We start from the raw sequence: 72,089 nt of genomic DNA on the forward strand, positions 1-72,089 counted from the left end.
GAGTTCATAAAATATTTACTAAACTAAAATAAACAAGTTACACATTAAAATAACGAGGCTATTAAGAGGGAGTACCGGTACCGGCTCACTCAATGTGCGGGGGTACAGGTTAGTTGAAGAGTAATTGAGGTAATATGTATGCAGGGGTAAAGTGACTATGCATAGATAATAAACATCAAGTAGCAGTAGCGTTAAAAATAAATAAAAGTGACATCAGTAAGGGATCATAGCTTTCACCTGGATTCACCTGGTCAGTATGTCAGGGAAAGAGCAGGTGTTCTTAATCTTATGTACACTCAATAAATATAAGTGGTCATTTATACTGGTAAAGATAAATAATTGTGACCAATAGCAGGATAAATAGATACATGCTGATGGTAAATGCAATCAATAATCAATAGACAGCAGTGTAAGGGAGTAATAAATAGAATAAACGGAGTAATGATTTTAGCAGCAGCGTAAGTTGTCTGACTGGGTAGAGATCTGTGGATGGGCATAGAGTCAGTGTAGATAATATGAGGGAGAGCAGTAGTTGTTAGCCATTTAACAGTCTTATGGCCAGCGGATTGAAGCTGTTTAGTTTGTCTGAGCCTTGACGCATGGCAATAATAAAGTAGCTAAGTTGGGTCGGAGCTCTCAAGACGGCAGCCCTACAGTACAGCGCCATCTTGTATCTTGAGCGCAACGTGTCAAAGTGATCCTGACATGAACTGTCTGACTCTGCGCCAGTCATCTCATCTCATTTCCAAGTTCTATATTTTGTGAACTGGGCGGCTGCTCTCTCCTCGCCTGCAAGCTGCTTGGCAAACATAAGCGTGCAGACTGTGCTTAGTTCCAAAGTGAATAGCATATTTTTTCTCTCTTACCTCAACAAAGCTCCCTCATCCTTTCAAATCCCTCATTGAAATGTCGTGCTCTGAAATTTGGATGAGACATATTGTAATGAGGCATTTCTCATTCAACTGATTCACATGAGGATGCAAGAGGAATTATTTCACACCATAGTGTCTTTATCCTTGCATCTGTATTTCCTAGGTAATGCAATCTCCATACCTGGCCTAGAGTGTGTTCTTGCCTGGAGCTGTGAAACTGGTTATGTAACCAGCATCCTCCATACCTGTTCTACATATTGTTCTTGCCTGGAGCTGTGAAACTGGTAATGTGATCAGCAACCTCCAAACCATGTCTAGATTGTGTTATTAAATGGAGCAGGACTGGTGTCATTGTTATGTGACAAAAACATGGATACATTTTTCTGCATCATTTTTGGACAGAAAGTTTCAGATTTTTGCAATGTTGCGTAGATGGAAAAAAGCTGTCCTTGAAACAGTTTTGATATGTTTGTCGAAATAGAGATCAGGGTCCAGAGTAACGCAGAGGTCCTTAACAGTTTTATTAGAGACGACTGTACAACCATCAAGATTAATTGTCAGATTCAACAGAAGATCTCTTTGATTCTTGAGACCTAGAACAAGCATCTCTGTTTTGTCCAAGTTTAAAAGTAGAACATTTGCAGCCATCCACTTCCTTATGTCTGAAACACAGGCTTCCAGGGAGAGCAATTTTGGGGCTTCACCATGTTTCATCGAAATGTACAGCTGTGTGTCATCTGCATAGCAGTGAAAGTTAAATGTATGTTTTCGAATGACATCACCAAGAGGTAAAATATATAGTGAAAACAATAGTGGTGCTAAAACATAACCTTGAGGAACACCGAAATTTACAGTTGATTTGTCAGAGGACAAACAATCCACAGAGACAAACTGATATCTTTCCGACAGATAAGCTCTAAACCAGGCCAGAACTGGTCCGTGTAGATCAATTTGGGTTTCCAATCTCTCCAAAAGAATGTGGTGATCGATGGTATCAAAAGCCGCACTAAGGTCTAGGAGCACAAGGACATAATCTAGCCTACTATACTAGCCCACTATATCCTACTATAATAATCGAGCCTACTATACTAGCCCACTATATCCTACAAAAATAATCTAGCCTACAATACTAGACCACTATATCCTACTATAATAATCTAGCCTACTATACTAGCTCACTATATCCTACCATAATACTCTAGCCTACTATACTAGTCCACTATATCCTACTATAATAATCCAACCTACTATACTAGCTCACTATATCCTACCATAATACTCTAGCCTACTATACTAGCCCACTATATCCTACTATAATAATCTAACCTACTATACTAGCCCACTATATCCTACTATAATAGCTCCACACTTACAAACCACAAAATAACTCACTTTAACTAACCCATAGCCGTTGACATCCCAATTACTACCGTTACTACTGCTGCTATTACTACTACTACCATTACTACTGCTGTCACTACCACTACCACTACTACTACTATTTAACAACCATTCAGTAGTGGAAAAAGTACCCAATTTTCAGACTTGAGTAAAAGTAAAAGCCTTAAAAGAAAATGACTCAAGTAAAAGTTAGTCATCCAATAAAATACTACTTGAGTAAAAGTCTAAAAGTATTTGGTTTTAAATGTACTTAAGTATCAAAAGTAAAAGTATAAATATTTTATTTTAAGCAAACCAGACATCACAATGTTCTTGTTTTTTAAATTTACGGATAGCCAGGGGCACAGTTCAACACTCAGACAAAATTCACAAATGAACCATTTCTGTTTATTGAGTCTGCCAGATCAGAGGTAGTAGTGATGACCAGGGATTTTCTCTTGATAAGTGTGTGAATTAGACAATTTTCCTGTCCTGCTGTAACGGGTGTCGTGGGAAGAAGGTGAGGACCAAAGCACAGCGTGGTAAGTGTTCATCTTATTTAATGAAAACTGAACACTGAATAACGAAACAACAAAGAAACAACCGGAACAGTTCTGTCTGGTGCAGACACACAAAGACTGAAAACAACCACCCACAAAACACAATGGAAAACAGGCTACCTAAATATGGTTCTCAATCAGGGACAACGATTGACAGCTTCCTCTGATTGAGAACCACTCCAGGCCAAACACAGAAGTAGAAAATCATAGACAAACTAACATAGACAACCCACCCAACTCACGCCCTGACCATACTAAAACGAAAGACAAACAAAGGAACTAAGGTCAGAACGTGACACCTGCTAAGCATTCAAAATGTAACAAGTACTTTTGGGTGTCAGGGAAAATGTAAGGAGTAAAAAGTAAATAATTTTCTTTAGGAATGTAGTTGAGTAAAAGTAAAAGTTACTTAAGTACTTTACACCACTGCAACCATAAATACTTGCAAGCACACATATTTTCATTAGGAAATGTCTCGTTTTAGTTTTGTAAATATTCTTCTCTGAACTTAAGTGCGTATGTATTCCCCACTTTACAAAAAAAATGAAATCACCTTGGCAGAAAATGTAATATCCTTGACTGCCTGCTGGAACACCAACCACAACGGCCTACCTCACGGTGAGGCTGTGGCTATTCTGTTTATTTGAGCCTACGGATGCATTAGATGGCTGCTGTGTGATGCTTAGGCTAGAAAAATGTAATTCAACCAAGACACATTCATATCTCCATGATACCAATACATGAAGGCTTTCATTTATATCATTGTTGCACAACAAAATACCACCTCCATACCTATTTAATGATCACTGTGGAAGTGGGACTCCATATCACGCAGAGTCATCTGGAACTGTAGGCCAACATGTTATGCTCCTCAAGCTTCATTCAATATAAATGCATCCTTCTCCAACTCCTCTCATATTTATGAGACACTTTTTAAGTCTGCCAAAAACAATCACGCTACTATTGCGTCATGAGGCTTGTTCGGAAGGGGAAAGAGGATATACTGTACTAAGCATGCGATATACAGTATATCTGGACAGTCCAAACAATAATAGCGTCATGAACACACATCTCTAAAAAGGAATGCATGTTGATGTTCCCGCTGGGGCTAAACACGTAGACGCCATGTTGTTTTGACGTTATTTCTTTCATGCACACAAGCGTTGAAAAAAACGTGATGCCACTTATCTAATACAGGATATGTAATGGCCCCCGCCATTCATGCACGTGCGCACTCAGAAATGCAATCATGTGCTACCAATGAATGTTGTATCACTGTTCAACATTGAAAACATAATCTAATTAAGATACCATTCCTGTATACACTCTTTGAAAAGGACACTTTCCTTACAGAAAAAACACATGATTTCACAATAAACTTAATTTGGTCCTGTATGACTCGGTAGAGTGTTGTGGAGCGTTGGTAAAGTGGGTTTGATTCCTGGGGCCACCCATGTGTAAAATGGCATCTATTACAGTATATTATAAGAAAACGTGTTTTTGGAACACTACCCATGCGATCATGTTTTCACGTGTAGTTTTATGTTATCACGTTGCTTTACACGTTGTCACTTCAACTTCAGGTAAGATCACATGAAAAAGTGTGAACTTCATGTGGTTTTTTACATAAGGGTTATAGTAACGACTTCTTAGCGGATGAAACCAGATGTGATATTTCAGAGGAGAAGAGCAGCAGAGTGCCTAGCACCCAGCCTTGAGTGTAAGACTTTAGCTAATTACTCTACAGCAATCTCATTCAAATTCTAGGCAAGGAAATCAGCACATTAGGCCAATGGACACACACACCCACTCATTACCAAAGTTGTCGTGGAAACAACGTAGTTCTCGCTGGCACTGGGCCCGTGTGGAAGGCCCAAAAATTGCCAAAGACTCCAGTCACCCAAGTTATAGACTGTTCTCTCTGCTACCGCACAGCAAGCGGTAACGGAGCGCCAAGTCTAGGACCAAGAGGCTTCTAAACAGCTTCTACCTCCAAGCCATAAGACTGCTGAACAATTAATCAAATGGCCACCAGGACTATTTACATTGACACCCCTTTGTTTTTACACTGCTGCTACTCACTGTTTATTATCTATGCATAGTCACCTCACCACTATCTACATGTACAAATTACCTCGACTAACCTGTGCCCCGCACATTGACTCCGTACTGGTACATATGTACATGTATATAACCTCGTTATTGATATGTAATTTTATCGTGTTACTTTCTATATTATTTTTTACTTTAGTTTATTTAGTAAATATTTTCTTAACTCAAGTGACAAAATACAATTTGATTTGATTTGGCACATAGGGGTTTGAACTAAACAAACCATTGGGGTTCTGGGGACTGTACTAGCACATGAAATGTCCCCTAGCTCCCCCAAGGCAGCAACAGCTAGTTATGTCATCCCAGAACATTCTTAGGAAGTCTGGCAGATATTAGATCATATTCTTCTGAATCCAACCATACAGCATGCAGTGTGAAAAAAATGGTATATAACACCTGTTCACATGCTGATCCAGAACCATCAACCAAGGGTTGTCAGTGCTGGTATTTTGACTGACGGGGAAGAAAGCATATAACACCATCCCTATCCCGCAAAGCCTTCTCCTCGTCTCATTTTCATACAGGGCTCAGCAGCTTCTTATGAACCCATGACCCACAGGGCTGGGGAGAGAGGAAGGAATTTGAGTAAGAGACTGATTCATAGTCCACTGGTTAGAACTGGTTTTCATCTTCCTACTCCACTGCCAAGCCCTTGATAGAAGGCTGTTTTGGGAGGGTTGTAACAGCCTTTGAATTCAGTTGCGGATTATCGGCAGCAGGATGGTGTGTTTTGGCAAAGGCAACTAGAAAAATATACTGAACCAATATATAAATGCAACATGTAAAGTTTTGGTCGCATGTTTCATGAGCTGAAATAAAAGATTCCAGAAATGTTCTATATACACAAAAAGCCATTTTTGCTCAAATGTTGTTTACATCCCTGTTAGGGAGCATTTCTTCTTTGCCAAGATAATCCATCCACCTGACAGGTGTGGCATATCAAGGAGCTGATTAAACAGCATGATAATTACACAGGTGCACCTTGTGCTGGGGAAAATAAAAGGCCACTCTAAAATTAGCAGTTTTGTCACAGAACACAATGCCACAGATGTCTCAAGTTTTGAGGGAGTGTGCAAATTGCATGCTGACTGCAGCAATTTCCATCAGAGCTGTTGCCAGAGAATTGAATGTTCCTTTCTCTACCATAAGCCACCGCCAACGTCGTTTTAGAAAATTTGGCAGTCCGTCCAACCAGCATCACAACCATAGACCACATGTAACCATGCCAGCCCGGGACCTCTCATACGGCTTCTTTGCCTGCGGGATTGTCTGAGACAAGCCACCAGGACAGCTGATGAAACTGAGGAGTATTTATGTCTGTAATAAAGCATATTCTGATTGGCTGGGCCTGGCTCACCAGTGGGTGGACCTGACTCCCAAGTGGTTCGGCCTATGGCTGAGCCCCTGCCCAGTCATGTGAAATCCATAGATTAGGTCCTAATTTATTTATTTCAATTGACTAATTTCCTGATGTGAACTTTAATTCAGTAAAATCATTGAAATTGTTGCATGTTGAGCTTATATTTTTGTTCAGTATATATTTCCAAAAGAACGTGTGTGCTTGTGTAAAGGACGGCACACTGCTTGCTAAGCGAGTACCGCTTCCTCCCGTTTCGGCCCGTACCTGGCGCGAACTGGGGACCTCTGCCTTGCTAGCATACGTGACCGTTCCTCCCTCAAGCGTCTTAGCCGGTCGCAACACCTCAGAAGCTACCGTAGCTAATGAGGGCGACGCAAGCCGGACACTTAGGTCTGCGGAGTAAGTTTCACACATCCCCATGTGCTACGCTTGCTACTCTTGAATCATTTGTAAAATAGTAGTAGTAAAGTGGAGGCTGCTGAGGGGAGGACGGCTCATAATAATGTCTGGATCGGAGCGAATGGTATTGCATCAAACACATGGAAACCATAGAAACAACGTGTTTAATGTATTTGATACCATTCCACTCCAGCCGTTACCACAAGCTCGTCCTCCCCAATTAAGGTGCCGCCAACCTCCTGTGTAGTAGTAGGTAGTAGTAACGTAGTAGTAGATAGTAGTAACGACAGTAATGATAGTAAAAGGGTTGTCATAGGCTAGGCTATGGGTTAGTTTAGTGAGCTATTTTTGGGGTGGTTTGTAGGTGTGGAGTATCACAGTGGGTTAGTATAGTAGGCAGGCTAGAGTGAGTACTATAGCATCAAAAGCCACAGAATGTGTTTTAAAAATCACAAAATGTTTTAGTTTCAAGATTCTGAACGTTCTGCACCAGTGATTTCAATTTAGAATGTTTGAGTCTGCGTTACACTATTGAAATAAATGTGGGTACAGAAAGCTTCATGGTTTTAAAAGTAAAAATTGGAGCAAATTACTGTACTGAAGCAATCTAAGATGAGAAAGTCTGCACATTTCAAAGTTGGTTTGGTGTTTGTAGCTAAAATTGTAAAGTGCAGTGGCAAATGCTAAAATCTACTATAATAGCCCATGGATCTTGTATGCAAATGTGATATGCTTTTAGTTCAAAAGTATAAATATGATCAACAATCTTCTGACAAGCAAAAGTCAGCGTCCACATTTTAACATTGGTTCCATGTTTGTATTTTAAACAATTCTAGAGCAGTGGCAAATCCAGGAATGACCCATTGTAGTTTATGGAGCCTTAGTGCACATTTTAAATGGCTATAGTTAAAAATAATAAACAGTATCAAATCTCTTTTGACAAGCATTCTACTCTGAGTCAGTCTGCACGTTTTAAAGTTGGTTTGGTGTTTGTAGCTTAAACAGTCGAAGACCTGATATTTTTTTACTCAAGTTTATGGTCCTTGAAATGCATTGGGATTAATTCCAATATGATTGTAGTATGAAAAGTATAACAGTATCACCATATTTTTTCAAGCAACCAAAAGACAGTCAGCCTGCACGTTTTAAAGTTGGTCGTTTTTACGGTTGTCACTACAAGTTCCAGCATAAGGCGATTAATAAGAAGTCATTTTGTTTTAATTTTAGTAGGTTAGTTGTTCTTGATTTCAGCAAGCACCGCTAATAGAGGCAGTATAAACCCAGGGGGATTTTTTTTTTTTAGTAGCCTACATTTATGCACTGCAGCATTGTAGAAATCCTGGGTTGTTTCTTTTTAATATCTCATTTCGTGCATCTGCGCTACTTTTTGTTGCTTTTCCATAGAGCTGAGGCTGTGCAAGGCAATTGAACATGAGTAGATGAGTAGAATTGCAAAAATCACTGAAGTTGGAGACTTTTATCTCCCTCACCAACTTCAAACATCTGCTATCTGAGCAGCTAACCGATCGCTGCAGCTGCAATTGGTAAATAGACCTCATCCCCATACTGTTTTTATTTATTTATTTTTCTGCTCTTTTGCACGCCAATATCTCTACCTTTACATAACCATCTGATCATTTATCACTCCAGTGTTAATCTGCATAATTGTAATTATTTGCCTACCTTCTCATGCCTTTTGCACACAATGTATATATAGACTCCCCTTTTTTCTACTGTGTTATTGACTTGTTAATTGTTTACTCCATGTGTAACTCTGTGTTGTCTGTTCACACTGCTATGCCTTATCTTGGCCAGGTGTTGCAAAAGCTTGTTCTCAACTAGCCTACCTGGTTAAATAAAGGTGAAATAAAAAAAAATAAAAAATAAAAAAAGATCAGCTGACAGTTAGGCTGTATTGTGTAGGGCTATATTTGATGTGGAAGCTTTAGACTATTATTCTGATCTGTCTGCAAGATTAGATCGGCTAGGCATGGTGTAAATATAGTCTACACAGAAGTAAAATACCCAACTTTGTTTCAATATTTTGTTTCCTTAATGTGCAGTTCAATTCCACATCATTCACTTATGCCCCGCCCACCTTAGTCGCCCCCCCCCCCCCAAAAAAAAAGATCGAGAAAGGACGGTTCTTTTATACCTCAATTGAAAGAACCACAACACCACATTACACATCCTATAGTGTGTTGTCGAGCAGCATTGAGTAGCGTTCGATTGCAACTTACCTCTTTCTTTGAAGATGGCGCGAAAGCATGCATTCCGTTTCGACTTTGCATTTCAGATCTAAGCCTGAAGAAATGTCGATGTTCGCCGGAATGAATAGGGTTTGACTAGCTCAGGTAAGGCATTTTATCATCTTTGTATCAGACAGAGCAATCAATGATGCCATGGGTATTTCAAACAGAGGGATTTGATGAGAGGGACGCTTACATAGAGATCACAAAGGGTTTCGACCTGTGCCATGGAAAAGGGGGCATGCAGAATGTCCCTGGTTTCCATCCGAAATATAGCGTGAATTACAAAGTTGCCTACATCATAACAACATTGGCAAAACGTATGCCTATTTCATCTACCACAAAAATATGGGTTCCCATCGAACTGAAAACGCCATTGATATTATATTGTTGTCTAATTGGAATATTTATCAATATTTTCTAACAGTACACAGTCATAATTCCTGCAGTGAACTGATCTCACAGCACACCTATTGAGTGTTGAGAGGATCAACGCGATCTGCCATGTGAAGGCTTTTATTTTATTTATTTCACCTTTATTTAACCAGGTAGGCTAGTTGAGAACAAGTTATCATTTACAACTGCGACCTGGGCAAGACGTAGCAATTCGACACATACAACACAGAGTTGTTGGAATAAACAAAACATACAGTCAATAATACAGTAGAACAAAAGAAAACAAAAAATCTATATACAGTGAGTGCAAATGAGGTAAGTTAAGGAAATAAATAGGCCATGGTGGCGAAGTACTTACAATATAGCAATTAAACACTGGAATGGTAGATCGGCAGACGATGAATGTGCAGGTAAGAGATACTGGGGTGCAAAGGAGCAAAATAAATAAATACCAGTATGGGGATGAGGTAGGTCGATGGACTGTTTGCAGATAGGCTAAGTACAGGTGCAGTGATCTGTAAACTGCTCTGACAGCTGGTGCTTAAAGCTAGTGAGGGAGATGTGAGTCTCCAGCTTCAGAGATTTTTGCAATTCGTTCCAGTCATGGGCAGCAGAGAACTGGAAGGAAAGACGACCAAAGGAGGAACTGGCTTTGGGGGTGACCAGTGAGATATACCTGCTGGAGCGCGTGCTACGAGTGGGTGCTGCTATGGTGACCAGTGAGCTGAGATAAGGCGGGGCTTTACCTAGCAGAGACTTGTAGATAACCTGTAGCCAGTGGGTTTGGCGCCGAGTATGAAGCGAGGGCCAACCAACGAGAGCGTACAGGTCGCAATGGTGGGTAGTGTATGGGGCTTTGGTGACAAAACGGATAGCACTGTGATAGACTGCATCCAGTTTGTTGAGTAGAGTGTTGGAGGCTATTTTATAGATGACATCACCGAAGTTGAGGATCGGTAGGATGGTCAGTTTTACGAGGGTATGTTTGGCAGCATGAGTGAAGGATGCTTTGTTGCGTTATAGGAAGCCGATTCTAGATTTAATTTTGGATTGGAGATGCTTAATGTGAGTCTGGAAGGAGAGAATCACCAGCAGCAAGAGCAACATCATTGATGTATACAGAAAAGAGACTCGGCCCGAGAATTGAACCCTGTGGCACACCCATAGAGACTGTCAGAGGTCCAGACAACAGGCCCTCCGATTTGACACACTGAACTCTATCAGAGAAGTAGTTGGTAAACCAGGCGAGGCAATCATTTGAGAAACCAAGGCTGTCGAGTCTGCCAATAAGAATGTTGTGATTGACAGAGTCGAAAGCCTTGGCCAGGTCGATTAATACGGCTGCACAGTAATGTCTCTTATCGATGGCGGCTATGATGTCGTTTAGAACCTTGAGCGTGGCTGAGGTGCACCCATGACCAGCTCTGAAACCAGATTGAATAGCGGAGAAGGTATGGTGGGATTCGAAATGGTCAGTAATCTGTTTGTTAACTTGGCTTTCGAAGACCTTAGAAAGACAGGGTAGGATGGATATAGGTCTGTAGCAGTTTGGGTCTAGAGTGTCACTGCCTTTGAAGAGGGGGATGACCGCGGCAGCTTTCCAATCTTTGGGAATCTCAGACGATACAAAAGAGAGGTTGAACAGGCTAGTAATAGGGGTTGCAACAATTTCGGCAGATAATTTTAGAAAGAGAGGGTCCAGATTGTCTAGCCTGACTGATTTGTAGGGGTCCAGATTTTGCAGCTCTTTCAGAACATCGGCTATCTGAATTTGGGTAAAGGAGAAATGGTGGGGGCTTTGGTTGGTTGCTGTGGAGGGTGCCGGGCAGTTGACCGGGGTAGGGGTAGCCATGTGGAAAGCATGGCCCGCCGTAGAGAAATGCTTATTGAAATTCTCAATTATAGTGGATTTATCAGTGGTTACAATGTTTCCTAGCCTCAGAGCAGTGGGCAGCTGGGAGGAGATGCTCTTATTCTCCATGGACTTTACAGTGTCCCAGAACTTTTTTGAGTTAGTACTACAGGATGCAAATTTCTGTTTGAAAAAGCTTGCCTTAGCTTTTCTAACTGCCTGTGTATATTGGTTCCTAACTTCCCTGAAAAGTTGCATATCACGGGGGCTATTCGATGCTAATGCAGAACGCCACAGGATGTTTTTGTGCTGGTCAAGGGCAGTTAGGTCTGACGTGAACCAAGGACTATATCTATTCCTAGTTCTAAATTTTTTGAGAGGGGCATGCTTATTTAAGATGCTGAGGAAGGCACTTTTAAAGAATAGCCAGGCATCATCTACTGACGGGATGAGGTCAATGTCATTCCAGGATACCCCGGCCAGGTTGATTAGAAAGGTCTGCTCGCAGAAGTGTTTCAGGAAGCTTTTGACAGTGATGAGGGGTGGTCGTTTGGTCGCAGACCCATTACGGATGCAGGCAATGAGGCAGTGATCGCTGAGATCTTGATTGAAAACAGCAGAGGTTTATTTGGAGGGCGAATTAGTTAGGATGACATCTATGAGGGTGCCCGTGTTTACTGATTTGGGGTTGTACCTGGTAGGTTCATTGATAATTTGTGTGAGATTGAGGGCATCAAGCTTAGTTTGTAGGATGGCCGGGGTGTTAAGAATGTCCCAGTTTAGGTCACCTAGTAGCACAAGCTCAGAAGATAGATGGGGGGCAATCAGTTCACATATAGTATCGAGGGCACAGCTGGGGGCAGAGGGAGGTCTATAGCAAGTGGCAACAGTGAGAGACTTGTTTCTGGAAAGGTGAATTTTTAGAAGTAGAAGCTCAAATTGTTTGGGTACAGACATAGAAAGTAATACATTTTAATCAGTATTGTCTCTCAAAAGTCACAACTTGGCTACATCATACAGCACAAAGAATCATACACAAATTGGACTATTTTGACTCATCTTTTCATAATTTGACTATATTGTTTTACGTTTCAGACATTATAAACTACTTATTATTTTCCTATTGTCTCAGATCTACGCAAGTGCGTATCGCCGTAGTGGCAATTTTGAGATTTGGCGAGAACTTGACATGCAGGTAAAGAACACCTTGTCTCGCAATAAGCAATAAGGCTTGAGGAGGCGCGGTATATAACCAATGAATGACGATAAACCACGGCTAAGGGCTTGCATAAGAACAGCCAATCAGCATTCAGCCAATCAGCAGTCAGGGCTCAAACCATCCAGTTTAGATGGTTAAATAAACACCTTCACAGACATGTTGAAAGACAAACTTCCTGCGTTATGCTGAAAGATACAGCATTAATTCATTTCTGGGGCTGTTTGAAAGCTCCATGGTTTGTTCCAGACGGCATTTCCATGTAAAAAAGCCCCATGAGCACTAACATGTGAGGTTCCTAGAAGCACATCAAATGAAAGCAATGAGTCTGTATTTTGAGAAATTAAGGCATATCTACATTTTTTTTATCGCCGTCCAAAAAAATTGGAATAAGCAAAGGCTTTGATTTCTAGTCAAACAGATGGAAAAGGGGTCTTAGAAAACATCTAGCAGAAAGTATTAGAAATACATCAAAACACAATACTGTTGAAGTAAAGGCCCCTGCCAACTAATATCAACATTTATAGGAATTATTTTGGAATTATTTGCCTTCTGTAAGTTTAAGAAATATTGCCTAGTGTCTTGTCATTCTGTTACCAAAAACCCACATATCTTTAAGATATTTTACAATTTCTTTCCCTGATGAGGACAGAGGAGAATGAAAGCTCACGGAATTAACAAGTAAAGGTAGACCTACCAATATCACTGATATCAATTTGGTTTATGATTTATTAAGTGATTCAAACACATCGTTCTGTTACCAAATCAGTAACTGACAGAATTACAAAAAAAACTCTAACTTTTATTTACCTTTATTTAACTAGGCAAGTCAGTTAAGAACAAATTCTTATTTTCAATGACGGCCTAGGAACAGCGGGGGTTTGAACTTGCAACCTTTCTAACCACTAGGCTACCCTGCCGCCCCTAACAGAATGTCTTGAAACTGAATTGGCTGCAATGGGTATTTATAGTAGTCACAAACCACAGTTGGGTCACCTGCTACTGTCCTCCCTGTTACTGGCATATATTCAGCTCATAACTGTTTACGTTCTCCTTCTGTCACGTGGTGGTCAAACCAAGAGTGTGAAAACAGTCTGGCCACCCCTCCCTCTCTCTCTCCCTGTCTCTCTTCTCTCTCTCTCTCTCTCCAGTTAATGTCACCTCTCTCAGCTATTACTGGCACCTCCCTATGAGCCCCCTCTCTTTCCATTTACTGTAACCAGCCCCTTCACCCACGGAACACTGAGCGACAACGGACATCCATGGATGTTGAAAAGTAGTTGAAAATGTGGTCAGTCCAAATCTAAACCAATCAAGGACAGTACAGTAAAGGAAAGTACTGTACAGTAGCCAGGGTTGGGAAGTAACAGATTACAGATGGCTCCAGACTAACATTTTCCCCTGCTGGCACTGGTGACACTAGGATATTCAGTTGGTTGCACCAGTCCATGATTTGGTCTCACCCCAAAAACAATTGCTGTGTCACACAATAATATATATATATATATTTTTCTATCATCTTCTAAAGTAATTAATTGCTTTATTCAGTGTAAGAGAATCCTGGGATGCTATACAAGATGGTATTTCTTCATATTTTCATGTTGTGATTTGAATGTGCAACCTAATCCAGTGATTGTGATGCATTTTGGGTGAACAATTAGGCTATTGTTATTTTTGATTGTTAAAATAAGGCTCCAGATTTTTCAGATTTCGTTTTTTGTTCAATATAGATGAATTGTCCTGCATCTTTATGTGCACTAATATTGTAGGCACATTTTTTTAGGGCTAGTTTACTACCCGAATAAGAGCAAACTCCAAAAACTTTAGATCGCAATAAATATAATACTCACTGCTTTGAAAAAAAACTTTATTTAACTAGACAAGTCAGTTAAGAACAAATTCTTATTTACAATGACGGCTTACCCCGGCCAATGCTGGGCCAATTGTGTGCTGCCTTATGGGACTTCCAATCACGTTCGGATGTGACAGCCTGGATTCGAACCAGGGACTGCAGTGACAGGTAGTGCATTGAGTTGTATGTTTTTTTGTATAACTTGGCAATCAATGTTTTTTGTTTGTCGTACTTTTAAAGTGAAAAATCAGAGTCTTAGCGTCATTCTGTTACCGAGGAATTGCCCCTATATCTGATTTACTATTTAAAAAATAGCTTGAACCCCCTGGCCCCTGCTGTGTGAGTCACTTCTGGTGCCAGCTTGCAGGCCCGCTACAGTAGTTGTTATGAGATATATTTTCATTCAGTCACACAGACTCAGTCACGAGGCTTAGGCTACACTTAACAGGGTTACTCTCCCTAAAGCCACTAGAGTAGAGAGAGCTGATGTCTTGCTGCTCTCTTTTAATGCAAAACTGGAAACAAAACTGCTTGGTGAGTTTGTAGGCTAGATTAAACTGGTCCACACAAGAAGAGCCATAATGCCTCTGTCACAATTTTGCTTTTGGGATAGGATAACTGACTCGCCTCAAAAAAAGACTAGATGGAAGAGTAATAAGGCATTTTCCTTCATTCACTCCTGGATCATTTCTTACCACAGTCGACCCCAGACTTTTATTTTGAATCCGTAGGGAGATGTATGAGGCCCTCAGGATGTTTGTGAATTTTAATACGTTGCCATACAATTACAATTATTATCATGATGCAGTGAAGAACATGCGTTTGCTGTCTCCACTGTCGTAGTATTATCGAGGGAGAAACACGGACCGATAAGTGAATTGCAAGCCAACACAAAACACCTCTCCATTTTCCCATTTGCTTGAAAAGAACCGCTTGACGTTTTTCTACTCCAGTCATGTGGGCGTTGAGTCTCTATCTTCTACATGTGACGTGAGATGAGAGGTAGTCGAGTAGATTAGCCTGGTGACATAACGTCACGTTATGTGTACTGTAAATTCCCCTCCTGCCATGGTTATTAGTTTGGTATGTTGTATACCATTAGTATGGTATGTTTTGTTCATTCCATGTGTAACTCTGTGTTGCTGTATGTGTCGAACTGCTATGCTTTATCTTGGCCAGGTCGCAGTTGCAAATGAGAAATTGTTCTCAACTAGCTTAAATAAAATTTTAAAAAATGAGAGAGCCTCCCTCAATGGTGGTTTAACAAGGAGCCAAAGCTACATTTACCTTCCTCCCACATTAATAGCTTTTGTCATGCACCACATCAATAGGTAGATAATAACAATAAGGCCTGAGGGGGTTCGGCATATGGCCAATATACCACAGCTAAAGGCTGTTCTTAAGCACGACGCAACGCGGAGTGCCTGGATACAGCTCTTAGCCATGGTATATTGCCCATATATCACAAACCCCCAAGGTGCCTTATTGTTATTATAAAATGGTTACCAATAAAATTAGAGCAGTAGAAAGAAATGTTTTGTCATACCCGTGTGAATACGGTCTGATATACCATGTCTGTCAGCTAATCAGCACTCAGGGCTCAAAGCAACCAGTTTATAATTCTGCATATACAGAATGCATTATGTGCCATGACAATGGCAATGCAGGAGTGCTTTCTAAACAGGCCATCACCACATGAGAGAAGAGGATAACAGAATAGATGGAGCTTAGCGAGGCGTGTCATTGAAGATGGAGGAAGGCATTTTGTCAGCAGAAACAGGACAGGGGGGGATATCATCTCTCCACGGAGAGACCTCCTCCTGCTGCTGGCTCTCTGGAATGACTTCTACAGGCTGTGTGTGTGTGTGTTTGAGAGAGAGAGTGTGTGTGTCTCACTGTGTGCCAGTGTGAGTTTGTGTGAGTGTAGGTTTGCGCAAGTGTGTGTTTGCATTACTGGTTGTGTGTGCGTGGGCACTGCCGGAGAGACCAGGGGCCATGTGCCAAACCCCGGCTGTGGCCCATTGTGAGACCAGCTGGTGTGTGAAGAGGGCCAGCGGTCAGTTCGGTTCCCAACCAGACTGGAGCTGAAGATGTCTATATTTTCTACTATGAAATATAATACCTGCTATGTCTATGATTGGATATAAGGCAGGAACCAGGCCCTATCTCTATATTTTTTCAGCTTTCTATCTCCCCCTCTCTCAGATTTTGTTTTATGAATCATCTCAGTCATCTCAGAGGCACAGAGGAAACATCCACAGCTGTTGTTTGGCTTCCCTTGTCTATCTCAGCCGTGCTGTTTCTGTTTTCGCCTACACCTTGACATTACCGTCAGGATCTAGATGGATTGTTTTTATGTGGAGAGGATCTGGCTGTATGTGTATCTGTGGGGAGAGGTTCTGGGTGTATGTGTATCTGTGGGGAGAGGTTCTGGGTGTATGTATATCTGTGGGGAGAGGATCTTGGTGTGTTCTTATGTGTTGACTTAGCTAATGTGTGCTTGATGGAGCATTGTGTTATTGTTGTTAAAGCACTGTGTTCAGGGTGTGTTGCTACAGCACTGCGTTTAGGCAGGCAAGTGACGCTCATGCTCTCCGAGTTTCAATTTGTGACTATCAGAGGACCAATTGTGTTCCTTCTGGGGCAAGTTTGTCTCTTTCTGATTGGAGACGGACGTGTGACCTCTGTGTCCTTATTGGGGGGAGGGGGGGGGGGGGGGGTTAGTGGTGCAAGGACCAGTTTAGGCCAGCCAGCTTCTCACAATGCTTTGTAGTGGGGGATATATAGTCAGTGCCAGTGGAGATGTCAGTTCATTCATGGTGTTTTTTGCTAAAAAAAACAAGGTTTGGGAAGCCCAATGTATTTTTTTCTTCCATGCCATACTAATTCCACTCAAATCCTACTTTTGAAATGGAGGGCTATCTTAAGTAACCTAGCTTAAGCAGTATTGAACTGAACAAAGAAAAGAGGCCCACATCTCTCTTCAGAATACTGCCAGTGGGTTACCCAGTGGAATTTCAATTCATTACCTTTATTTCCCCCCTTTCAGTAGTGTTTCCCTTTTCCTTTCTGTGCCCCAAGGCAGATTATTTCAGTTTAACCTTCTGTGTCATTCACGCTAGCTCCACTGCACTGGCTCACCGGTGGTGATGGGAAGACCCTTTGAAGATATACTTTGTGTGGGTAAAGTCCTGAGAGAGAGGCTGGGGCTTGGTGGTTCCCTGCCCTGCCCAAGCTCTTGCTCTGAGGGGGAATCAGCCCTCTGACTCGTCAAACCCCCTAAACTCATAATTACGACACTAGGTTCTGGCAATACTTAACCTAGTCTACATACATCGACTCTTAACTTAGACCTGTATCTCTCTTTTTTCTCCTTCTCTCTCGCTCTTTCTCTCTCCTCTTTCTCCTCTCTCTTTCGCTCTCACACTCTGACTCTCTGTGTCTGTCTATCTTTCATAGCTTAATACTTAGCTGTGATGGCTCAGTCTCTACCGCTGCTGTTCGAAAACATCAAGGCTCTCTATTTAGCCTCAAAAGGCTCCAGGGGCCAATTCCACTACAAATTGGAGAACCGTCAACAATTAGCGAGTGCTGTTGTGAGAGCTACGATTAGCATTCGGCATTTGTGTGCCACAGCCTGTGTTTAAATTTACCTGCTACTATAATGACTGCTACTGTTCTTGTTCATTTGGTCATCCAATATGTTCCCCCCCCATTGGGAAAACTAGTTGACAGGGTGGTAAGAATTGGCGGCAGCTGCAAAAGAACGTGGCACAGTGGTGAATGGAGAAGAACATATACCAATATTTTCTGTGGAAAAATGGCACACCAATGATGTTTTTGCTCAAAAATATCCTTAAACGATGCATGTCACGTCACCTCAGGTTTCACTTCACAAACAGGTCCTACTGTGGATGATTAAGCATTTTCTACTGTGTGAAAAACTCTGTCTGTGTGTTCTGTCTGTCTGTCTGTCTGTCTGTCTGTCTGTCTGTCTGTCTGTCTGTCTGTCTGTCTGTCTGTTCACTGTGGTACGTGGGAGAGTTACAGCACAGCTCCCCAACCCCTCCTCTGACCCTGCCCATAGAGAATGTAAACAGACATGACCTAACCCAACCAACTCAGGGCAACAATGCTGTCAAAACTACAGTCAACCTCTACAGGATCAAAGAGTGAATGCGAGGATAGACGGAAGGACGGAGTGGATTATTATTCAAATGTTCCCTATTGCTTGGTAAAGCAGGAATCAGCACCTTCTATTTTAAATAGAAAGTTCTGACAAGGGCAGGATACATCCGAGAGAGAGGAAGGCTTTCATGTCTCAAAAGTAAAAGACAATCCAGTTCCGTTCGAACTTCAAAGCGGAGAAAGAAGGGCAGGAAGGAAGCATTTTCAACAAGGGAGATGTGTCCATCCTGGTCTTTGTACTGTTTCTTATATCTCTCTGTCCACGACCCTGTGGAAATCGAATTAGCATAACACAAAAATCACTATCACAATCTGTCTATTTAAGCTAGAGATATCTGTTGTTTTTGTTGTTGTTGTTGCATGGGCTGCATCTCAATCCACCGCCTCCACAGTGTTTGTCAGACCAGGAGACTTCTGTAGTGTCTGAACACACTACACCCACAAGCCTCACAAAACTCGTCTGTAGGTAGCCCGGTACCAGTTCAAACATTTTTATGGAAGTACTTTACTGCCCCAAAAAAAGGGGGCTAAATATGGGTACGTTAAAAAAAAAAAAAAAAGATATAGAACAGACACTTCAAAAAAAAAAATATTTAACCTTTCTTTAATGATTTATTTATTTACAATGATGGCCTACTCCGGCCAAACCCAGACGAAGCTGGGCCAATTGTGAGCCGCCCTATGGGACTCCCAATCACAGCCGGATGTGTTACAGCCTGGATTTGTACCAGGGCTGTAGTGACACCTCTTGCACTGAGATGCAGTGCCTTAGACCGCTGCACCACTCGGGAGCCCTAACTTCCTTTTGATGTTTTTTTTCACTATCTGTTTTGCCATGTATGAATATGTTATTTAATGCATGTCTATGGGCTAATAGCGTTAAGGGCAGATTCCATGTTTCATCAAATACATTTTATTTATATATATTTTTACAGGGATTCTAAATCAGATAGCTAAATGTTCCTTAAAATAATTCCATATGTTAGCTTAGTAGAAATCTGGGTCCTTAGACCTTATGGGTTAAGCTATTATAGTGCTTACACTTATGGATACATTGTATTGTATGAATTGGTGCGGTACTACTGAAGTTGATCATCCACTTTATTGTATGCAAATGTACTATTCTAATAAAGTTTGACCTCTTTAGGCCTCATCCTGAGCACTGCCAGGTCGGCTTCTAGGGGTCGCTGACGGGACCGGATCCCAGCTGCACCCACCATGACTCCCAGGTCCTCCACCATGACCCCAACCATGAAGCAGTGGCGGCAGCTGGTTCTGGTGGTGATGCTGGCCTGGCTCCTCATCTTCCTGGCCCTGCTCTCCCACTTCCTGGACCCCCGGGATGTGGATCTCCGCTCGCCCTCCTCGCTCACCCACACCGAGACCCGCCGTCTGGCCTCCATCCAGGGTAGTCCATCGGGCATCAGGGCTTCTCCTCTTGAGGTGACATCCTCATCTTCACCCGCCAACCAGGATCCCAGCCACAGCCAACAGGTTAAAAAGGAGCCCCTGGAGCTGAGCCAGAATGGTGACTTGGTGGTCTGGAAAAAGGTGAGCGACCAGGAGGAGAGGGTGTATCAGGAAAGGGAAGAGAAGATAAGGAGGGAGAGACTGAGAAGGAGGAGGAGGAAAGGGAGCATGTCCAGGGCTGAGCAGCGGGGCAGAGACGGCTACTATTTATCCCAGTCCAAGGTAGTGGTCCAGCAGCTGCGAAAGGGAATTGCCTCAGCGGGAATGCTCGCTCCACACCTGCAGAAGTCCATGAGGGACTACCTGAATCTCAACAGGCATCACGTGGCCTACAGGGGGCAGCGCAGGGGTAGGCAGAGCGGGAGGGAGGTACTCTGTGAACTGAAGGAGCAGGCCAGGTTGAGGACACTGGATGGGACAGAGCAACCCTTCTCTGGGCTGGCCTGGGACAGGCTAGTGCCCCCACGACCTCTGGAGCAGCTTTGGGGCCAGGGGTCAAAGTTCAAGTCGTGTGCGGTGGTCACCTCGGCCGGGGCTATCCTCAACTCTTCCCTAGGGAGAGAAATTGGTGAGTGCTGTAGGACAGGTGATACACTTTTTTCCAAACATCGGCAGTATTTATAACGTAACTGTTAGCTCCATGTAAATAAAGACACTGCTGCCAAGTTATGGTACAAATCCAGACGAAAGTAAAGCTCAAACTAAGTTTATTACACCCAGCAGGATGTTGCAACTGCATAACACAACATACAAGTCACACAATCACATATTTATACCTTTCAACTGGGCAAAGTCATCTCCTGGTATGTCTAAGATAAACAGATTCTCTGTTGCTGGGCAGGAACTAAGTCTGTTTGTAGTGTCGTGGCCCGGCCTGAACACAGAACTTCCGTGTGTGTGTGTGTGTGTGTGTGTGTGTGTGTGTGTGTGTGAGAGTGATAAGGCTTCAGTTGGAGTGTTGTTGGGTTGGGACCCTTTGACCCCCCCCCCCCCCCCCCCCCCCCCCCCCTTCCAGAGGTCTCTTCTCTATTCAACTGTTGTCCTCACCTCGATGTTGACTTCCACATCTCTCCTGATTTAGTTCCATTGAGACTAACCTAGCTTATCAGGAACTAACTAACTAACTACTTCCTTAAAAAATATTTATGGCAAAGGAAGAACATGTCTGGACAGACAGACACTGTCTGTACTTCAAATCAAACTTTATTTGTCACATGCGCCGAAGAAAACAAGTGTAGACTTTACTGTGAAATGCTTATTACTTCACTGCGATATTACACACACGCTTCAAAATCCTAAGTAATAACAAGTTAGTACTACTAATCAGACTGATTCTACAGGTATACAAGTTATTACAACTAATTGGCTGGTTGTCAGACTAGTCTTCATCACTGCATAAGTGTATTGCTTTGGTAGGTTTGATTTACCCTTAGAATTGAACTGGCCTCTACCCTTACAGTGCAGCAGAGCTCTGATGCTGGGAAGTTCCTCACACATATAGAAATCGCTCCGGCATTCAGTGCACGTGAATGGGAACGCTGACTGACTCTACGGGATCTTTAGACCACTCTACTTTGTATTCATTCAGTAGCCTTTCGTGTTGATACCATCAGATTGGCTTGTCACTCCTCATGGATTTGTTCATTTGATGTGATGAGTAGCCTGCGTGTCCTTGAAATGAGGAGGAAGAGCCATGACAGTAATGCAGGCACCTTTTAGAAATGAGACTTCAGCCGGTAACATAAGACCTCCAAAGAAAAGGGTTTGCTGCTCTCTAGTGTTGGAGTTAAGTTAGTGATTCATAAGCGTCATGATAAGCATAATATTATGGTTTACCTGGACGAGATATACACTGAAAGAAAATATAAACGAAACATGCAACCATTTCAAAGGTTTTACTGAGTTACATATAAGGAAGTCGGTCAATTGAAATCAATTCATGAGGCCCTAATCTATGGATTTCACATGACTTGGAATATAGATATTCATCTGTTGATCAGAGATGCCTGAAAAAAAAGAATGTAGGGGTGTGGATCAGAAAACCAGTTAGTATCTGGTATGACCACCATTTGCCTCATGCAGCACAACACATCTCCTTCTCATAGAGTTGATCAGGCTGTTGATTGTGGCCTGTGGGATGTTGTCCCACACCTCTTCAATGGCTGTGCTGGATATTGGCTGGAACACGCTGTCGTACAAGTTGGTCCAGAGCATCCCAAACATGCTCATTGAGGGACCTGTCTGGTGAGTATGCAGGCCATGGAAGAACTGGGACATTTTCAGCTTCCAGGAATTGTGTACAGATCCTTTCGACATGGGACCATGCATTATCATGCTGAAACATGAGGGGATGGCGGCGGATGAATGGCACGACAATGGGCCTCAGGATCTCATCACGGTATTTCTGTGCATTCAAAATTGCAATAGATAAAATGCAATTGTGTTCGTTGTCCATACCATAACCCCACCTCCACCATGGGCCACTCTGTTCACAACGTTGACAGCAAACCGCTCGCCCACACGACGCCAAACACGCTGTCTGCCATCTGCCCGGTACAGTTGCCAAGAGAGTGCATAGCCGTCATCAAAGCAAAGGGTGGCTACTTTTAAGAATCTGAAATATAAAATATATTTAGATTTGTTTAACACTATTTTGGTTACTACATGTTTCCATATGTGTTATTTCATAGTTTTGATGTCTTCACTATTATTATACAATGTAGAAAATAGTAAAAATAAAGAAAACCCCTGGAATGAGTTGGTGTGTGTAAACTATTGACTGGTACTGTGTTTTATATACAGTGCCTTGCGAAAGTATTCGGCCCCCTTGAACTTTGCGACCTTTTGCCACATTTCAGGCATCAAACATAAAGATATAAAACTGTATTTTTTTGTGAAGAATCAACAACAAGTGGGACACAATCATGAAGTGGAACGACATTTATTGGATATCTCAAACTTTTTTAACAAATCAAAAACTGAAAAATTGGGCGTGCAAAATTATTCAGCCCCCTTAAGTTAATACTTTGTAGCGCCACCTTTTGCTGCGATTACAGCTGTAAGTCGCTTGGGGTATGTCTCTATCAGTTTTGCACATCAAGAGACTGAATTTTTTTCCCATTCCTCCTTGCAAAACATCTCAAGCTCAGTGAGGTTGGATGGAGAGCATTTGTGAACAGCAGTTTTCAGTTCTTTCCACAGATTCTCGATTGGATTCAGGTCTGGACTTTGACTTGGCCATTCTAACACCTGGATATGTTTATTTTTGAACCATTCCATTGTAGATTTTGCTTTATGTTTTGGATCATTGTCTTGTTGGAAGACAAATCTCCGTCCCAGTCTCAGGTCTTTTGCAGACTACATCAGGTTTTCTTCCAGAATGGTCCTGTATTTGGCTCCATCCATCTTCCCATCAATTTTAACCATCTTCCCTGTCCCTGCTGAAGAAAAGCAGGCCCAAACCATGATGCTGCCACCACCATGTTTGACAGTGGGGATGGTGTGTTCAGCTGTGTTGCTTTTACGCCAAACATAACGTTTTGCATTGTTGCCAAAAAGTTCAATTTTGGTTTCATCTGACCAGAGCACCTTCTTCCACATGTTTGGTGTGTCTCCCAGGTGGCTTGTGGCAAACTTTAAACAACACTTTTTATGGATATCTTTAAGAAATGGCTTTCTTCTTGCCACTCTTCCATAAAGGCCAGATTGTGCAATATACGACTGATTGTTGTCCTATGGACAGAGTCTCCCACCTCAGCTGTAGATCTCTGCAGTTCATCCAGAGTGATCATGGGCCTCTTGGCTGCATCTCTGATCAGTCTTCTCCTTGTATGAGCTGAAAGTTTAGAGGGACCGCCAGGTCTTGGTAGATTTGCAGTGGTCTGATACTCCTTCCATTTCAATATTATCGCTTGCACAGTGCTCCTTGGGATGTTTAAGGCTTGGGAAATCTTTTTGTATCCAAATCCGGCTTTAAACTTCTTCACAACAGTATCTCGGACCTGCCTGGTGTGTTCCTTGTTCTTCATGATGCTCTCTGCGCTTTTAACGGACCTCTGAGACTATCACAGTGCAGGTGCATTTATACGGAGACTTGATTACACACAGGTGGATTGTATTTATCATCATTAGTCATTTAGGTCAACATTGGATCATTCAGAGATCCTCACTGAACTTCTGGAGAGAGTTTGCTGCACTGAAAGTAAAGGGGCTGAATAATTTTGCACGCCCAATTTTTCAGTTTTTGATTTGTTAAAAAAGTTTGAAATATCCAATAAATGTCGTTCCACTTCATGATTGTGTCCCACTTGTTGTTGATTCTTCACAAAAAAATACAGTTTTATATCTTTATGTTTGAAGCCTGAAATGTGGCAAAAGGTCGCAAAGTTCAAGGGGGCCGAATACTTTCGCAAGGCACTGTATAAATATAAAATTAAAAAAATTAGAGTACAGACCATTGAATGAGACAAACGTTTTTGAGGAGATAATTATAAAAATACAATTTTATTTATTTTCATTTTAATAAGACATGAAAATGCAATGAAATGAAGGTTATTTGTTTATGTAAAAATCTAAATGTGAAATTCTTGGGGGAGTCCCGAGAAATTCTGGCTGAAAAAATGTGGTCCCCACTGAAAAGCTTTAAATACCACTGCACTCGAGCGAGACATTCACTAACAACATTACTTATGCTTGTAGATAAACCATGCCGTTTTCATGGTGCTGTTTCGTGGGTGATGCATACAGCTTATGTCCATACCCTGTACTCAGATTCCCATGAGGCTGTGCTTCGCTTCAACGCTGCTCCTACAGATGGCTATGAGAATGACGTGGGCAACAAGACCACCATCCGCATCATCAACTCTCAGGTAGGTCGCCCACTTCTCCTCCTGTGACTTTTCTTTAGTACTCAGGACCACCTATTGATTTACAGTGGAATCACTGACACACTGCCTTATGAAAATGATTTGAGTTGATCTAGAGCTGAGTGAAACCACTAGTCAGATCACTAAAGACAGTCTTTCCCAGCACTACCACGCTTATCTAGTCAATCATTGATGATACACCTATCATTTGGGAGAGGGCAAGTTGGCGTATGGGATCTGTACATGTGGACTCTAGGTGAGATGTACTCGTATTGCTTGCCTCATTTACATTTAGCCTGGGGTGCTGGAGAGCAGTACAGCAATCAGTAATTTGTCTCCCTGCAGATACTTGCCCGGCCCAGGCATCGCTTCACCACCAGCTCTTTGTATAAGGGTATGACACTGGTGGCCTGGGATCCTGCACCGTACTCTGTGGACCTGCCCAGGGTAGGTCTCTCTGCTCTTTCTCTCTCACTGTCAGTCACGCGCTGTAGTGTGCGTGTGTGTGTGTCATTAATGACTTCTTAATCATCTTCTGGTTCATCTTAGGGAAAGTCTGGTGCAGAGGGAGTAAGCAAACATCGCCGTTGTGGCCTTAAGCAAAGCACTTAACACCCTACAATTGTTCCAGGAGCACTGTAGCCGACCCACTGCTTCCAGCCCCTCTGGTGGTGTGTCTTGTGAGAGAGACAATAAGCACTCATTTCCATTCTAAATGGACAATAAAATGCCTCATATTTTATAAAAGTCATCTTAAGGTTTTTACTGAATAATTCAGAAAGTGTCTGTGTGTTTAGATTCAGGTTTCTGGTATGTAGCTCAGACAGGCCCCTTCCTGAGATCCTGTTAGCGGTAGTGGTCATGCTAACATTCTAGCAGAGGCTTTTCTCCAGTGCAACTAACAGTCAGTTAACCAACCAACGGGACCTTATAGAGACAGGTGTGTGCCTTAACAAATCATGTCAAATCAATTGAATTTACCTCAGGTGGACTCCAATCACTTTGTAGAAACATCTCAAGTCTCATAGCAAAGGGTCTGAATACTTATGTAAATAAGGTATTTCTGTTTTTAAGGTTTAATACATTTGCTAGAATTTCTAAAAAACTGTTTTCACCTTGTCATTATGGGGTATTGTGTGTAGATTGCTGAGGAAAATGTTTTATTTAATCCATTTTAGGATAAGGCTATAACATAACAAAATGTGAAAAAAGTTGTTTTTTCCGAAGGCACGCTATATGGAGAACAATGTAATAATGTGTTTTACATGACCTCTGCTGTCTGCCACACACATTGGCATGGCATTAGTTCAAATACAGATTGGACACACACACACACACACACACACATTCATAAGGCCAATGATCAAGGGCTGCATGCTAATCAAGGTAATCTAATGGCATCCACTTTCAAAATGAAAGTCATTGTTTGTATTTGTGTGCTTTTGTTTGTGTGCACATGCATGCGTGTGTGTTTGTGCGCTCGCAGTAGAGCATGTGTGTTTTTGTATAGCCTACTGTACTACATGCACCCAATATGTACGGACGGTTGAACACATTCATTGGGACTTTTAGCAAGACATTTGCTCCAGGCCCAGAATACATATGAAACAAATTGCTGTTCTTTATCTGATGCTTAAAAGGCATAATTTACTCAATTTTGCCTCATGTTATCTCGACTGTTTGAAGAACCAGAGAGTTAACACTGTATCTGTCACCTAGCAGCTTAATGTTACCGGGTGTCAGAACAAAGGCTGATGTTTTCACTCTGCGGTCAAAGCATCCCCACATTTATTGAGCAGATTACCTCTGTCAAATTCTGGCACCATATTCCCTATTTAGTGCCCTTGTACTGTAGGGAATGAATGCAAAATAAAATGAACTTCCAGAATAGAAAGTTAATTAAAGCATATCTGCTGAAGTCATTCATCAATACCTCCATTACACCTGCTATGGGTGCGGGGGAACGAGTATTTGGTGTAACAAACCTTGACATTAAAAGGTTGGTCTCTCGTCATATTTTCAAGGGAAATATCCTGACTTTGTCCCCTGAATCATGGATTTAACTGACTCTTGTGTAAGCAGTGGTGTATGACAAGAACATGAATTTGTACAACATTTTAGCTTGGGGCGTTGGGATTCCTGTGGGGATGTCGTGAGTCAGTCAGTATGGTGGTGATGGATTCAAGCAAACCTGCATCACAATATTGGCACAATAGCTGTAGCTATTTTAACATGCATTCTTTCCCGTAGTCAAATAAAAGCATAGTACTAATACTCATTTTAGGTGCTCTGGAAATACATTAGCAGGTAGACTGCTCCGTAGCAGGCTGCTGTGCTGCCGGAGTAGTTTGATTTTTAACAAAGACACCGTGTCAACACTGCGGTGGCAGCAGTGAGTCTGACACTCGGCAGATGCTGTCATGATTGTGCTGACCCGGAGTAGCAGCGTTCTAGTTCAGATAGCGTTAATAAAGATGCTTGGCGCTGACTGCAGTCTCCTCTTCTCTTCAGTGGTACAGGAACCCAGACTATGACCTGTTCACCCCGTACGAGGAACGCCGGCGGCTCCACCCCACACAACCGTTCTACATCCTCCACCCCAAGTTTATCTGGCAGCTGTGGGACGTGATCCAGGGGAACACCCAGGAGAACATCCAGCCTAACCCCCCGTCCTCTGGGTTCATAGGTGGGCAAGCGCCTCTGATCATCCACCCGAGCACCCCACCCATCCACTTATCGGTTTGACCGCTGTGCCTGAAATGGTACCCTGTTCCCTATGACAGGAACACGCTTCAGCCAACGTGCATCGAATTCACAAAACTTTATTAACTATTGAGATGCAGCACATACTGCAGGCCTAGTTCAGAACACATATGGTGGTATCCTTGGTTCAATGAGACGAGCAGGCTTTAAGTAAATGGCAGCCAGAAGGATGCATGTTTTTTTTAGTTTTTTTTTGTTGCTTTAGTGAGTGAGATCTGCGATTTCTCAAAGGTAAAAATATAACAAAGAGCTTTAATTGTTATTCCGTGTGTGTTCAACCTCAACATCTATTTACAAGGTTACACAGTCAAGAGGGCACAGGTGCTCAATAACAATTGGCATTCCAGGAAGTCAATCATGGATTTTCTAAACAAATACTAATTTTCAAGGTAGCCTGGTGGGTAGGAGCGTTGGGCCAGTAACCGAAAGGTTGCTGGATCAAATCCCAGAGCTGACAAGGTACAAATCTGTCATTCTGCCCTTGAGAAAGGCAGTTACTCCACTGTTCCCCGGGCGCCGATGACGTAGATGTCAATGTAAAGCAGCCCCACGCACCTCTCAGATTCAGAGGGGTTGGGTTAAATGTGGAAGACACATTTCAGTTGAAGGCATTCAGTTGTACTGACCAGGAATCCCCCTTTGTTTTGGAAGGGCAGAGCGGTGAGACATGAGAAATTATGTGAATATTAGGGGTAAGATTATGGCAAGGCAAAAAAAAAGGCATCTATACCATTCGAAACCTGCGTAAATATTACCTCTCACACATGGACCAAAAGCACGGAGGAGAGTCCAGAAAGAACAACATTCATTCCTGTGTTGTTTTTTCCCCGCTTGTTTTGTTCTCTTACGACATAGACCCCGTGGCAATTCCTGGAATCCCAGCAGGAGGGCTTGAGGGGGCTGTGTCGTCCTGAGCACGTTACTGCGCTACCACCACACACGCACAGAAAGAGAACACACACTCACTGCCAGCAGCAGGACTCAGTGAGGCAGACCATGACTCACAGAAGGATTTTATTTGGGTTGCAGTCCATTTTATTTAACTGTTTTTGGGTTACAGTTTATTAGGCAGTGAGAGGCAGTGCTGTTCAGTTTGTCATGTTGATAAAGACAAGCAAGTGCCGTATGATGGCTACAGCCAGCCACTATGTGGCAGCCCAATGGGGTGCCAGGCTGTTTGACTGCCTGCTGGGAGCTTTAGACTTGTAGATTGAGGAACATGTCAACATGCAAAGCCAGATACTGCATGACTCAACACTACAGACACAGAAAGATGGTAACTTTAACAGGTTGCGGCTTTCGTACAACCCCTGGCTGTCATCCCGACATGCAAATATTGGTTGGATCAACACTGTTTCCACATTGTCATAACTGTAAACAACCTTTCAGTCAACTGACAATTGAACATTGTCATGATCTCTTTTGCCCAATGGGATGATGGCTTCAAGAGTGCAAGACAAGTGTTGCAAACATGAACACTTTCTGTTACACTTCTCCAACTGTTTCTGGTTTATTACCCTCCCCACCCTGCAGTGAAATGGAAAATCCCTTCACATTGTTGCCATACGTTTAATACCAGTTTCGGTTGTAATTGCTAATTACTAGCCAGTTTTACACAGATCACCCAGGTGCATCATTTATAAAAAAAATTCTTATATGATAGTTGGAATCCACAGCTATATAGTGATTTCATATATAGTGATATATATTGATTTAGCAACTTAGTGTGATCTAGAAATGATCATGATTGTGTGTGATTTACACCCTTCGACATGTGTATAAACATTGTGATTGTTCTTCCTATTGTTTCAAGAACTAATGGTATGCTGAAATGTAGAATAAAAACTCAGCAAATAAATGAGGCCCGAGGTGATTTGATCTCACAGATGAGGTACAAAGCATTCAGCTTCACCGGCATCATTCACATAGCTGCTTTAGAACAAATGAATAGATGGACTGTCTGTTATTGCTGTTATATGACAGCACACTGTAACAGTTATGACAAAATACTTTTTTGAACTGTAACAGTAATGACAACACTAAAGCCACTGCAGTCTTAATACAACTCTGGTCTCTATCGACGTAACACATGTAACAATATGATAACGGAAGTTGAGGAAAAATACACATTTTGTTTTTAAGTAAACAACACCACACTGTTGCGTTTTCTCACGGCAAGACTTGACAGGAATTTATATCTACACCTTTACTGAGTGACAAAGTAACAGTTGACCATCTCTATGGGTTGGGGTGGTTGACACACCTTCTATAACATGGATCATCAACTAGATTCAGCTGCGGGCCGATGCGCGGATGGTCGGGGGGCCAGAACATAATTACTGCCAATTGACAGCAAGAAGTCCAAACAGATATAACGTTTACTAAAGCATAATCATTTCTAAACAGATTTCCAAACTTAAATCAATTTCCGTTGATTTCATGTTCTTACAGTCTCATATCCAACGACAAAAATACCACACAAAAAAAATAATATATTATTATTTATATTTGCCATGAACTTGGGGGGCCAAATAAATCCACCCGCAGGCCGCCAGCTGGGGTCCCCTGTTCTATAAGATACAGTGTAGTTTCTGGGGTGATGACGTGGAATAGATCACTTTGTTCGTAGAAGATATTGATAGTTCTCTGTCTGGGTAACGTTGTGGATTAGATCACTGACTGTGTGTTTAGAAGAGTTCTCTGGTGACACAACGTCGTGATGGATCATTTATGGATCATTTATGGGTAGTCTGTTGTTGAGGCGTTCTCATGATGACAAATCACTATGGGGAGTTGTTGGGTGATGCCACATGATATATCACTGTGTAGACTGAGTTTTTGGGCGACACCACATGACAAATGCCAGGGATAACACCATATCCTCTAGAGTTCTCGGTGGTGATCACTGGATAGCGTTTGTCACGTGGGGGAAAAGGGGGGTGGGTTGAGAGGGGCTTCGGGGGGTACGCGGCTGTCCACAGGAGGTGATCTCTTGGTTGGGGTCTGGGCTGGTCTGTTCGGAGACGGGGGTGGTGACTTCACGGTTGTTAGTGCTGCACTCCACCGTGTGGTTGTGGTTATGGTGGTTGGCGCCGGTGGAGAGCTGGGGCGTGAGGGCTATGTTGTTACTGTGGCCCCGGCGGTTGAGCTGGATGACGGTGGTCTTGGAGGGCATGGAAGAGACGCCGTTCTCAGAACTGGGCCGCTTGCAGTGGAACAGGATCAGGAAACACCTGTAGAACTGCAAGGGAGGGACAAAGAGAGTGTGTGTGTGTGTGTGAGAGAGAGAGAGGGTGTGTGAGAGAGAGGGTGTGTGTGAGATGGGGGGGTGATGAGGGGGGTGTGTATGATAGGGGGGAGTGTGCGTTGCAAAATAAAGTTACACGTTATTCAATCGTTGCACCCATAGTGCTTGCGTGTGCTAACGAGCATCTGCGTTGGCAGGCGCTAAAATAGAAGTTGCTTCTATTTGTGACGCCAAACGCGATGCAAGTCCTGCCTCTCCCATCTCCTCATTGGCTTTTAGAAGCATATACCCACGTGGGTGATTGAAAGATGAACTGAGATCGGTTGGTCGGCTGTGGTAATACACCTTATTATGAAGGTTAGTTATTATGAAAGTTAGATGCCAATTGCCATATAAAGTCCAAAGAAGAAAAAGCCTGGAAGAAGGAGAGACGACTAGAAACGATTCGGTTGACTGTTTTATGTGTGGATTAATTGGTGGAGTATAGGACCTTGTGCATTTCAGGTAAAATAACAACTCAATGTTTATATCCCAGGACAAATTAGCTAGCAACAACAAGCTAGCTAGCTAAATTGCCATAAATGTTTAATGCTTTTCGACCTGTCCCCAAATTAATATAATTGGTTCAGAGTTTTGATACTTCAACCTGCGTTAGATTGCAGTATGAGCTGTAATGAATTCATCTTTGCCCTTTTTGTTTTGATTAAAGGCATTGTCCTGATGATGTCGCTGTGCGAGGAGGTCCATGTCTATGAGTACATCCCTTCTCTGCGTCAGACAGACCTGTGCCACTACCACGAGCACCACTACGACCCAGCCTGCACCCTTGGGGCGTACCACCCCCTGCTCTTTGAGAAGCTACTGGTCCAGAGGATGAACAGCGCCTCCCAGCACGACCTCAAAACCAAGGGCAAGGTCACGCTGTCGGGGTTCAGCGCGATCAACTGTGGGCCATGACCCCTGACCTTTGACGACCTATGGCCATCAAGAGACAGAGAGTGCCGATACTAATCAAGCGACTGAAGAGGCTAAGTTGAGTCAGCACAGTCGTCCGTGGGCCATGATCTGGCTTTTGACCTTTGACCTGGGCTGCTGTCTGGAAAATCAGGATGAAAGTGAAGAGGAGGAGAGCGTTGCCACTACTAATCAATCTTAGGCTGTAGAGGCTAAGCGAGCGTGCTTGAGAACTGCCTTTGTCACAATGGATAGTGTCAATTGTTGAAAGGAGGAGGGGGGGGGGGGGGGGGCGTTTAGGGAATGTGGATATCATGTTGTTGTATTGTGTAATGAAGTAGTCCTTCAGGGATGTATTCCTACTGGAGAGATGGGTCATCTTTTTAAGGTAATTGTTCTTGTGACACAATGTTGTACATGAGAGAGGTCTGGGTATGAATGTGGAAAAGTGATCTATAGATTCAAATATTGAACATCGGTCAAAGGCATGTTTTTCTGATTCAACGAATGAGGTGCATTGTCATGTTTAGAAACATTGAAATAGAAATAGAAAACATGCAGTGTAAAGGGTTTTACTTGCGAGGGTAAGTTTGAATTTAAGCAGTTCAAAAAGCATGTTGTGTTTCTTTTTGGTAAAAAAATAATATTGCAGACCTCATTTGAGAAATTCAGGGATAGTAGTGTATGTAGGTCTATGAGGGAAAACAACCACTTTTCACTTTCTGTTGTTGTTGCATGAACCAGTCAACCTAACCACTGATCTGTGTGTATGTGAGTAAGGAACTGAAACTTTCTTATCAGTGTTCTCCTGTCCTCTGTACGTACGCTATTTAAAGTTACTGTACCTCAACGACCAGATGGTCAAACTGACAGCTGTTACTTTTCCTGGCCTTGATATGATTCTACAGCCACACTGTAAATATACTGTAAATGTGGTTTGTTTGCCTGTAGAAGTCTGGTCAAGTGTAATGCAATGAATGTAGCTATGAATAGTTTGAGGCACATTTATAAAAAATAAAAAATAAAAACCTTTATTTAACTAGGCAAGTCGGTTAAGAACAGATTCTTATTTACAATGATGGCCTACCCTGGCCAAGCCTGGTGTGCGCCGCTCTATGGGACTGTAGTGACGCCTCTTGCACTGAGATGCAGTGCCTTAGACCGCTGCGCCACTCGGGAACGCAGCGGTCTAAGGCTTTTGGCAACGGTGATATAGACTTGATAACGTGCCAAATGTTCCCTGTGTGAAGTTTACTGTTAGTTAACACTACGTCTTCTCGGAGTTAACCACTACAAAAACAAAGCAGAGGCCTCAGCTTGGAATGATATAAATGGACAGAATGTCCTTACATTCACTTGTTTGTTTTATATTGGGCATGGAATGCACCAAACACAGCAATACAAATGTCATTTTCCTTTGGAATGATTTTTTTTGAGAAGTGTTTGCTAATCTACTGTTGAGGGTAAACACTATAATATTCACACCTTTTAGGGTCTTTAAACAAAAATCATGTTGTTTTTACAGATACATTTTCTATAGCCAGAATCAGTTTGTACTGAACATAATTTGTTAGTTTGTATAAAATTTGTATTTCTTTTCCATTGTTTTCTACTTAAACTGTTGTGAATAAAGATATTGTACTTGCCTTGTGATTTGACCATTGTCTAACTAGCTGTTTAACTACATATCCCACAATTCAAGTGGCAAGGGCTGTATCTCAATTGCTTAAAAATGTATTACCTGCTCGTCTCCTCCCTTTGATTAAAAACACTTGACTAGTGTAAGAAACAATGTTGGAAGCTCGTCATTGGGCTGGCTTTCATCTGGTCACGTCTTTCACATCAACGTAACGAAGGAGGTGAGGTGAGTAGAGGACACATTTTTGGTTTAGGTTCTGCTCACCTGTTTGTTCATGAGTATATAGATGAGGGGGTTGATGACGGTACTACTCTTAGCCATGATGGAGGGCACCACAGTCACGATGGGGGTGATAAGGCCCGGGTGTCCAAAGGTGGCCATCATGGCGATCACGCCGTAGGGCATCCAGCACAGCAGGTAACACACCACCGTGGTGATCACCATGAACAGGATGTGGAACTCTCTCCGCCGCGCCGCCGACTTACGGATCCGCCCCACCTGGGAGGAAATGATCATACATAAAGTTGTGCATAAATGCATGTCCTGAGAGGCCAATCACATAGGAGGATGTAGAAGGACATACAAGGTCTTGTTACAATACTTAAGAGAAATGTAATTTCCTTCCTTCACTGCTTAGGCTAATCAATGTTTACATTTGTATTTTATATTTAAAAAAGCCTCCTTTCCCTCCTTGACATAGGCTAATCAGTGTCATACTTATCACCAATACTTTAAAAAAAAACATCCTTCCTTGTGATAGGCTAATCACTGTTTCAATTGTTTTAATAATGAAGACTTTTCCCTTCCTTCCCTAATTTACTTTAAAACAGGACTGGTTGAGTGAAGTAGGGTTTCCAGTTCACTACCTTTTACTTATCCTGTCATGTCACATCAGTTATTGCTTAATCTTCCAGGAAGGCAGAGTGCTTTTCAAAAAGTATTCCAATAGGGCCACGCAAGTCGAAACACTTACAATCTCATTACCAGGCCAGACCTGTCTGATCGGAGTGTTCTGAAACACCTGTAGCCTTAAGATTCATCCCAGCTGAGAAAAAAAAAACAACTGCCTAATTATCTAGTAACAAGATGTTTTCTTTCTAGGATATTAGTCTTAATTGCAGTGGAGGAAAGGGAATCAAGTGTTAAAAAAAAACACTAAAAAAACACCATCTGTCCAATGAACACAGTCTTAATCATGTAAAAGTAGTGTTCAGTGTCTCTCTTTGCGCACACTCTCTCCTACTCTCTACTCTCAATCCTACCAATCCGTAACCACCAACTTCCTTTCCAAGCATCTCAGCCTACAGGCCACTTAAGACAGGGCATCTTTCTACAGGAAGTCCATATGAAGGAGAAGTACTGAGTGCATATTACGTCTCTATATATATGTATGTCAAACAACTTATTACTTATTACCCTTATAAACACGGGGGAGGGGGGGGGGGAAATCACTACGCAGGGCTTCAGCATTCTACCCAATAACGGACAGTTTTAACGCTGCAAGTCTTTCTGATCATCGGTGGTTTATCAGCAGGTTCAGACCCTGACCCAACATGCTGATCTCCTCTGGTTCCTATCTCCTCTGTTCAAGCCTCACTTCTATTGATGTTATATTGACGAAAACACACACGTGCACTGGCAAACGTAGCCATCCATGTTGGTTTTAGGCACTGTAAACACCTACCACTTCTACAGATCACTTCTTCACAGGTAGATGATTACAGTTTTCAGAATAAGAAGTGTTTGCGTGAAGAGTAGTGAATAAACAGAATATGTGAAGGCTAAACATGGCACGGTGTGTTTGATTTCAAGCCATTTTACATTTGAACCCATGTGGACAGGTGGAACATCCCACCTGTTTGACAGCGTAGAGCAGCCTCCCGTAGCAGTAGACCATGACCAGCACAGGCAGCCCCAGACAGAAGATGAACAGGCAGATGATGTAGGAGTGAGACTGGGGCGTCTGGGATGTCCAGGTGACTGAGCAGCTGGTACCGGCCCCCTCTAGGCCGTAACTACTCCAGCCCAGCAGGGGGGGCACTGTCCAGAACAGGGAGTAGAGCCAGGAGCCCGCCACGGCCAGCAGAGGCTTTCGGTAGTCGGGGGCTTGCTTGTTGTACACGGTTAAGGTGCTGTAGCGGTCATAGGAGAGGAAGGCCAGCGAGATTAGCGACACAATTCCTGAGAGATGGATAGAGAAAGAGAGGGAGGTAGGGAGAGGAGGGAGGGGGAGAAAGAGAGACAGACCGAGAGAGAGAGAGAGAGAGAGAGAGAGAGAGAGAGACAGACCGAGAGAGAGAACAAGAGGGATGGTGGTAGACCGTGATTAGACAGATTATGGTGCACTGGCAGGCTACCCTTAAAACAGACCAACTGCATGCGTTCCGTTTGGCTTTTCTAAACTGAGCCTTAATACCCAAGTAAATTATCACTTTTGAAGGGCGAACATATGAAATTCCTTATTTTATACGGCTATTTTAAGCAGCCCCATGAACACATCACTGTGTGCATTACAGCATTGAAGAGGAATATTGCAGCCACTGCAAATATGAAAACAGTACTGTAGGTTTCAGTTACATTTTGAAAGCAAACTGCCTTCAGTAGTCTAAGTCCAGTGGGATCTGTGAGAAGTTGTGTACTGTAGTATGTTATCAGCTAGGAGTGACAAGTCCAGTAATCATATGCATATGGTCCTCTATACCGGATTTCTACACTCTTAGATAAAAGGTTTCCAAACGGGTTCTTTGGCTGTCCCCATAGGATAACCCTTTTTGGTTCCAGGTAGAACGCTTTTTGGTTCCAGGTAGAACTCTTTTGGGTTCCGTGTAGAACTCTCTTTGGAAAGGGTTTTTACACGGAACCCAAAAGGGTTCTACCTGGAATCAAAAAGGGTTATCCTATGGGGACAGCAGAAGAACCGTTTTAGGTTCTAGATAGCAAGATTTTCCGGATAATACTTTAATTTAGCCACTTAAAAACCCCAAACATATTTTATCACTTCAAGGGGAATATCATATGATGCTTGTACTGTATGTATTTGTATTTATTATGGATCCCCATTAGCTGCTGCTACTCTTCCTGGGTTCCAGCTAAATTAAGGCAGTTTATACAATTTTAAAACATTACAATACGTTCACAGATTTCACAACACACCCTGTGCCCTCAGGCCCCTACTCTACCACTACCACAAATCTACAGTACTAAATCCATGTGTATGTATAGTGCGTGTGTGTGTGTGTGTGTGTGTGTGTGTGTGTGTGTGTGTGTGTGTGTGTGTGTGTGTGTGTGTGTGTGTGTGTGTGTGTGTGTGTGTGTGTGTGTGTCTGTCTGTGCCAATGTTTGTGTTGCTTCACAGTCCCCGCTGTTCCATAAGGTGTTTTTTTTATCTGTTTTTTAAATATAATTTTACTGCTTGTGTCAGAAACCTGATGTGGAATAGAGTTCCATGTCGTCATGGCTCTATGCAGTAGTGTGTGCCTCCCATAGTTTGTTCTGGGGACTGTGAAGAGACCTCTTGTGGCATGTCTTGTGGGGTATGCATGGGTGTCCGAGCTGCGTGCCAGTAGTTTAGACAGACAGCTCGGTGCTTTCAACATGTCAATACCTCTCATAAATAACAGTTGTGATGAAGTCAATCTCTCCTCCACTTTCAGCCAGGAGAGATTGACACGCATATTATTAATATTAATATGTGCAAACCACGTTACATATCTCAAGCCTGCAAAGTCTTCTACAATTATAAATACTTGTAAACAGTAAATAAATACTAATATAAATACTTATTAAACACTTACATGATTATAACTTCCTTTGTAATTATAATATCCTTGGGTGAGTTTAAACCTACAGTGCATTTGGAAAAGTATTCAGACACCTTCTCCTTCCCACATTTTGTTATGTTACAGCCTTATTCTAAAATGGATGAAATTGTGTTTTTCCCTCAATCTACACACAATATCACATAATGACAAAGCAAAAACAGGTTTTTAGACAATTTGGCAAATGTCTTACCTTATTTACATAAGTATTCAGACCCTTTGCTATGAGACTCGAAATTGAGCTCAGGTGCATCCTGTTTCCATTGATCATTGTTGAGATGATTCTACAACTTGAATGGAGTCCACCTGTGGTAAATTCAATTAATTGGGCATGATTTGGAAAGGCACATACCTGTCTATATAAGGTCCTACAGTTGACAGTGCATGTCAGAGCAAAAACCAAGCCATGAGGTCGAAGGAATTGTCTGCTGAGCTCCGAGATAGGATTGTGTCAAGGCACAGATCTGGAGAAGAGAACCAAAACATTTCTGCAGCCTGGAAGGTCCCCAAGAACACAGCGGCCTCCATCATTGTTAAATGGAAACGGTTTGCAACCACCAAGACTCTTCCTAGAGCTGGCCACCCGGCCAAACTGAGCAATCTGGGAAATAAGGGCCATGGTCAGGGAGTAGACCAAACACCCAATGGTCACTCTGACAGAGTTCCTCTGTCGAGATGGGAGAACCTTCCAGAAGGGCAACCATCTCTGCAGCACTCTACCAATCAGGACTTTATGGTAGAGTGGCCAGACGGAAGCCACTCCTCAGTAAAAGGCACATGACAGTCCTGACAGACTCTCAGACCACAAGAAACAAGATTCTCTGGTCTGATGAAACCAAGATTGAACGCTTTGGCCTAAATGGCAAGCGTCACGTCTGGAGGAAACCTGGCACCATCCCTACGTTGAAGCATGGTGGTGGCAGCATCATGCTGTGCGGATGTTTTTCAGCGGCAGGGACTGGGAACTAGTCAGGGTTGAGGAAAAGATTCACGGAGAAAAGTACAGAGAGATCCTTGATGAAAACCTGCTCCAGAGCGCTCAGGACCTCAGACTGAGCGCCAAGACAACGTAGGAGTGGCTTCGGGACAAGTCTTTGAATGTCCTTGAGTGGCCCATCCAATTTTAAAATAAGGTTGTAACATAACAGAATGTGCAATGTGGAAAAAGTCAAGAGGTCTGAATAATTTCGGAATGCACTGTATGTAGCCTATCTGCACTGTAGTTTGGGAATCCCTCTTCACTGACAGAATTAGACCACAGAAACAAGCTAGGCCACCCAGGGTGTTTTTGATTTGTGTGTGTGTGTGTGTGTGTGTGTGTGTGTGTGTGTGTGTGTGTGTGTGTGTGTGTGTGTGTGTGTGTGTGTGTGTGTGTGTGTGTGTGAGTAAGTGAGTGAGTGAGACAAGATGTTATCATCAGGGCTTTTGTAGTATCCCAGCTCAGTGAGCGTGTTCCTGCTGAAAGACCTTCTCTTCCTGTCTAGCCCAGGGGCAGGTTCCTGGCATAACCCAGGACAGACAGGGACATCTCAATCTTGGAAACAAATAGATAGGGGGAGTAATACAAGGAGCCATTCCAGACACCATATAGCATCAAAGTTGTTAGAGTCAAGGTGATCGTTCCCACAAAGAAAGCCGGTCTCCAGCCACCGCTCTTCCTTGACAAGTCTATTATGGGAAGTGAAGACACGCATGCAGGTCCATGCACACACCCACAGACAAAAACGTGCACGTGCGCATGCACGTGGACACACACACAAGTGAGAGAGAGAGAGACTCTCAGGGCGTCTACAGTAAAGGCCCCTGACAGGGCTTGTTTTCACATCACATATCAACGAAATGAGAAAATAGATGAGAAAATACATTTTCCTTTCATATAATATTTCTCACCATCATGGCAAGTTAAGTGCGTGTGTGTGTGTGAGTGTGACTGCGGTATGTGTGTATAGGGGTATGAGGTGCTGTGTTGAAATGATGCATTTTCTGTAAATGAGTCACTGCATCACACCATATGTTCCACTGTAATTACTGCGTTATCAGATATGATTTAATTGACAGCTGATCAAGTGGTTCATATTATGCATTTGGAATAAGACATTATGGGAAATGCCTGCAGGGTATTAGCAACATGTACAGATGGCTTAATCAAATCCCAAAGTTGAACAACTAAAGTGTCAAAATCCCTCTTATTCCCTACTGATACTCCTATCACTGCCTATCAATTACATCGGTCCATTATCTGTCACAGCAGCTAGTGGTATACTGTGTTCTGTATTCCATCCTACCCAGAACCGATTCCAGCGAATCACACAATGAATCAACTGAAGTGATACTGGTTATAGCAGTGTGTGGATCTTTCTTTTCTTCTATGATATAATCAAATTATTTCCACGCACCTGTAAAAAGGCAACTCAGATGCTGCAGTGCTTTTTCTACAGTGAATCACACAATGGAAAATGTCACAGATGCTCTGCCCGCTGTGAACGTTTGCTTTCTCCATCAGTTACCTAACCTGTCTATGCTAATGACAACTATTTACAGAGCCCAAACAGGAACCCCCTATGATCCTCCAGCCCCCTGTATAATGAAGACACACAGATGATTAACAAAACCCCCTGTCACGGTTACCCTGTCCAGCCAAGAGGAGAGTATTCAGCCCAAACTGACTAATCTCTACAAGCAGTAGCATGCCCACCCATCTTAATTAACTCTCTCTGTCTTCAGGCTCTTCACACACAACCCCCAGGCCCAACAATTAAAATTAATGTAATTTATTGTATGTTAATAGAAAAAAATAGCCAATCATAATTCTAGGTAACAGAAAAAAAATATTTAATTATAATTCTAGGTAATAGAAAAAAATATTTAATTATAATTCTAGGTAATAGAAAAAAATAGTTAATTATAATTCTAGGTAACAGAAAAAAATATTTAAATATAATTCTAGGCGATAGAAAAAATATTTAAATATGATTCTATGGTGTGGATTATGGTCATATATTTTGAGAAATTGCTAATTGTTTTGGACAATTGGACATTATAATGGTAATGTTATGTCAATGTATAGGTCCTAAAGTTGAAATCATTGAATAGAAATATACGTTTTGCTTGTATATTGTGGAAGATTTAACCACACAGTTAATCTAGGATCTATCAGTTGATTTTGGAGAGGTAACTGGGAAGCCAGTATTCATTAACTACAGTTGAAGTCGGAAGTTTACATACACTTATGTTGGAGTCATTAAAACTTGTTTTTCAACCACTCCACAAATTTCTTGTTAACAAACTATAGTTTTGGCAAGTTGGTTAGGACATCTACTTTGTGCATGATGCAAGTCATTTTTCCAACAATTGTTTACAGACCGATTATTTCACTTATATTCACTGATCACAATTCCAGTGGGTTAGAAATGTACATACACTAAGTTGACTGTGCCTTTAAACAACTTGGAATATTCCAGAAAATGATGTCATGGCTTTAGAAGCTTCTGATAGGCTAATTGACATAATTTGAGTTAATTGGATGTGTACCTGTGTATGTATTTCAAGGCCTACCTTCAAACTCAGTGCCTCTTTGCTTGTCATCATGGGAAAATCAAAAGAAATCAGCCAAGACCTCAGAAAACAATTGTAGACCTCCAAGAGTCTGGTTCATCCTTGGGAGCAATTTCCAAACGCCTGAAGGTACCACGTTCATCTGTACAAACAATAGTATGCAAGTATAAACAACATGGTACCACGAAGTCGTCATACCGCTCAGGAAGGAGACGCGTTCTGTCTCCTAGAGATTAATGTACTTTGGTGCGAAAAGTTCAAATCAATCCCAGAACAACAGCAAAGGACCTTGTGAAGATGCTGGAGGAAAAGGGCACAAAGATATCTATATCCACAGTAAAACAAGTCCTATATCGACATAACCTGAAAGGCCGCTGAGCAAGGAACTGCTCCAAAACCGCCATAAAAAAGCCAGACTACGGTTTTCAAATGCACAGGGGACAAAGATTGTACTTTTTGGAGAAATGTCCTCTGGTCTGATGAAACATAAATAGAACTGGTAGGCCATAATGACCATCGTTATGTTTGGAGGAAAAAGGGGGAGGCTTGCAAGCCGAAGAACACCATCCCAACTGTGAAGCACGGAGGTGGCAGCATTGTGGGGGTGCTTTGCTGCAGGAGGGTCTGGTGCACTTCACAAAATAGATGGCATGATGAGGAAGGAACATTATGTGGATGTTTTGAAGCAACATCTCAAGACATCAGTCAGGAAGTGAAAGCTTGGTCGCAAATGGGTCTTCCAAATGGACAATGTGTCACATGGAATGACGCTAGAGAGGCGAAGCAGGTACGGGGAGTCAAAAATGTAATGTAGAATGGACATGGAATGAGACAGGAACAGCGTCAGCAAACGAGTAACACAGACAGAAACACTCAACGCAGCAGCGGGAACAGAGCTGGGGAACTGACAAATACAGGGGAGGTAATAACAGGTGATGAGTGAGTCCAGGTGAGTCCAGGTGAGTCCAATATGCACGTGACGAGGGAAGGCAGGTGTGCGTAATGGATGATAGGAGTACGCGATGCAGGGCAGCGAGACAGGAACAGCATCAACTAACGACTAACGAGTAACACAGACAAAAACACTCAACGCAGAAGTGGGGAACAGAGCTGGGGAACTGACAAATATATTGTGGCGGTAATAACAGGTGATGAGTGAGTTCAGGTGAGTCCAATATCGCTGATGCGCGTGACGAGGGAAGGCAGGTGTGCGTAATGGATGATAGGAGTGCGTGATGCAGGGCAGCCTGGCGCCCTCAAGCACCGGGGGGCAGACATGACACAATGACCCCAAGCACACTTCCAAATGGCAAAATGGCTTAAGGACAACAAAGTCAAGGTATTGGAGTGGCCATCACAAAGCCCTGACCTCAATCGAATATAAAATTTGTGGGCAGAACTGAAAAAGTGTGTGCGAGCAAGGAGGCCTATTAACCTGACTCAGTTACACCAGCTCTGTCAGGAGGAATGGGCCAAAATTCACCCAACTTATTGTGGGAAGCTTGTGGAAGGCTACTCAAAATGTTTGACCCAAGTTTAACAATTTAAAGGCAATGCTACCAAATACTAATTGAGTATATGTAAACTTCTGACCCACTTGGAATGTGATGAAAGAAATAAAAGCTGAAATAAATCCTTCTCTCTACTATTATTCTGACATTTCACATTCTTAAAATAAAGTGGTGATCCTAACTGACCTAAGACAGGGAATTTTTACTAGGATTAAGGAATCAGGAATTGTGAAAACTGAGTTTAACTGTATTAAGCCAAACTGTACATATACCCCTTGGCCATATCATCCCCCAACATGGTCTCCAATTCCACTGATGACACACAAATCTATGTTCAATCCAAACCTACCTCTGACCCTCCGACCATCACGCATCAGCTGTTTAAAATACATAAAATCGTGGATAAGCTCAAACTTTCTGAAGCTCAAAATGTGCACCTTACAAATCCTTGCTTGGCTTGGCTCCCTCCTGTCTCTCTGACATGCTACACATCTACACCCCCACCCGCAGCCTTCCATCCTCTGACTCAGGCTTACTGGTCGCTCCCCTCACCAGACTACACTCTGTGGGGGATCGTGCCTTCACTCTCTAGAACTCTCTCACCTCTGAACTCCCCGATTCCGACTCCATCCAAATCTTCAAAAACAACCATTTCAGACTAGCATTCAGCCTATAGCGTTTTAAACCGTCTAGCTCTTTTGATTTTTTTTCTCTACCTATCGTATTACAGAGGTCATTCAAGTAGCCTCTCGATTTCAACTGCCTTCATGAGCTTGACTTTGTTATTGCTGTTGTTGCTGTTTTCCCCCATGTATTAATTATCTTGCTATTTTTGGAGTACCATGCGCCTGTGTTGTAATGCATTTGGCTCTAAGTCTTGTCATGTTTATTTTGGTTATTTTATGTTTTACTCTGTAAGTGTCCCTAGGTATCTTGAAAGGCACAAATACAATATATTATTATTATTATATAAATGCTGCTGCAAATGAAAATGTTGCTGTAGGAAGATGCTGGGGCTGATGCTTTAATAAGGACCTCTGAGCCCCGACGGGTCATCTTTCAACATACGTTCACTAATTTATCGAGCGGTGAGAAAGCGGTGTGAAATTCAGAAACAGCCTGGCTAAGCTCTGTAGCTCGCAACAGTGTGCACATGCTGCATGCCTGTCATTACAGATTGGATATTCAATCTACTCCGCTCCGCTCCCCAGTTACATTTCTTTGACTCAATCAGTGCAAGGCACACAATCACACTCCCTCCTTCGAGGACCAGAGGGCGGAAAAGACGCTACAGCAGCAAGGCCAGTGATTGGCTCTTCCCTCTGGTTGACCCCTAGGGGAGCCGACCTGTCAGTGCAGATGAGGAAGCGGCCGAGTTCATCCATGTCATTTAACCCTCTTCCCTCCACCAAGAGACTAGAGAGACAGTCAGACTCAGACCATGGTCCGTTTATCATGCCCAGGTTTCTCATATGCCAATATTCAATATTCAATTCCATCTGGAAATCTCATAGGAGTCCATGATTGTATATAAAGCAACATTTCCCCTCTTGAGAAACCTCCGTGCCAAATGATACATGATGAATTTCCCAAGGTTTTCATCGATTAATTTGCCCTTTCATTTTTGTATTTGGTATCTCATCAACCTATGGGTCGCCCTTACAGAGTAATTATATTTTCTCACGTGTATCAGAATGTAACTATCTCAATATGACTATTTTCTATAAATAGATCCACAATAAACAGTGAACCAATACCGATAACTTACCAAGCTATAGTATGCATCCAGTAATTTACACAGAATGTATGTGATACATATATCAGTGGGCATTACATACATTCTTAATATATAATTCAATTAGATGTATGGAGTCACAAAGTGCCTTCGGAAAGTATTCAGACCCCTTGACTTTTTCCACATTTTGTTACGTCTTCTTCTAAAATGTATTAAATAGTTGTTTTCCCCTCATCAATCTACACACAATACCCCATAATGGCAAATTTATTCTAAAAACTGAAATTTTTTTTACATTTTATTTATTTAACTAGGCAAGTCAGTTAAGAACAAAATCTTATTTACAATGACACCCTTGGAACAGTGGGTTAACTGCCTTGTTCAGGGGCAGAATGACAGATTTTTACCATTGTCAGCTCGGGATTCGACCTAGCAACCTTTCGGTTACTAGCCCAACCTTTGGCAGTGATTACAGCCTCAAGTCTTATTGGGTATGATGCTACAAGCTTGGCACACCTGTATTTGGGGAGTTTCTCCCATTCCTCTCTGCAGAGCCTCTCAAGCTCTGTCAGGTTGGATGGGGAGCGTTGCTGCACAGCTATTTTCAGGTCTCTCCAAAGATGTTTGATCGGGTTCAAGTCCGGGCCACTCAAGGACATTCAGAGTTGTGTGCTTAGGGTCGTTGTCCTGTTGGAAGGTGAACCTTCGCCCCAGTCTGAGGTCATGAGTGCTCTGGAGCAGGTTTTCATCAAGGATCTCTCTGTACTTTGCTCCATTTATCTTTGCCTCGATCCTGACTCGTCTCCCAGTCCCTGCACTGAAAATCATCCCCACAGCATGATGCTGCCACCAACATGCTTCACCGTAGGGATGGTGCCAGGTTTCTTCCAGACGTGACGCTCAGAAATCAGGCCAAAGAGTTCAATCTTGGTTTCATCAGCTCAGAGAATCTTGTTTCTCATGGTCTGAGAGTCTTTAGGTGCCTTTTGTAAAAAGTCTGGTCACTCAACCATAAAGGCCTGATTGGTGGAGTGCTGCAGAGATGGTTGTCCTTCAGGTTCTCCCATCTCCACAGAGGAACTCTAGAGCTCTGTTAGAGTGACCATCTGGTTCTTGGTCACCTACCTGACCAAGGCCCTTCTTCCCCGATTGCTCAGTTTGGCCGGGCGGCCAGCTCTAGCCACATTTGACAGATGTATGTTATTTTTTTTTATTGAAGGAAAGCTTCTAAATTGCTTTCAACACTTCATGCACATTTGCATTGCATAGCGGTGGGTGCAATGTAGAGGCGGTTAGCCTAACATAATAATTGGGGGTGTGGCCTATTGTGGGGTGTGTCTTTCATTTGGTTATTTTTGGCCACCCGTGCGAGTGAATTACATTCCAGGTAATGTGTTCTGTATTTTGTTTTTCATGATTATATGTTTACTGCCAGCACTAAACCTTAACTGATATCTGTGTATGTACTGTGATACTAAAGAAATGGTCACAATTTGCTTAAAATAAGTCTTATTTAAAGAAAGTGTTTTGAGTTATGGAACCAACTTAATACAGTATCTTGACTACCGGGAAATAGATTTAATTGTTTGGAACCCAATTGAAGTCAATCCGATAGTTGATTCCAAAGTGAAAAATCGACTTGGTAAAATTGTGTTGTATATTATTTAGTATTTATGTTATTTATTAGGTTTAACCAAGGTGAGTTTTGAAAGAAATAGGTTGCAACTTGAAATCTAGGTTTTTTTAATAATCAAATATAACAGTTGGCATTGAATCATATATTTGGTTTCAACAAATATACTTTTTTTCAATTGAGGAAACCTAACTAATTTACTTGTAACATTTTTGGGGGTTGATCTAAATAGTTATTTTTCACAGAGTACATACTGCCTTCTACATTTGTATGTCATTCTATGTACATACAGTCACTTTGGGTTTAAATCTAAAGCAGCCATTACACCATGCTTTGAACCATGACTACTTGTGTAATCTCATCTTCCAATCTCCCACCATCTCCATCCCATGTTAGTTCATTTCTGTGAGTGTTCTTCCTACACTCCAGAAAGTCCTCCTCACAGCACAGGACAGCATGTTCTAACCTAAAAGCTCTTTTTAATCATGTCTATCAGCGCCCCTCCAGATTACAGTCGAAAACAGAGATTTGGGCTCTGCCACGCTTGAACACAGGACAAAAGATCCATTCCAGATAAAGATAAATGTTTATGGTTGTGCAGAGGTGTGTGGATCCCTTCTGTTTGGAGGCTGTCTTTTGGAGAGTAGACCTAAAAGTTTGTGGTTGTAGTCTATTTTTTGGAGAAGAGTAGACGTTCGGGAGCTGTTTTTGCTTCAGACCTCCACTTTCGGGACTGATTGGTTAGCGGATGGCCGGGAGGCTAGGTTCGGGAATGAGGACCCCACTCAACAGCTGTAGCCTATTACGTTGCCATCTGCCAAGTGACTTTGCATGGTAACCTCTCTTAATTTAACTACCCAAGATGCTTCAGAGGCCCAGGTCATCTGTTAATTATTCAACAGTAGTAGGGGCATAAAGTCTAAATGATTGAACATTATATTATATGATTATGCAAGGTGCGTCCACTTTGCTCAGAGTGAATTTCCTACATCTATATTGATCTCATAACTAACAGCATATTACTGACCACTGCAGTGCAATTTGTGTACACGTCTTCTGCAGAGGGTTTCCACTGCGCACAGTATGGCACATAGAAATATAGTTACTCTTCCTGCTTTACTTTGTGGTCGCTGGTCCACCCATCATGGCACACACATTGACTTCAATGGGGATGCCGGTTCTAGTAAGTTTATTTCTATGGTATCCCACCACCCACCACCTGCGGTGGAGTTAAGCTAAGACCTGAGCACTACTGAGAAACAGGGAATGGATGGAGAGAGTGGGTGGGGCTGACTTTGTGCTCGGTGCGGTGTGACTCACAGAGGGAGAAATGTCTTGGTATTTCAGTGGCCATTCACAGTTCACACGCCATCCTGCAGATTCCATCTCAAAGGTTGAGGTCACCTTGGTGGACCAATAGTGACAACCAGCGGAGAGGAGGCTGGATGGCAATTTTTAACCAGGGGAGGAGTATAGGGACTTGTAGGTGAGAAAACTGTCTGTCATCTTCACTGTGTCATTGTGGAATGGGCTGCTGTTCTGGAAAACCTACCCACACCTCTATTGGGTACATTTTGTCCACTAAAAGGCCAGGGTGTAAAATGAATGTGGTTTGGAGTTTCTGGATTCTGGAACACCATGTACTGCACCCTAATAAATTAACATAACACTTTGACATCAACACTACTATGCTCCAATAGAAGGAAGCATTGGTATAATCCAAATTGCAGTAGTGTAACCCCTCTCAAATACTCATATTCAAATCAAAATCACATTTGATCTGTCACGTGCAACAGCTGTACACTCTTAGGAAAAAGGTTCTATCTAGAACCTAAACTGGTTCTTTGTGTCCCCATATGAGAGCCCTTTGAAGAACCCTTTTTGGTCCCAGGTAGAACCCTTTTTGTGATCCATGTAGAACCCTTTGTAGAACCCTCTGTGTAAAGGGTTCTACATGAACCCACAAGGGTTCTACCTGGAACCAGAAAGAGTTCTCTTATGGGGACAGCCAATTAACCTTTTTGGAACCCTTTTTTTCTACGTGTAGACTTTACCGTGAAATGCTTACTTATGAGCCCTTTCCTAACAATGCAGGGTTAAAACGTATGACATTTGCACCAAAAAAAATAAGAATTAGTAACACAATAAAATAACAATAACGAGGCTATATACAAGGAGTACTGAGTCAATGTGCAGGGGTACGAGGTAGTTGAGGTGACTGAGGTAATACAGTATGTACATGTAGGTTGGGGTAAAAGGGACTAGGCAATCAGGATAGATAACAAACAGAGTAGCAGCAGCATATGTAAAGAGTGTGAATGTGTGCCTATGTGTGAGTGTGTGTGCAAGGCATCAATATGCATGTGTGTTTTGTGTGTGTGAGCATATGTAGTGTGTGTGTATGTGTATGCGTGTGTTGGAATGTCAGTGTAGTATGTGTGTATAGAGCCAGTGCAAGAAAAAGGGGGTCAATGCAGATAGTCTGGGTAGCCATATGATTAACTATCTTATGGCTTGGGGGTAGAAGCTGTTCAGGAGCCTTTTGAGCATTTTTTCGCTCCAGTACCGCTTGCCTTGCGGTAGCAGAGAAACCAGTCTATGACATGGGTGGCTGGAGTCATTGACACCACCTGGTATAGAGAACCTGGATGGCAGGGAGCTCTGCCCCAATGATGTACCCTCTGTAACGCCTTACGGTCGGATGGCAAGCAGTTGCCATACCAAGCGGTGATTCAGCCAGTCAAGATGCTCTCAATGGTGCAGCTGTAGAACTTTTTGAGGATCTGAAGACCCATGCTAAATCTTTTCAGAGGCATTGTCGTACCGTCTTCACGATTGTGTTGGTGTGTTTGGACCATGATAGGTCCTTTGTAATGTGGACACCCAGGAACTTGAAGCACTCCACTACAGCCCCGTTGATGTGAATGGGGATGTACTCTCCCCTCCGTTTCTGTAGTTCTGTAGTCCACAGTCAGCTCCCTTGTCTTGCTGACGTTGAGGGAGAGGTTGTAGTCTTGGCACCACACTGCCAGGTCTCTGACCTCCTCCCTATAGGCTGGCTCATTGTCGTCAGGGTGATCAGGCCTACCACTATCGTGTTGACTGCAAACGTAATAATGGTGTTGGAGTTGTGCGTGGCCACACAGTCTTGGGTGAACAGAGAACAGGAGGGGACTAAGCATGAACACCCGAGGGGCCCCCATGTTGAGAGTCAGGGTGGCAGATGTGTTGTTGCCTACCCTTCCCACCTGGGGTTATTTATAATGGTTTATAAATATTTTATAAACTGTTCATTTCTAGTTTGTAGTTCTATAATAAACGGTTGTCATAAACAGTTAACCCATTGTTTGAAATTGTGAGCTCGTTAGCTGCTTGTTAAATAATCAGACACAATTACTCCAACAGTTGATATTACTGAAGAAAAAAAACATGACCTGATTGGTAAACACACAAAGGCCCAAAAGACTCTCCTTATCTTTTATTCTACCTAACAACTGCAGAGGGTAGCTAGGAAGCCAACAGCCAGGCAGGGCTATGGCCTAACAGGTTCTGGGCTCAGTGCTCTGCTATCCCATGAACAGACTGACCTTCTTATCAACCATAAACACACCTCAGCCCGTTTTCAAAACACTCGGGTCATGTGATGTCGCAAACACTGAGAATTGCCCTAGTTTTGCCCCTCAAACCAAAGACAAATGGGCTGGGCTGAGAGAAATTCTAGAAGGCAGAGATACTCCGAGTCGATATTGAAGGAATTCACCTTGACCACACCGACAAATTGTGTAAAACAAACATTATTTTCTATTGATCCCCCCCGTTGTAAAAAAGCCAACTTCATAGTTGATTTTATGTTGTACAGAAATAACAAAACATACCGAAAAGTTGCTGTTTGTTCAATGCACAAGTAACCAGGTCAAAAATACAGACCTACACTTCGCAATGCTCCGACATAAGGATATACAGCCTGCAAGAAGAGCCGCTGATTTTGGGATTGTATATCGAGTAACTCTCCTTAAATGGTGATTTATTCGTTTTAGTCTCTGAATCGTTTAATCAAACTTTTCGCCACCAGTTCCTGATATCAAGGCACAAAAGCTACAATCTGTCTCCGGAAATAGCCTAGTGTGCATGGGCACACATGTCGTCTCAGTGCCGTACTCTTGACTCCAGCTGCAAAGAGGCTTTGGCAGACTTATTGCTGAGACAATTTGTTCTACATTTTTTTGTGGTAAAGAGCAACATAGCAGGCTGTAGAACACTGGTGGAATAATATAATCTCAGGGTAGCTAGAAGACGTAACAAATTGGCATTTTAAGAAACAGGACATGGTTATGCATTCTCCTTTTTTAATATTCAATGATAATTAAATGATAATGATATTCAAATCCTGGCATGCACTCACTTCTCAATTCCCCTCACGTGTGCGCCTTTTGAAAGTGTGTTCATCCCCACTCCTCCCGCTGCTCTTTCATCTCCATTTGATTTACAGTGAGTGAGTCCCACATCATATTTATTTATACTGTATTCTAGTCCAGGCTCGTCATATAACTACTGCTGTACACTGCTTTCCTACTCATATTACTGTCCATACACACCATTATATACATATATATTTATGTTCCTGACATGGACATTGCTCGTTAGATTTTTGGGGGATTATGTAGGTATTGTATTGTTAGGTATTACTGCACTGTTAGAGCTAGAAACATACACATTTCGCTAAACCTTAACGTCTGCAAAATATGTGTGCACAACCTATACATTGATTTGATTTGGATTCTAAATAATGGACTTTTTTTTGTAGGGGCAAATCAAGTCTCAATCCCTCTCTTTCTCGGTTTGACAAGGCAGTGAGAGTACAGAAGCAATAACTTCACACGTCAGAGGACTGGAGTCACAATTCAACTGATGTAACTGCTGACAAAACACTATCCATAAGACAATTTTGTTGTATGTGTGACATCAGGAACAATTGTGGGACAACACGGTCTTGTGGCACGCAGGAGATCCGAAAGTGGAAGTCCATCACTTCGCTCCAATAATTTAATCTCTGTACCCCACACTGTACCTTTCATCGGCAACATTATCTGATTCAAATTACCTACAGACAATCCCTAGTTCAGGACTCTCCAACCCTGTTCCTGGAGAGTAAACGTCCTTACGCAGCTGATTCTGATTATTAGCAGGTTGATAAGGTGAATCAACTCTTTGGCACCATGATTTCCTTAAACACATTGATGAGGCATCGAGGCTTTGATTGTGTAATTGTGAAAAACATATAGTTACTTTGGTGACTATTTTGTTACGTAACAGCTTACTTAGCTCACCGAAACAAGAGTTGGCGAAGCCGTACCACATGCACCCGTGCTTCCCGTACAGCCAGCGTGCCTGTAGACTGGATGCAAAGCTGAGCGTGGTGCCACAGAGGCACACCAGCATGTCACTCACGCTGATGTTCAGCAAAAGCATGTTCACAGGAGTCCGCAGAGTTTTGAACTTAATAAACAGGATCAATACCACCAGGTTATTGATGAAACCAAAAACCATAATAGATCCAAGGAAGACGGACATCACATGGTGTCCGGTCCGAGACAGTCTTTTCGCCGGGGGCTCGTTCCATTCTTGATCCAGAGAGCTCAGTGGATCCTCGATGCTTCCATTAGAGCTGAAATTTAAATTAGCCACCTCGGTATACATCGTTTGCAGTGATCCACATTCGAGAATGTTTCACATGGAGATACAAGTACAATACTTCAACCGTCAGTGAACAACAATAGGCAACAGCATCACGTTTTCAATTGGCAATATCAACTGCCGACAGAGTTGTAGGCTAGAGGTGGTAGTATAGCGCCCACGGTAAAAAACTTAAACTTCATTTTCTGAACATGAATCCAGACTCCTTGTATCCTCAAGAGGTGCAAAACAGGCTCATTCCGCTTGGAAACCGTAGTAGACAATTATGGTGTTGCGAATTGGAGTTAAAAATAATGTTTAATGGAAATAGAAATAGTAATGATAAATCAATAATAATGATAAATCAATAATAATAGCCACTAATATCCGATCAATCCAGATGAATCCAAACAGGAATCAGGTCATCACCATATAACACTTGCGTAAAATACACTATACTTGCGTAAAATAAAACTAGTCGAAGCATTATAATAAGATTATTATTATAAGGTTACTTTAGTTGGCTTGTCTCTCTCCAAAAGCTATGGCACAGACGAATACAATCCAATGGCACTTCTCTTCTCATAGCTCCACCACGTTCAGATTAGAACGCATAGACTGAGCGCGCGTATTTTGGTTGGCCTTCCTTTAGTAGTGCCAATGGGTTGCGTTTATCTGTCGCGAAGGCGACTAGAGCGTAACATAATGACGCAATAAAAAATCTACCGCCTACCAAGTAGAGAGAAAAGCATTGTTGACTTCCCCTTGTGTGTTGGTGTAACTCACCCATTCCTTGACAGGTGAGTCATTTCTGAGATCTATCACGCAAACAAGTCCAAAGGGGACAAGCCCCCGGTAGCCTATTTCATGGTGGGTAAGCAGGAACTTCAACTACCAGTGTTCATTATGATTAATAACACTAAACTAATTCCATTCCTATTGAATTTATTAAATCAGTTATTTACAAATGACACAAACCCAAAAGTAAGAGTTTGTTCTACACAATTGCATAGAAAGGTGTTTCATGTTTCATGTGTTTGTTTTCATTTGGGGGCTGAAAAACGGGAAATTCCCAAGAAAAGTTTTTTTTTTTAAAGACTGCCCTTTCATAGGTGATCATCGGGGGATTGAACATGAAGGACATGGATTCTCACACTGATGTTCCCTCTCTATTCCACATAATATGACGTTTACTGTTCCCTGCTTCCCTATAATCTTTGTAGAATGATGAGCAATGCGGCACAGAGCCTATGACACTTCCATGACGGTTCTAAGTCTTTCAGCAGATATAGCACAATCACAGAACATTATAAATACTATAGGGAAAGAATTAAATATGTTTAAAGTCCACAATAAGTATTGATGAGTCAAAAACCCTTATGTAAAAACCACATGATTTCACATGTGGGAAATCACATGAAGTTTTGCAAATGTAAAATTCATTCCACATGTACAATTAATTTTCACATAACCTTTCAAATGTGAAATGAGAACACTTCATATGTGATAATATTTTACGTGGTGCCTTGTTGTTAGGATGTTCTCAGAACATGATTTCAACTTACACATTTGACCCACGTGATTATGTTGTGCATGTTTTTTTAAACCGTAATTGTTATTCAACATGTTTCTTTCCTGAGATTTGAACTCATGACCTCTTGGTTCATGGCATTCCGATCTTCCTGCTATGCCACCATGCCTGTGTCAACTAATTTCACCTGTATTCCTACACTTTGAACTTCAAAGTAGATCTCAGCTTTGTTAAACATACACTCAAGAAAAACGATTATATTTATCAAAGTGATTCAGGAGTAACATTGAAACAGAATAATATTCCTCACCAACATTAGACAACTAAGAGTAAACCCTCGAATTGCTGAAATTGTCACACCCTGATCTGTTGTCTTTGTGCTTGTCTCCACCCACCTCTAGGTGTCGCCCATCTTCCCCATTATCCCCTGTGTATTTATACCTGTGTTCTCTGTTTGACTATTGCCAGTTCATTTTGTTCATCAAACCTACCAGTGGTTTTCCCCTTGCTCCTGCCTTGTCTATTTTTCCTGTTTCCCAGTTTCGTCCTTTCTGCCTGCCCTGACCCCGAGCCGGTCTACCGTCCTGTACCTTTGTCCCACTACTCTGGATTACCGACCTCTGCCTGACCTGACCCTGAGCCAGTCTACCGTCCTGTACCTTTGCCCCACTACTCTGGACTACCGACCTGTGCCTGACCTGACCTGACCCCGAGCCCGTCTACCGTCCTGTAACTTTGCCCCACTACTCTGGATTACCGACCTCTGCCTGACCTGACCCTGAGCCTGCCTGCCGCCCTGTACCTTTGCCTGCCCGTGTTCGATTGAATAAACTTTTGTTACTTCGACATTGTCTGCACCTGGGTCTTACTTTCAAACCTGATAGAAATAAGTACATTAAATCAATGAGGAGAGAATAGTCAGATTAATAACTGAAAACTAAGATAGCGGTGCAGATGGCATGCTTTCGCTAAGTGCAGAGAGGTATTATAGGTCAACAATCTTTAGAGGACTTTTGAAAATGCTAAAGACTTTGTGGCGCAGGAGAAATATCAGTATATCCCAAATCCCAGTCGTGGTCATATTGGAAAGTCAGCACTAAGTGATCATGTCAAATGTCATCATATTGATTAAAGGTGTTAATGCTATTTTAGCTGAACAGCATACCACTTACCTTAAACCCCCCCATACCATTTCACTACTTCCCTTACAAAAAACATACGTGAAATGTACAGTTTTCACGTTGAACTGAAATTTTCACTTGAAAACAAGAGAAACCTGAGGTCAGTTGTTCAAAACATGTGTTCACCTGTATTACATTTAGAAGGAGAATAACATGTTTTTACCTCACATGTGAATTGCAGATTCACATTTGAAATTTGCAGTTTCACATGTGAAAACAAAACTCTCACATATCAAATTGCATTTTCACATGTGAAAATGTAATTTGTACTTTCACATGTAAAAAATGTTTCACGTGAAAATCTAACCCTCGGCCTCCCGGGTGGCGCAGTGGTTTAGGGCACTGTACTGCAGAGCCAGCTGTGCCACCAGAGACTCTGGGTTTGCGCCCAGGCTCTGTTGTAACTGGCCGCGACCGGGATGTCCGTGGGGCGACGCACAATTGGCCTAGCGTCGTCCGGGTTAGGGAGGGGTTGGCCGGTAGGGATATCCTTGTCTCATTGCGCACCAGCGACTCCTGTGGCGGGCCGGGCGCAGTGTGCGCTAGCCAAGGTTGTTTCCTCTGACACATTGGTGCGGCTGGCTTCTGGGTTGGATGCGCACTGTGTTAAGAAGCAGTGCGGCTTGGTTGGGTTGTGTATCGGTGGACGCATGACTTTCAACCTTCGTCTCTCCCGAGCCCGTACAGGAGTTGTAGCGATGAGACAAGATAGTAGCTACTAAAAACAATTGGATACCACAAAATTGGGGAGAAAACAGGGTAAAATAAAAAAAATAAAAAATTCTAACCCTCACATGTGGAATTGCATTTTCACTTGTGAAAAATGTTCAATGTGCAGTTTTCACGTTGAGCTGAAATTTTCACGTGAAAACAAGAGAAACCTGAGGTCAGTTGTTCAAACCACGTGTTCACCTGTATTACATCATGATATCACATTGAAATATTGCATTCCCATGTTGTCACATTTGTTTCACATGTGTAGATTCATGTTATCACATGTTGCTATTACATGTTATCACATTATATGTTATCACATAAACTAGCTACAGTTGAAGTCGGAAGTTTACATACACTTAGGTTGGAGTCATTAAAACTCGTTTTTCAACCACTCCACAAATTTCTTGTTAAAACAAACTACGGTTTTGGCAAGTCAGTTAGGACATCTACTTTGTGTATGACACAAGTAACTTTTACCACAATTGTTTACAGACAGATTATTTCACTTATATTCACTGTATCACAATTCCAGTGGAAGTGGACATACACCAGTTGACTGTGCCTTTAAACAGCTTGGAAAATTCCAGAAAATTATGTAATGGCTTTAGAAGCATCTGATAGGTTAATTGACATAATTTGAGTCAATTGGAGGTGTACCTGTGGATGTATTTCAAGGCCTACCTTCAAACTCAGTGTCTCTTTGCTTTGACATCATGGGAAAATCAAAAGAACCTCCGCAGGTCTGGTTCATCCTTAGAAGCAATATACAAACGCCTGAAGGTGCCACGTTCATCTGTACAAACAATAGTATGCCAGTATAAACACCATGGGACCACGAAGCCGTGGTACTACTATTCTGACATTTCACATTTTTAAAATAAAGTGGTGGTCCTAACTGACCTAAGACGGAATTTTACTAGGATTAAATGTCAGGAATTGTGAAAAACTGTGTTTAAATGTACTTGGCTAAGGTGTATATAAACGTCCAACTTCAACTGTATATGACCGAGTTCAAATGTATAGCGAGCACCTTTTCAAGGCCTGCAAAATGTACTATTGTTTTCATTAGACACATCCATCCTGGTCGATGGTACTTAGACATTTTGTATAGCACAGCACTGCCAAGTCACAACGACGCTCCCCCTCTCGTGTTTTATTACTTTAATAGTATCTTCTTGTACTTCCTGTTCTTGTTTCTCTTCATCATCATCTTCATTACCACCATCATCACCAACACCACCATCATCACCCCCACATCAATATCCTTCACCAAACAATCTTTAATAATAATAATATAATCAATCAGTGTTTAATGGTCACGTACACAGATTTGCAGGTGTTACAGCAGGTGCAGCGAAATGCTTACGTTACTAGCTCCAACAGTGCAGTAGAATGTCTCACAAATAGAGTACAAATAAACATATCGTAAAAAAAAATCTAAACAATAACTCAAGAAATGACAGAATGGGTCTAATCAACAACCCTGGGTAGATATATGAGTGAAAATGTGTCAGAATCCAGAATATAAATATGTGGTGTGTATAAACAGCATGTAAGTAAGGCAGCTCCTAGCATCTTCCCATTTACCAAATTGGCAGCCAAGGAGAAGTAAGTGCAGTGCTTAATCAGTGTCATTACCACCGTCACCACCACCGTCGTATTCATCACCACATCATCATCATCCTTCTCCACGAAGTCGACAGTCTCTTCCCTGACAATGAGCGTCTTCCCATTTGCCAACTTGGCAGTGAAGGAGAAGTGGTACGGCGTGGTGCGTCTTCCTGTGTCCTTGCCCACCACCCGACCCTGTTAGTCATGGATTCATGCTCACGCTGCCCGTGTCGTTTATGTCTGGTCACAGTCCTGTAATCACGCTGTTATTTATGGATTTAATTCCTCTGTTGAAGGCCTGTAACTCATAATGCATTGATTAACCTTGTGCAAAACAAATCAACCCAAAGTTTATTTGTCGCGCACAGAGATTAGCAGGTGTTAAAGCAGGTGCAGCGAAATGCGTTTGTTTCCAGCTCCAGCAGTGCAGTAAATGTCTAAAAGTACTAATACACAAATAATCACAAGAAGAAAAATTATTTTTTTTAAAGAAGAAGAAACAAGAGATGAAGAAATATCAGAAGGAGCAATATCAGAGTCTGGGATATACATATGTGGCGTGTATAGACAGTACGGACAGCATATAAGTAGGAATAAGGTACACTACCTGGCCAAAGGTATGTGGACACCCCTTCAAATTAGTGTGGCATTCCATATTAATGCCCATGATTTTGTAATGAGATGTTCGACGAGCCATGTAGTGTACAGCAGTTATTATATAGGATGAGTTATGTCGAGACTACAATAATGTACGTATGAAGTGAGTAATCAATTAGCTACATTTTTCAGAGATCAAATTTACATTTCAACAGAATAATGTTGCAGGAATGCCAATCTTATCTGTTTCTCATTTACATTTCAGTCATTTAGGAGACACTCTCATCTGTTGTCCTGTTGCTTTGTGTGTGATTCTGATAATAATCTGTCTGGAGACAGAAAGACAGAGCATGTGGAGCACTGGAAGAGCTCCCAGACATGGGGCTCAGCATCTGGCTGTCACACACTGGTCAAGCCACAGGCACAGGTCCTTCTTGACCTTGAAACAAATACGGTAGAGTAAAAAATAATATGAGTGTTGAGGGACTGAATATAGTAGATTAATAGACGAACGGATGGACAGGCAGAAAGACAGATGCATAAGGTACAGTAGATTTCTACCAAGTGGCGCAGCAGCCTAAGGCACTGCATCACAGACCCTGGTTCGATCCCGGGCTGTATCACAACTGGCCGTGATCAGGAGTCCCGTAGGGCGGTGCACAATTGGCCCAGCGTCGTCCGGGTTAGGGGAGGGTTTGTGTAGGGTAGGCCGTCATTGTAAATAAGAATTTGTTCTTATCTGACTTGCCTGGTCGCAGAGTATTCAGATGTGAAGCAAGGGGCTCAGTCCGTGGCAGGGGGCTTCCCCTCTGGGGCCCAGGAGATGAAGGCAGGGACATGGGGGACCAGGATGATTGAACAGGGAATACAGTCTGTGGCTCCGGGGAACTACGCGGTGACACAGGGAGGAAGACTGAATGAGTGGGCTGTCTGGAGCCTTGTCTGCGGCGCCTGGGGGTGGGTTCTTGGGGAGTGTCATTTCCAGAGAGGGGAAATGTGGGGGTCCCTTGGGTTTGGGGAGAACAGGCCCCTCTGTATGGGGCTAACATGTCCTGGTGCAGTGCTACCTTTCTTCCCCTGGGAGAAAGCTGCACCCGGTACATAATCTCCCCTACCCTCTCCATGACTCTGTAGGGCCCCACCCAGTGGCTGTCTAACTAACTTGGGGAATCTGCCTTTCTTTCTTAGGGGGCTGTTGACCCAGACCAGCTCCCCAGCCACAAAGTGCCTTCCCCGGGTGTGCACGTCATGGTTCCTCTTCTGCCTCACACCTGAATTCACCAGCTGCTCTCTGGTGATGGTGTGGGCTGTCTCCAGGCGGTCCTGGTGTCTCCGGGCATACTCCGGCCCCGGGGGAACATGATGGCTATCCAGGGGCCGACCAAACGCCATCTCTGCTTGGGTGCGGATCTCTCTCCCCAGCATGAGGAGGGCAGGCATGCAGGAGGTGGAGTCTTGGACAGCAGAGCGGCATGCTATGAGGACCATAGGCAGGTGCTTGTCCCAGTCACCCTGGTGTTTGGCTGAGATGATGGCCAGCTGCTGTCCAAGCGTTTTGTTGAAGCGCTCCACAAGGCCATCACTTTGAGGATGGAGAGGAGTAGTGCGGGTCTTGTGCATACCCAGCCTCTCACACATGGTGGCGAACACACGGGACTCAAAGGTTCTGCCTTGGTCGCTGTGGATGGACTCTGCAGCTCCAAACCTGCTGAACATCTCCGCTCTCAGGGAGTCGACGATGGTCTCTGACTCCTGGTCAGGCAGAGCATAGGAGTCAGGCCATTTTGTGAAATAGTCCATGGCTGTGAGCACCCAGAGGTTGGCACTGTCTGTGGTGGGAAACAGCCCAACTACATCCACTCCCACCCTCTTCATGGGAGCCCCAACTGGGAACTGTTGGAGCTGAGCATGAGAACAGCATGGAGGGCCGTTTCTTGCTGTGCAGTTGTCACAGCGGCTGAAAAAGTCCTCCACATCCCTCTTGTGCTGCCCCCAGTAAAAGCCCTGACGGTGTCCAGTCCACCCCCACCCCCCCCATGAGTGCTCTGGAGCACAACCTCAGTGCTTTTTGGTCCACCATCTGCCACCTCTCCTCTCCCATAGCTGGCTCCTTCCATGCCTACTGTAGCATGCCATTAGCCAGCCTCAGTCTCTCAAACTTTGACCATAACCCTTTGGTCACGAGTGAGAGCGCTGCCACCTCTTCCCACTGTGGCCTCTGCTGCGCCTCTACCCACTGTAGCACTGGCTGGAGGGCGGTGTCCCATCGCTGCTGCTGCCGCCCCCATTCAGCCACATCGACAGTGTGCAGCTCACAGCAGACAGGCCCGCTCGCCCAACCCACTGTGGCACAGACCCCCTACTCCTCACACATCTCGCTCTCACGGGCCTCTCTCCGCTCACAGTAGCAGTACAGGGCTGACGGGACATGGCGTTGGCATTGGAGTGGCGTGCCCCTGCCCTGTGCACCACTGTGAAGTCGTACGGCTAAAGCTCCTCCAACCAGCGTGCCACCTGCCCCTCTGGCTCTCTGAAAGACATGAGCCACTGGAGAGCAGAGTGGTCAGTCCTTACAGTAAAGGGCAGGCCACCCAGGTAGTACTTCAAGTGTTTGATGGAAGCCACAACAGCAAGGAGCTCCCGCCCTGTGACACAGTAGCGGCACTCATGTTTGTTGAATGTTTTGCTGAAGTATGCCACCACTCTCTCCCCCTCTGGCCCCACCTGGGCCAGCACCCCACCCATGCTCACATTACTCGAGTCTGTGTTCAGGATAAAGTGCAAGGTGAGGTTAGGGGGGGGGCTCGAGCAGAGCATGTTTGAGGGTCTTGTCCTGCGGCAGCAGGTGGTTCAGGGGGGCAGCAACGCTTGAGAAGCCCCGTACAAACCTCCTGTAGTAAGAGGCCAGGCCCAGGAAGCTCTTCAGCTGATGCTGGTCGGTGGGGGTGGACCAGTCTCGGACAGCCCCCACCTTGTCCTCCATGGTGCTGATCCCCTCCTTCCCCACTCGGTGGCCCAAGAAGGACACCTCTCTCCTCATGAAGTGACACTTCTTGGGGTGGAGCTTCAGGCCTGTGGCAGCCATCCTCTCCAGCACATGCCGTAGTGCCCCCAGGGCTGACTTGAAGGAACTGCCATGGGACAGGATGTTGTCGAGGATGTTGTTGCTACCTCACGGCAAGCGGTACCGGAGTGCCAAGTCTAGGTCCAAGAGGCTTCTAAACAGCTTCTACCCCCAAGCCATAAGACTCCTGAACATCTAGTCAAATGGCTACCCAGACTATTCACATCACCCCCCCCCCCTCTCCACAACACTGCCACTCTCTGTTGTCATCTATACATAGTCACTTTAATTAACTCTACCTACATGTACATACTACCTCAACTAACCGGTGCCCCCACACATTGATTCTGTACCGGCACCCACTTGTATATATTGTTATTTTTTACTGCTCCTCTTTAATTACTTGTTACTTTTATCTCTTATTCTTATCTGTATTTTTTGAAACTGCACTGTTTGTTAGGGGCTTGTAAGTAAGCATTTCACTGTAAGGTCTACTACACCTGTTGTATTCGGCGCATGTGACTAATAACATTTGATTTGATATGGGGTATGAGTCCTTCCTGGTTACCTCATTCAGCCACCTGTAGTCCGCACAGAACCTCAGCTTGCCCTCCTTGTTAGGAACCATGACGACTGGTGTCGCCCAGGGGCTGTCTGAGGGCTCGATGAAGTCTGCCCGCTGTATCTCCAACACAGCCTTGTCTGCCGCCTCCTGGCGTGCGAGCGGGACACGGCGGGGATGCATCTTGATGGGCCGAGCATCACCTGTGTCGATCTCATGCTGCACCAGATGAGTCTCACCCACCTCTTCCTCATTCAGCGCAAAGCTGTCTCTGAATTCAAACAGCAACTGCCACAGCCGTTCCTGCTACTCGGGGTCAAGACCAACACAGTTCCTCCCTCATATCTCCCTCACTGCAGACAGTGTCCTCTCCTCTTCCATCTTGCGTCCCGGCCCAGACCCACGGAGGGATGTGTCATGGAGGTAGCTGGGGGAATGTAACACACAGCAGTAGGTGACAGAGAGGCTGGGAAGAAGTCACAAACAGATGTGGGGGAGGGGGGGCAGCCATGAGTCTCTGCTGCTTTAACAGTTGGAGTAAAGGTGTTGTTGGGTTGTGTGAATGTGATATTAGGGGGGGTCATGGTGACTGCTGGCCCTCCCTGGGAGCTCAGTGTGCCCCCATTTAGGTCTAACTTTTCTAAGAAAGTCCAACCCCAGGGTACAAGGGTCCTGCACAGCCGCCACCCACACAGGATGACTGACGTACAGTCCTGCCCCCTACTGTCAGAGTCATTGTTTCCTTCCCTTTCATGGGTGCCAGCTTCAACTGTGACTGTGCGGAGCTGCACAGTTGTGGGCTCAAACTGAGTCCACCCTGGCACACTATCTGGCCTCACCAGGGTTACTGTGGACCCAGTGTCCACCAGGGCAGAACAGGGCACCCCTCCACAGTGACATGACAAAAGTCCCCAACACAGGTCCAGCCAACCACAACAGGCTCCATCCACTTGGACTCGTCTGCTTTTGGGGGACGTGGAGCCCTGTCCGTGCCGGTGGGCTCCTCCTGAAGATGGTTGTGGGTGGGAAATAGAGCCAGGCGTCCACACTGCCTCGTCTATGCGGACCCCAAGCCATTTCCCTGAGTTTTGGGGGACATGGGGCAATCCCGGTGCAGATGGCGTTGCTGGCACACCCCCAGCAGACCATGGGACCAGGGCGTGTGTTGCGTGCCACCTGTAGCGACACAGCATGAATGAGTTCATTCATTTCCGCCACCCATGCAGGCTTTTCCAGCTCTGGCTTGCTCTGTCCTCCAGCCCACACAGTGGGTGTGTCTCCCTGCACCCCCACCGAAGCCCCAGGTGAAGCCCCAGCCCACACGAGCTCCCTCTCAAAAGCCATCTCCAAGGCTATCTGCAATGACTCAGGATGAACCAGCTGGGTCTGTAGGAGGAGAGAGAGCCTGTATGAACTGGTCCCGTGCTAGCTCGTGCTGCACAAAGGGGGGGGGGGGCATGTGAGCATATGCCCGCTGAGAGGCTCTCAATGTCATTAGCTAGCACCCATAGTGGCTCTCCCTGGGCTGTACACACTGTCCGAAGGGTCACCACGGTGCACCCACTAAAGCCCCATAATCACATCTGTCCTCAGGCTAATCAACATCAAACATGACAGATTGCTCCTTGGGTGCCAATGATGTGTACATTGATTAAGACAGCCCCCCCGTACCTCACCGATTCAGAGGAGTTGGATTAAATACGGAAGACACACTCGCCATTTGCCAATATCATGTGCTTATTACAGGTATTGTCCCTTAGGGAGTGTGATTGTTGTACCCTCTGGAAAGAACATTGATGTTGCATTTGGTTGAGAGAACACGTCTTTTTTTACCCTCATTTTGACAGGGAGTCATGCTGAGACCAAGGTCTCTTACACATCAGTACACACGAGCACACATCAATATTAACGTCAATACACAAAAAGCAAAACACAATCACAGAAAACAAACACATTCTTCAGTAAAAAGCTCACAAGCTCAGAGAACGGGAACACCGAGTGCTGAAGCGTGTAGCGTGTAAAAATCGTCTGTCCTCAGTTGCAATACTCACTACCGAGTTCCAAACTGCCTCAGGAAGCAACGTCAGCTTAGCCACTCACAAGCCTACGATCATCATGCACAATGCGTCAGCTGAAGTGATGTAAAGCTCGCTGCCATTGGACTCTGGAACAGTGGAAACATGTTCTCTGGAGTGATTAATCCCACTTCATCATCTGGCAGTCCGACAGACTAATCTGGGTTTGGCGGATGCCAGGAGAGCACTACCTGCCCGAATGCATAGTGCCAACTGTAAAGTTTGGTGGAGGAGGAATAATGGTCTGGGGCTGTTTTTCATGATTCGGGCTAGGCCCCTTATTTCCAATGAAGGGAAGGCTTAACGCTACAACATACAATGACATTGTGGACGATTATGTGCTTTGAACTTTTGGGGAAGGCCCTTTCCTTAGTTCAGCGTGACAATGCCCCCGTGCACAAAGAGAGGTCCATACAGAAATGGTTTGTTGAGATCGGTGTGGAATAACTTGACTGGCCTGCACAGAGCCCTGACCTTCACCCCATTCGACACCTGTTGGGATGAATTGGAACACCGACTGCGAGCCAGGCCTAATCGCCAAACATCAGTGCCCGACCTCACAAATTATTTTGTGGCTGAATGGAAGCAAGTCCCCACAGCAATGTTACAACATCTAGTGGAAAGCCTTCCCAGAAGAGTGAAGGCTGTTATATCAGCAAAGGGGGGACCAACTCCATATTAATGCCCATGATTTTGGAATGAGATGCACGACAAGCAGGTGTCCACATTTTTTTGGTCATGTAGTGTATGCATAAATCAGATACATTTTTACATGATTTGGAGAAAGCATATATTTGGTTTAGCTGCATTAAGTACCAATTTCAGTTCAACTAAGGCTTTCTGCAAAGCAATGAAGGCAGATTGACGCTTTGCAAGAACCTGGTCAACCGTGGGAGCAATAGTGTACACCAGTAGAGGCTGCTGAGGGGAGGACGGCTCATAATAATGGCTGGAAGGGAGCAAATGGAATGGCATCAAACACATGGAAACTATGGGTTTGATGTGTTTGATACCATTCCACCCATTCCTCTCCATCCATTACCACAAACCCGTCCTCCCCAATTAAGGTGCCACCAACCTCTTATGGTGTACACAAGTGTCATCTGCATACAGGTGTATGATGTTTGTTTTTTTACAGATAGACCTACGGTGTTTACATAGACAGTAAAAAGTAGTTGAAGTGGGTGCAGCGAAATGCTTGTGTTACTGTTACTAGCTCTAACATTGCAGCAAAAATGTCAAACAAGTACACAAATAATAATCAAAAACTAGAAACAAGAAATCACGAATGTCTGAACGAATGCAGTTAACAACCCAAATAGCACTGTATCAGTAATCCAAAAGCAATCTATGCATATATACTCCAAAAAGATATACTGAGAATGATATGTACAGAAATACAGTAGATATATTACAGTGAGATATGTCGAGAATCCAGTGTATAAATAAACCATGCAATGTACCATAGTCGATATGTTAGAAGAGCTACACTATGTGAAAAACAGTACAGTACTTAATGTCTCTATCTGTATACATGGGACAGCAGCGTTGGCTACATGTGAGTGTATGTGTATGTGCGTGTGTTTGTGAGTATATGGGTGTGTGTGTGTGAATGTATATGTGAGTACAGGAGTATGTTTGAGTATGAGATGTGTGTGTCAGCTTGTATGTGTGTGTTTTGTGTCAGTGAGTATATCTTTGTCTCTACTACAGGAGATGGCGTGATAGCTGTTCAACAGTCTGATGGCCTGGAGATGGACACAGTTTTTCAGTCTTTTGGTCCCGGCTTTGTTGCGCCGGCACAGAGCGTGACTCGGGTAGCTGAGGTCCTTGATGATCTTCTTGGCCTTTCTTTGACACTGGAGGACAGGCAGCCGTGCCCCGGTGATGCGTTGGGCTGATTGCACCAACCTCTTGAGTGCCATTCAGTTGCGGGCGGTGCAGTTGCCATACCAGGCGGTGATGCAGCCTGCCAGAATGTTTTCTATGGTGTGTCTGTTCGTGGGGGTCTTAGGGGCAATGTCAGATTTCTTCAGCCACCTGAGGTTGTAGAGGTGCTGTACCAGGCGGTGATTCAGCCCAACAGAATGTTTTTGGTGCATCTGTTCGTGAGGGTCTTAGGGGCCAGGCCAAATTTCTTCAGCCGCCTGAAGTTGTAGAGGCGCTGTTGTGGCTTCTTCACCATGATGCCGGTGTGGTGCAAGGTTATTATAGTTTCGTGATTTAATATTAGTTTTTATTTCTATTAGTTTAGATTTGTATTTGAAATGCAGTGTTTCAATAGTTTTCAGACTTGATACATTCGTTTTTATTTAGTTTCAGTTTGATAAAAACATTTATATTTCATTTTTGTAATATATTATTTTGTTTCAGTTTTAGTTTTACTTTTGGGGACAGAAAGTAGGCTATTTGTGGTAGGTTACAACTCACTTCTTGGCACTGGGGGAAAGTAATACATAAGGTGATGGGCCAGGACATAGGTTTGGTTAGGTTTAAATTATAAATCAATCCTAATGTGACTTGGATTTTAAAGGACTGGTGCAAGAAATATGCTGGAAGGAAACTCTTGCCCATGTTTACACGGATGCTTTTATAACTTTTGTAGTAGATGTAAAGAATAATCAAGTACCTTTACATGACAGAAAGAGGGAAAAAAAACAAATGAAGTCATGGCACATTTGACATGTTATGTTTTTGTAATATTAATTAGGATCTGCCCCTTTTATTCAATTTTCACCTGAAATGACATACTCAAATCTAACTGCCTGTAGCTCAGGCCCTGACGCAAGGATATGCATATTCTTGGTACCATTTGAAAAGAAACACTAACATGGTCCAAGCACACCAAGACAGTTGTGTTGAGGGCACAACAAAACCTATTCCCCTTCAGGAGACTGAAAAGATTTGGCATGGGTCCTCAGCTCATCAAAAGGTTCTATAGCTGCACCATCGAGAGCATCCTGACTGGTTGCATCACTGCCTGGTATGGCAACTGCTCGGCCTCTGACCGCAAGGCACTACAGGCGGTAGTGCGTACGGCCCAGTACATCACTGGGGCCAAGCTTCCTGCCATCCAGGACCTCAATACCAGGCGGTGTCAGAGGAAGGCCCTAACAAGTGTCAAAGACTCCAGCCACCCTAGTCATAGACTGTTCTCTCTGCTACCGGAGCGCCAAGTCTTGGTCCAAGAGGCTTCTAAACAGCTTCTACCCCCAAGCCATAAGACTCCTTAACATCTAATCAAATGGCTACCCAGACTATTCACATCGCCCCCTCACTCCTCTTTACACCACTGCTACTCTCTGTTGTCATCTACGCATAGTCACTTTAATATCTCTACCTACATGTACATACTAACTCAAATAACCGGTGCCCCTGCACATTGACTCTGTATTGGTACCCCCCCTGTATATAGTCTCGCTATTATTATTTCACTGCTACTCTTTAGTTACTTGTTACTTTTATCTCTTATTCTTATCTGTATTTTTTAAAACTGCATTGTTGGTTAGGGGCTCGTAAGTAAGCATTTCACTGTAAGGTCTCCCACCTGTTGTATGCGGCGCATGTGGCTAATACATTTTTTATTTGATCTGGGCTTCTAGGAATAGAAGGAATTATGGTTAACAATGTGATAGGGAACACTGTTGATGCAGCCTCAGACACGTACCCTCACAGATTATCCTCCCCTGTCACAGTAGTGTGTTATGTTCTGTCATCCAGATCTTGAACAAAACAAGCCGTTACCTTGTTAACCTAGGCTACGTTTTGGAGCAGGCGCAAGAGCTCTCACGAGTTACCGCTTAATCCAGGAATGACCTCCTCTTGAAAATACTTTTCAATGTTTTCTGGCAGCAAATCAGAAGATCACCTCATTAAAAGGCAATGTAATCCTTCACCTCAGCAGAACAATGAGGATTAGATGATATGGTGTTCGCACCACTGTGCTTAGTGTGCTTACTGTCTTTGGTTTGGGACAGCACCTGTCCAGACATCATGTGGACAGTCTGGACACTGTTCACGGGCCCTTCTGTATCTCCCTGTGATTAGCCTTTGACGGTAACAGTCTGTGAATACCATAAGCCTTCTGGTTTGTTTTATCACCTTTCCCAGGAACCTGTTTTTACATTTATATCACTATAATACTCTACCTCGATCAAACTGATGAGGGATGAATTCAATCCAAATGAATTCCTCCCATCCTGCTTGTCTGTCCGACGATTTTTTACTGTATCTGACAGGAAGCGTTCTTAACTTGACTTGCAAAGCAGCAGTTCACCTTCAGAGAGGACCTTGCTTTGATATCGACTCCTCATTGCGCTGTTATCTTGTCATTTTGACTAATGCGTCACACTGAACAGTGTCTCGACCAGCAACCTGTAACAATAATGGAAACGAAAAAAGGAGAACAAATACTATTCAAGGACAACACAAGGCTGAAGAAGAAGAAGAAGAAGGCCTATATGGCTCTAGAATCTCAAGTTTATGGTAGAAATATCCCACAGTTTGAGAAGTCCCCCAAAATGAATTTCAACAAATAGGTGAATTTAGAGAAACTACTCATACAAAGATCTAAAGACGAATAAATTGAAGAGAAGCAACATTTGAGGAATCTGTTGTTGTTGATTGACAGTGGACACAAGAGCCAATTCGAGTCACACAGACTGCAAGGCAATGCTACCCATATGCAACTGCTTCAAGAACGGAAGTTTTGCACTACAGGATTAAAAAGTAGGCCAGAGAATTGTTCGATCACTTCTTCTGTGACTGTGTGTCTGTGCATTCCTTTGAAAGTATTTGTTTCTGTGTGTGATCGTTTGTTTATTCATTTCATTTTTGGTCAAGCCAGTGGGATTCAGGAAAGGAGTCTCATTGAATGAGGAACTTAGTACACTACTGTTCCATAGATTTACTGAAATCCATACTCCTTTTGTCTTTGCCAGGAGGGCTCATCATAAGAAATCATTCAGAATTATGACCACCGACCATATCAATTGTTGTATCTTCATAAGAGGCTTTGCTAAAAATGTTTATTTTGATATTGACATAGGGGTACTTTGTGCAGTGTCAGTCAAGCACTGGAAGGAATAGTCTCCCAATTGAGAGTTCCAACCACAGCCAGGTATGAGGTCTCTAGGGGTCAAGAGACATGGCAGTGAGCATGGGTCTCTAGATGGGCCAAGAGAGAGAGCCTGAAGTGTCACCCAAACATGATGTGTGCGGAGGGATCGCCTGCGGTAAACAGACTGGCACATTGATGGGCCCCCGAGACCCTCTGCAGCCCATACGTAGTATTATCTTCAGAAACAACAGCTGTTGCATTTACCATATTTACCACACTCTACTGGGATTGGACAGGGTTGATAATGAAGTGCAGTGCAATGTTCAGTACACTGAGTAACTAACCTCTCATTGTGTTATTGTAGCTAGCTACACTATATACCAGGGCTGCCCAAACCTCTTCCTGGAGATCTACCGTTCTGTGGGTTTTCAGTCCAAACCTAATTTAACACACCTGATTCTACTAATTAGCTGCTCAACAAGACCTTGATTAGCTGAATCAGATATGCTAAATTAGGGTTGGACTGAAAAGCTACAGGACAGTAAATCTCCAGGAAGAGGGTTGGGCAGCCCTGCCATCTACAGTATACCAAAGTATGTCGAAACCCCTTCAAATGAGTGGATTCGACTATTTCAGCCACACAACAGTTGTAGAACATTGAACACACAGCCATCTCCATAAAGAAACATGGTCAGTAGAATGGCCTTACTGAAGAGCTCAGTGACTTTCAACGTGGCATCGACATATGATGTCACCTTTCCAGCAAGTCAGTTCGTCAAATTTGTCCTGCCCCGGTCAACTGTAAGTGCTATTATTGTGAAAGTAGAAATGTTTTGGTGGAACAACGACTCAGCCACAAAGTGGTAGGCCACACAAACTCAGAGAACGTGACTGACGAGTGCTGAAGCACTTAACGAGTAACAATATGTGGAGCAGTGGAAATGTGTTTTCTGGAGTGATTAATCACACTTCACCATCTGGCAGTCTGACGGACGAATCTGGGTTTGGCAGATGCCAGGAGAACTCTACCTGCCCCAATGCATAATGCTGACTGTAAAGTTTGGTGGAGGAGGAATAGTGGTCTGGAGCTGTTTCTTATGGTTTGGGCTAGGCCCCTTAGTATCAGTGAAATTAAATCTTAATGCTACAGCATACAATGACATTCTAGGCAGTTTTGTGCTTCCAACTTTGTGGCAGCAGTTTGAGAAAGGCCCTTTCCTGTTTCAGCATGACAATTGCCCCGTGCACAAAGCGAGGTCCATACAGAAATGGTTTGTCGAGATCGGTGTGGAAGAACTTGACTGGCTTGCACAGAGCCCTGAACTCTGACTGCGAGCCAGGTCTAATTGCCCAAAATTAGTGCCTGACCTCACTAATGCTCTTGCGGCTGAATGGAAGCATGTCCCCGCAGCAATGTTCCAACATCTAGTGGAAAGCCTTCCCAGAAGAGTGGAGGCTGTTTTAGCAGCAAAGGGGGACCAACTCCTTATTAATGCCCATGGAATGAGATGTTCGACAAGCAGGTGTCCACATACTTTTGATTATGTAGTGTACAATCAGAGCAGGTGTTCAGATGAGTTATAATAGGCTACTGGCTGCATTCTCTTCAGTCCTGTCGTAACCAATCCATGTTGATTACTGTACGAGTGTCTTGGAGCAGCATGGTGGAAACACAAATAAGCACACACACACACACACACACACACGTTATGTTCTTCTATTGTTGTGGGGACCTGTGGGGACCTTTATTTCCATTCAAAATATTATTTTCCCTAACACCTAACTCTAAATCTAACCCTAACATTTACCCTTACCATAACCCTAACCCCTTACCCTAATTCTAATGCTAAACCTAACCCCTAAGCTTAAAATAGCCTTTGTCGCCATGGGGACATGGGAAATGTCCTCATGAGGGAGAATTTTCTTTGTTTTACTATCCCTGTGGGGACTTTTATGGATTTTTGGTCCCCACAAGGATAGAAGAACCAACCAACACACACACACACACACACACACACACACACACACAATTTCTAAGCAGTCTGGTCGAGGCATCGTCCTGTCCTCTCCCCAGCAATGGAACTGAACACACACTGTCTGATTACATAATCATCCAATTACTTTAACATTTCCCTGTTGTTCTCTCTTTACTCTCGGTTGATAAGGTTTTGTTCCTCCACACTTTGACACAAAATAAGTATTATTCTGTTGGCTCAATGCATGACACTTGTATTGACTGATCTCATCCAAACACAGCAGATAATCCATCTAACACCTTCAATTAACACCAGCCTGCCTGCTCTTATATAGTGTTTTAATAAATATATTTCCAGGAAAAAGAGTAGGCTGGCTAAGTGTTGTTGGAATGTGTCACAATCAAATAACTATAACTGTGCCTGTCCAAGTTTGACATATTGCCAGTGAAGATGACAGGTTAGTGCTGGAGATCAGCTGCACATAGACAGGAAGGAGCTCTTCAGAGGGATGTGAAGGGATGCGTATCCAGCATCTCCTTGACGATCAACTGTCACATCACAGAACTACAGTTTTAATGGCATTCTATTCTCATTCTATTTCAGTCTGCCACATCCTGTGGCCTGATGGGAGATGGGATCCATAGGTCCACAAATGGATAACACACAAATGAGGACAACATCTCATTGTTTGACAACCTAGTGACTACTAGAATAGTGTTCTATGCTGGGCAAAACCAATGTTCCTGGGTGCGTTCTAGATTTAGGCTACGGACTCGGCTGCTCTGCACAGATGATTTGATTGTGATATTGATGTGTTTCCTGAGGTGAGAACACTTCTCCGGAAAGACCTAATAATCTGCACAGACCTGCACATCATTTGTGTAGGCCTATCTGAGATAGCGCCAACTTGTTAAGTGTCTTTTTTGGCCATGATGTCATATCTGTCCTCAATGTATTGCATGTTATCTCCAGAGGTGCCACCATCGACACTGTTGTAAATGACAGTGCAGCGAAGGTTTCTCTAAACACTAGTCAAATGTCACTAGTTGCCGATCAGTCACAGTGTAAATAACATTAACTACCCACCGGCAAACACTGTTTGAATCAAATTTGTTTCCATGTCATTTCAAGCAACAGAACCTATGAGACGACGTTGAAATCAACATGGAAAACTGATTGGACTTGCAAAATGTCATCAACGTCAGGGCATTTCATCGTTTTTTCCTCCCAGATTTGTACCTAAATCCAGTGACATGGGGAGATGTTGTTGTTTTCATCTTGAATTCCCTTTAGCTGACAACTCAACCAAATGTAAATCAAAACTAGATGTTGAACTGACGTCTGTGCCCAGTGGGAAAGAGACATAACTGGCTAAAAAAAAAGAGAGAGTGGTTTATAAAGTGAATGGTAATGATTCTTGACCTTTCTCCTTGGAGATTCTTCATTAGGCAGATTGACTCACATCACACCACTATTCAGTTTCAAGACATGTTCTGTTTCTCCAGAGCACTGGGACTGGGATTCCAGGAAGATGTTCATCTCTCAAGCCGAGGCTACACAATATGCTCTTTGTGTAGGAATTATGGTTTCATTATTTTTTGTCTTACTCTGCCAAGTTGAGGAAAAATGGGCCTGGTTTTCAGCTCAGAAACTCTGAGATTAGGGCTATGTATTGAAGTTAAATGTGAGTAGGGGTAAAGTAGACAAAACAAATGATGTAGACATTATATATTATGCTACGCTGGAAAGATGAGTTCAGATAGTACAGTTAAAGTCATAAGTTTACATACACTTATGTTGGAGTCATTCGTTTTGGCAAGTCGGTTAGGTCATCAACTTTGTGCATGACTGAAGTCATTTTTACAACAATTGTTTCCAGACAGATTATTTCACTTATAATTCATTGTATCACAATTTCAGTGGGTCAGAAGTTTACATAAGCTAAGTTAAACTGCTTGGAAATTCCAGAAAAGAATGTCATGGCTTTAAAAGCTTCTGATAGGCTAATGGACATCATTTGAGTCAATTGGAAGTGTACCCGTGGATGTATTTCAAGGCCTACCTTCAAACTCAGTGCCTGTTTGCTTGACATCATGGGAAAATCAAAAGAAATCATCCAAGACTTCAGAAAAAAAATTGTAGACCTCCACAAGTCTGGTTCATCATTGGGAGCAATTTCCAAACGCCTGAAGGTACCATGTTCATCTGTACAAACAATAGTACTCACCATGGGACCACGCAGCCGTCATACCGCTCAGGAAGGGGACTCCTTCTGTCTCCTAGAGATGAATGTACTTTGGTGCGAAAAGTGCAAATCAGAACAACAGTAAAGGACCTTGTGAAGATGCTGGAGAAAACAAAAGTATCTATATCCACAGTAAAACGAGTCCTATATCGACATGACCTGAAAGGCTGCT

General features: G+C 43.3%; 2 protein-coding genes across 3 annotated transcripts; one reads left to right on the top strand and one right to left on the bottom strand.

Moving 5' to 3' along the window:
• The first annotated feature begins 8,814 nt into the window (after window positions 1-8,814).
• LOC139413017 (beta-galactoside alpha-2,6-sialyltransferase 2-like) lies at window positions 8,815-31,965 on the top strand. 2 transcript variants are annotated; one of them, XM_071159987.1, is made up of 6 exons: window positions 8,815-9,037; window positions 19,584-20,474; window positions 24,677-24,774; window positions 25,117-25,218; window positions 27,283-27,457; window positions 31,491-31,965. In XM_071159987.1, the coding sequence occupies exons 2-6, from the start codon at window positions 19,655-19,657 to the stop codon at window positions 31,736-31,738; spliced, it is 1,443 nt and encodes a 480-aa protein (XP_071016088.1). In that variant the 5' UTR covers window positions 8,815-9,037; window positions 19,584-19,654; the 3' UTR covers window positions 31,739-31,965. The 2 variants fall into 2 exon arrangements, with proteins under 2 accessions (XP_071016088.1, XP_071016089.1); XM_071159988.1 differs by lacking the exon at window positions 31,491-31,965 and adding an exon at window positions 28,390-28,482.
• Window positions 29,934-51,952, bottom strand: LOC139413018 (parapinopsin-like). Its single transcript, XM_071159989.1, has 4 exons — window positions 50,954-51,952; window positions 35,230-35,555; window positions 33,639-33,872; window positions 29,934-30,775 (listed from the first exon to the last, which is right to left on the bottom strand). The coding sequence occupies exons 1-4, from the start codon at window positions 51,321-51,323 to the stop codon at window positions 30,437-30,439; spliced, it is 1,269 nt and encodes a 422-aa protein (XP_071016090.1). The 5' UTR covers window positions 51,324-51,952; the 3' UTR covers window positions 29,934-30,436.
• Window positions 51,953-72,089: the final 20,137 nt, after the last annotated feature.

The sequence above is a fragment of the Oncorhynchus clarkii genome, chromosome 7, assembly GCF_045791955.1.
Source record: "Oncorhynchus clarkii lewisi isolate Uvic-CL-2024 chromosome 7, UVic_Ocla_1.0, whole genome shotgun sequence".
In the NCBI taxonomy this organism is placed as follows: domain Eukaryota; kingdom Metazoa; phylum Chordata; class Actinopteri; order Salmoniformes; family Salmonidae; genus Oncorhynchus; species Oncorhynchus clarkii.

What these genes read in the sequence shown, in the direction of transcription:
- LOC139413017 (XM_071159987.1), top strand. Translation starts at nt 19,655, where the DNA reads ATGACTCCCAGGTCCTCCACCATGACCCCAACCATGAAGCAGTGGCGG. An exon ending in TCCGCATCATCAACTCTCAG is followed by an intron (nt 24,775 to 25,116) that starts GTAGGTCGCCCA and finishes GTCTCCCTGCAG; the next exon opens with ATACTTGCCCGGCCCAGGCA. An exon ending in ACTCTGTGGACCTGCCCAGG is followed by an intron (nt 25,219 to 27,282) that starts GTAGGTCTCTCT and finishes TCTTCTCTTCAG; the next exon opens with TGGTACAGGAACCCAGACTA.
- LOC139413018 (XM_071159989.1), bottom strand. Translation starts at nt 51,323, where the DNA reads ATGTATACCGAGGTGGCTAATTTAAATTTCAGCTCTAATGGAAGCATC. An exon ending in CTTCGCCAACTCTTGTTTCG is followed by an intron (nt 35,556 to 50,953) that starts GTGAGCTAAGTA and finishes TCCATCTCTCAG; the next exon opens with GAATTGTGTCGCTAATCTCG. An exon ending in ATATACTCATGAACAAACAG is followed by an intron (nt 30,776 to 33,638) that starts GTGAGCAGAACC and finishes CCTCCCTTGCAG; the next exon opens with TTCTACAGGTGTTTCCTGAT.